Genomic DNA, 72,089 nt, shown 5'->3' on the forward strand with positions numbered 1-72,089 from the left:
AGACTGTGAAACAGTTGCGTCATCTTCAGAGATGAGGCTTATGGAGTTCCCTAATATAGATCGTTCAGTATTTGAAGAACTTCCTCCAGATATTCAAAAGGATGTTTTGGAGCAACAGAAGCAAAAGAAACGAACCCTGGCAAGTATTTCTCCTACTTCTCAAAAGACGATGAGTGGAAAAAGACCAAGAAATTCTAAAACACCATCAGAAAAGGGTGGGACCAATGGGATGAAGAATAAATGTATAAAAGATTTCTTCTGTCCGAAATAAAACGACAATGTTTAAGTATTCTGGTATTGGTTCGGTGTATTATTGAACCCCAAGTTCATGAGCTCAAAGGTGGTGCGTGGCCGTTTTTTTGTGGCACATTAAGAAAACTGGTTTTATCCTGATGCTATTACACGGTGCTGCTAGATTAAAAAGAGGCATAGACATTTCTATTGTTGATAAAACAAACTGCACTGGTTAGCACTTGCTGCCGAATGGTGGCAAAATATTTCATTACATACAGATGTTGTGACCGAATTCAAAATTTCTGCAAACTTTCAATTAACGAAATGCATCTCATAATTGTTTGCGCTTTTTCTAACACTCAATTTAAAAAAAAAATCTTGGGCAACATTCTTGATTGGCAAAAACTTGGGATGTGACATTGCAAGAAAGATTAATGGTTTGTGTGAACACGAGGGTACCTAACATTGTCAAGTGTGATCAAAGAGCAATCAAATATGATGTGATTTGTTAGATGAAGATCTTAAAAGTGTAGGACAATGTATGTATAGAGATGATCGATGTTTTTATGTATAAAATGCACAATGCAGCAATATTGATAAAGAATAGTAACTATTTATAGGTATTTTTATTGTAAAGGAACTCAAGGCCAAAGGCATACATTATTTTATGTGCTTTATACATTGCACAGAACGTATGGCTTTACTTCTAATCCAAATGACGAAGCAATACTGGTCAAGTGTGGGTCAAGACTGGGACCCAATTTCTGAGAGCTACTTTAGCAGAAAGTGTTACACATATTTAACAATTTCCTGCTAAACAAAAGTAAGCAGGATACCAGTCACAAATGGTGCATGTGAAATTGTATTTTAGTTGGTAACCTTAATCTGCTAAGCATAGTTTTAGTGTGCTTAGCTACTTTTATATAGAAGCTCCAAGAAATTGGGCCTCATGTGTACACCAGGGGCCAATTTCATAGAGCTGCTTAAGCAAAAAAATTGCTTAAGCACGAAAATAGCTCGCTTGTTTTACACATGTTACTGGCCAAAATTTCATGCCATATACATTGCTTGTGACTGGTATTTAGCCGTTGTTTACTTAGCATAACAATTGAGTTGAGTCTTGGCCGGGAATCTGATTTTACAAAGCAAGGATTTTTTTGCTTAAGCAAAATTTTGTGCTGAAGCAGCATTTTGTGCTTAAGCAGCTCTATGAAATTGGGCCCTGTACACTGTGCGGCGGCTTATTTTTCCTGTTGTTTCCTGCTTATTTTTTGCCAAGCCAAAAAAATAAAGGTAGTATTTTCTGCTTTGAGACGCTCTACAAAATTGGGCCTGGGCAGGGCTCAAACCTTATCAGAGACACAAGAACTTGAGTATGGTGTACCTCCATGATGCTACACACTGAAACGTTTGGTGCATTATTAATGTTAGTCAAAACAATGGGCCCAATCGGCTGAATTTTTTCAAACAGTTGCTGAGATTAAAAGGAATAGACAATTTTGGGTTAGTTAGTTTTTAGGTAATTAGTTTCAAACAAATTTATTATGCAACTCAAAGACATGGTAGGTATTTTTTAATTGCGTCATACAAATTCCTCATCTTGTAAAATATTCACTTTCAGCTCATTTATACAAAACAAAAATATTTTTAAGAAATAAATATTCCATTAAATTTATTACCGGTAAACATTTATGACAACTTTAAATAAAAAGCAATACAAAAGTTAAGATTGTGGCATGTGTGATCACAAAAAAATGGCATTTTAAATTTTTGATCTTAAATGTTAAAACCTGCATACTTGTTTTACTTTAAAATAATAGTTTCCATGGAAACCATGGACACATTTTCAATGTATTTAATGGTTCTGACCTCCATCTATGTAGATCAGATTTGAAAACACCCAGGCTGCTTGCATTTGGCACTAGAAGGGTTTATTAGCATGACACTTCATTCGTGTAGGCTAAACAGTTTTTCTTTACAAAGGGCACCTCCATGAGAAAGATGCAATTTTCTACTTTGGCATAGGTAGGAACTGGAAGCACCCAGCTCGGGAGGAAATTTCATACAGATGCTTTAATTAGAAGCACAAAATTTGCTTTAAAAAGCACAAAAATAGCTTGATTATTTTACACATGTTACTTGCCAAAATTCCATGCCGTAGACATTGGTTGTGACTGGCATTTAGCTGTTGTTTACTTTTTAGCATAACAATTGAGTGGAGTCTTGGCTGGTAATCTGATTTTACTTAGCCTGGATCTTTTTAGCTTAAAGGCAGTGGACACTATTGGTATATACTCAAAATAATTATTAGCATAAAACATTTCCTGGTGATGAATAATGGGGATAGGTTGATGGTATAAAACATTGTGATAAACGGCTCCCTCTGAAGTGCCATAGTTTTTGAGAAATAAGTAATTTTGATTTCAAGACCTCATATTTAGAACTTGAAGTCTCGAAATCAACCATCTAAACGTACACAACTTCATGTGACATGGGTGTTTTTTTCTTTCACTATTATCTCGCAACTTCGATGACCGATTGAGTTCAAACTTTCACAGGTTAGTTATTTTATGCGTATGTTGAGATACACCAACTGTGAAGGCTGGGCTTTGATAATTACCAATAGTGTCCACTGCCTTTAAGTAAGTTTTGTGCATAAGCAGCTCTATGAAATTGGACCCTGGTAGTTAGACACTCAACTCTGCATTGTATATGCAGCTGAGGAGTCCAACCAGGGCCCAGTTTCATAGAGCTGCTTAAGCACAAAAAAATAATGCTAATCAGAATAAGGTTACAAGCCAAACTACCATGTCACATGTTCAAGTTGTGATAGGTATCTAGTTCATTTCTGCTTAGCTCAATATCGTTAAGAAAAGTTTTCTGCTTAAGCAGCTCTATGAAATTGCGCCTGGGCTAGGGAGCATCAAGATAACGTTCAGGGCAATGGAGGCAGTTTCCTCTATTGCCCCATCTTAAGTATCAAGCCTGGATTAATGTTCATCCACTTCCAAAACATTGATGACGTGAGATACAATACAATCCACAGACTCTCTAATATCCTCTGTTAAGACCATCACCCCTTCATCAGGGGTAGGCTCTTCTAGAGTCTCAAGCTGTGAATCTAATAAGGAGACCGGCATAAAGTGATCACGATTCATCATTCTCTGGGCAATGATTTCCCTGGTCCCCTTTAGATACACTAATGTGATGCAGCTACTGAGTGTTGAGGTTGAGTCAGTGTTAATAGGTGTTAGAGTCAGTCCTGTGAAGAGGAGTTTCCGATAACTCTGCTTCAGGGCTGAACAGGCCAAGATACCATTTCGATTATCATCATACCACCTGATGAAAAAAAAAAAAAAAAAACTCTGAATGTGATGACGTGCAAATTTTAAATACAAGTTAGAACAACAGAAAATGTCCCCTTTGTTTCAACAAACTGAGAGATAGTTCAGTCAGACACAATAACATTGGATTTGTAATGGTGTACCTCCAAAATCTCTGATCAACATTTTCTTGCAAAAATGGTAAATACATCAGGCCAAGTGAACAATAAAACAGTATCTTGTCCTGTCCTGGCTTTTTTGGAAAAAGGAAGGAGGCAGTCTATATTTAAATAAGGGAATAAAAGGGTAGCGACGAGTTCTTACATGGCCGTTTAAAACCGGCAGGGTCGAATCCCTGCAAGGTTTTAAACGGACGTTTAAGAACAAGTCACTTCTCTTTTATTCCCATTCATAAATGCCCTTTTGTTAAAAAGCGTTAAAAAAAAGCGTTACAGACACTTTGACAGTTGAAAATTTGAGGTTTGAAATATTGTTTTCAAAAACTTTGTGAAGAGTCTGTTGCGCGTGGTCACGCGCTTAGAAATAGATTACGTGCGCGCTTAGAAGTACGGTAGATAACGCGCTGTTACTTACAGCTATGAATTGCGATCCGCGTGATAATCTTGCGCGCCTGACACGCGGAAGCCAGCCGGTTATAAACACTGGTCATTATCAACCGTTAAACACTCCCAAGTGACGCGCTCTCCACCAATGGAAGTAGAGAAATAGTCTGGGATATTTATGAATCCAAGATTAAGTTGACTTCCTATGTCTATGCCACTCATTAAAGACTGCATACTGTACATACTATAACATGCATACTTGGAAAACACATACTTGGAAAACGCAACAGGAAACATAACATTAAAGAAATTATATTGAGACAACTGTAAAAAGGAAAGTGGGTGGAGACAATTGCTGGTTTCTGTTATACCATGGTCTTGAAAAGTAGACATAAAGTTTGATTGATTATGGTATTCCTTATTGAGTAAAGTGATCTTTGATCAGGAAATGTTGCCATGCCCCATTTCAGAAATAGTTTCACTTATTAACGGTTATGAGAAATTTCAGACTTTTTTCTGAATTTCAATTTGTTGTCTGCCTGGTGAGAAAACAAGTAGATATTTTGTTCAGGCATAAATGAAATCATACTCATGTATCTAGTGCCAAGGACACAGTTTCTGTAAAGCTTCTCTAGATCTTGAACCCAAGGGGTTACAAAAAAATGGGTGGAAGTGCCTTCTTATCATACCTCCCAAAACTTGCATCCTAGGTATAGACCTTGTCATTAATGACTCTCGCCTGATTAACTGTATCATTATGCCTTTAGTCATGTTAGTTATAATTAAAAAGGGTATATTATAGCCTACATATTTACCTTTGAAGTTTTTGATGTAATGAAACAAGCCATCCATACCTATCCTGAACAAAATTAAAACAATTAAAATAAAATGAGTATAACATATTGTGAATTAAAATTTTTATTTATCTATTGGTACATGTACTATTTTGTTTATTTGTAACAAACAAATGCATGATCCGACTGCTTTAGAAATGATACAACATTTTCTAAACGATCAAAGCTTTAAAAAGCTTTGATAGAGAATTACATTGAGAATGTATTGATAAAGAGAAACTATATTGAAATAAAAAGGACCTGATCAGTCAAGGCAATTTGTTGAGCCATTTTCTGTTTGTTGGACTCTGGATGGAAGTCATCGGCATCTGCAAACTCCCAACCAACCTAGTGAAGAAAAAAGGTATAAAGAAAATGGGAAACATCAACTTAGTTTAACCTGTAATTTTTAATCTCTACAGTGACATAGACTCCTTGTCCAGGGCCCAATTTCATAGAGCTGCTTATCACAAAAAAGCTCCTTAGCATGAAATGTCTTCCTTGATAAAAACAAGATTACCAACCAAATTTCCACGTGATTTTCAGAATAGGCAAAGAACAGCTGAATACCAGTAACAAGCAATGTGCAACTAATAGAAATTTGGTTGTTTATCCTGTTCTTATCAAGGAAGAATTTTCATGCTAAGCATATATTTTGTGCTTGGGCCCTGGTCTTGGCATGGCAGCATGACTGAACAGCGTAGTGCTGGGGCCAGCTGTAACTTCTGATGAGGATGTGTATGCCAGTGCAAGCGCCAGACGACACCTCACCCTGTTTTGGCACAGCTTGGCCTTTTTCATTTGTTTTCAACTGTTGACTGTTGAAGTTGTTATAGTTAAACTTGTTGACTCACTGTGTGATTGGAATTTTTGTGGAAGGTGCATAAATTCTTACTGCAACATTAATGGAGTCTGCAATAGTACCTTACCTTTTCAGAAAGAATTCTGCCAACAATAGATCTGAGTACAGAAAACAAACAAACACACAAACAATTTAATGTTCATGAAGGGACACATCGTTCCATAACCCCCCCCCCCCCCAGTTAGTTTCAATAATCTACATCCACTCAAATAATTTCTAGTTTTGTTTTAGTTTCAGTCTCATGACAATGAGTGTATGACAATTGAAAGAAACCATTTAATAACTGCTCCAGGAAATTGATACCTTTAAAGGCACTGGGCACCTTTGGTAATTGCAAAGACTGGTCTTCTCACTTAGTGTATCTCAACATATGCGCAAAATAACAAACCTGTGAAATTTTGAGCTCAATTGGTCGTAAAAGTTGCGAGATTATAATGAAAGAAAAACACCCTCGTCACACAAAGTTGTGTGCTTTAGTTGCTTGATTTCGAGACCCCAAAATCTAATTCTGAGCTCTCGAAATCAAATTGTATAAAAACGCTTCTTTCCCCAAAAACTACGTCACTTCGGAGGGAGCCGTTTCTCACAATGTTTTATAACCTCTCCCCATTACTTGTTACCGCAAGTAAGGTTTTATGCTAATAATGATTTTGAGTAATTACCAATAGTGTCCACTGCCTTTAAAATAATAAAATTTTACTCAAAAAGTAATGGTACCAGCTAAAATTGTCATATACAATTTTTGTATGTTTTTATGCCTAGCTAAAATTGTTAATGCACTTTTTTCTGATTTAGCACCAGCAGTTCCTTGATCACTCATGAAAGTGGTTTTAATTTTTTCAATAAATTATCTTTAACCAAGTCAAAATGGCAAAATATCTTGGCACTTTAAGGGAAAAACCTGTAGTCTGAAGTCTGGTTTACTGAAATTTGTTAACTTGTTTAAAGGGAAGGTACATGTTTGTTAATTACTCAAAACAAACATTAACTTAAAAACTGACTTGGTAACGAGCATTGGAGAGCTGTTGATAGTACAAAACATTGTGGGAGAAGACTCCCTCTGAAGCAATGTAGTTTTTTTTAGAAAGTCGAAGAGGTAATTTCTCACTAAAATAATAAAAGACTTCTAGCTGGAAGTATAGAAGTCTTTTATTCTTTTCTGAAAGCTCACAAATTCGTCCAACAAGGGTGTTCTTCTTTCATCATTTTCTCGCAACTTCGATGGCCAATTGAGCCCAAATTTTCACAGGCTTGTTAATTTATGTTTATGATGGGATACACCAACTCCTTAGTGAGAACACTGGTCTTTGACAACAACCAAACGTGTACACAGTGCCTTTAATGGGAAGGTACACGTTTGTTAAATACTCAAAACAAATATTAAATAAAAACTGACTTGGTAACGAGCATTGGAGAGCTGTTTGTAGTTACATAACATTGTAAGAAACAGCTCATCGACTTCGAGAAAGAGGTAATTTCTCACTAAAATAATAAAACTTCTAGCCAGAAGTCTTTTGTTCCTATCTGAAAGCACACAAACTAGTCAAACAATGGTGTTTTTTTCTCCCATCGTTTTCTCGCAACTTCGTGGACAAGTTACCTCAAATGTTCACAGGTTTGTTACTTTATGCTTATGTTGGGATACACCAAGAGAGAAGACTGGGCCCAATTTCATGGCTCTGATTACTGTAAGCACAGAATCGGCGCTTACGGAAGCAGGGAATTCTGGGCAAGCATATTTCATGGGTTAGCGGCGAATTTTGGCTTCTGCGCGTGCGTACACCACGTTACTAGGCATTCTACGCTTACAAGGCTAGCGCAGAAATTCGGCGCTTGCACGTAAGCAGGGAATCGCGATCGTTAGCGCAGAATTCGGCGGTAAGCATAGCCATGAAATTGGGCCCTGGTCTTTGACAATTACCAAACGTGTACCTTCCCTTTAAAGGCAGTGGACACTATTGGTAATTACTCAAAATAATTATTAGCATAAAAACTCACTTGGTAACGAGTAAAGGGGAGAGGTTGATAGTATAAAACATTCTGACAAACGGCTCCCTCTGGTATGACGTAGCTTTCGAGAAAGAAGTAATTTTCCACGAATTTGATTTCGAGACCTCAGATTTAGAATTTGAGGTCTCGAAATCAAGCATCTGAAAGCACACAACTTCGCGTGACAAGGGTGTTGTTTCTTTCATAGTTATCACGCAACTCCGACGACCAATCTTGCTCAAATTTTCATAGGTTTGTTATTTTATGCAAATGTTGAGATACACCAAGTGAGAAGACTGGTCTTTGACAATTACCAATAGTGTCCACGGTCTTTAAGCTTTGAATCTGTTTATTTGACATTTTAACGTTTCCCCAGCCTTCATGTAATTTGTGTTTACTGCAAAGCCATCAGTGCCCACTGTCAGACAACCCGCCCCTCCCCCCCCCTTCGAAATTTGGCAACCCTGTCTTGATTGGTTAAAAGTTTAGGTGTGTTATACTTTCCACTTCCACAGACACCCATCAATAGGACGATCTTAACCATCTTCACAAAATTTACTGCAACCATACAAGCACAGGTTTACAGCAACTTATACATAATATTATTCATGTTGATATATGAATGCAATTCAACTAAGAAATAAGATGTATCTGATGAAGTCGAGGCAGGTGTATTAAAGTACAATGTATGTTTACCGATAAAACGTATGCGCTTTGTGAAGATTTTCGCTGACGTTAATGTGTGACGGGTACCATTATGTATAGGTTTTAACACTGAATGTAGCGCAATCAGCGGTTACCAGTGCTACTTTTACCGCCTACATTCTAGAGAGTACAAAGCAGGGTTATTGTAGAGGTCAAATGTCAGCTACAAACCCTTTTTTGTCATGTTTGTCTAGATCTACCTGTGTGGAAAATGCCTGTCCCCAGGAGCTTTCCCGGCTTCAATCAGACCTTACTCTGATTTATTATTCGTCAGCTAAAATGTGACAGATGCCGAAATGGCGCGGATATTTCAGTGCACGGTGAAAGTGTTAGACGATCAAGTGGAAACCTCTCTGGTGATAGATTTCAAGGTGGGTATGCTCACCGTCCGTACCGTCCGGGCGCTGGATTGCCAGGCGGGGTCAGCAGTGCGTTTTGCAACGTGCTGTGTTGATCGAAAGCATGTAAAATGAATATTGCAAATGCAAGCAACGCGATACTGCATTGTTTTGTGGGTGGGTGTGTACTGTCTGTGGAAAACACCATGCACTTGCGAACGGGTTGCAAACCCTGTTTTGTAAATATGGAATTAGAGAATTAGTGTTACTTCTGTTTGTTTGTTTATTTGTTTCATCCTTTCTTTCTTTAGTTAGTTAGAGTAGAAATTAGTTTTAGATTCGAACAGATCTTTCCATCAATCATGTCAATAATATCATCATCATCATGCTCATGTTCAACAAGGGATTTGGCAAACTCCTTCCATGATTCAGTCTAGACCCAAGTAACTGGGGCGCTGTACTCCTTTTTTTCAAAATTTTGACATTCTCGGTTGTGCAAGTTCGACCGAGAATGTCAAAATTTTGAAAAAAGGAGTACAGTGCCCCAGTTAGGCCTACTGGGTCTAGATTCAGACAATGGTTTCTGACACTCAGTCACAATAAAACATAAAATATAGGTTAACTCGGAGCTGCCCCATTTTTGGGGATGGTTGAGGCGCAGAGATACATGTATCCTCCGATACCCCAAATCTGCGCATAACAAATATTCCTGCAGGCACCTTTCCTGCCGCGTAACATTTTATTTTACAAAACGCAATGACATAATTTTTTGATTTCATGAAAGTGTACAGCATAATCTTCAATCTCCTGCAAAGATGGGACAAATCGTAGCCTTTCTGGTTGATATTTTAGATAATCTATAATTTTAGTAGAAAATATTACCTTAAGACTAAACACAAAACATGCCTAGCTATAAAATGGTTGATAAAAACACTTAAAACACCCTGATACAAAGTGTGGGTAGTGTTCGAATCCCACCCGAGTAAAATGCCTGTGATTTTTTTCACAGGACTCGGGAAAGTACTGAGTATACAGTGCTACACACATCGGTGTACATGTATATGGGTAAAAACCAAAAAAATAAATTAATATTCTTTATCCGATGCAAATTTAACATCTAGGCCTATTACATTACATATTACATTTTAAAAATGTATTAACTAAAAAAATACATACAATACACACTTGGTATCTTAAAGCACTTGTTCTTTTTTCTGTTTGTACATATGCACATGATGTAAATTTTTCAAAATAATTCACAGCCATTTCTCCAAATAACTAAAACTATTTTACTATTGAGAAAGATAATAGACCCTTTAAAAATAAGCCCTCGATTAGGGTCCAGTTTTGTTTATTTCTGAGTACCTACTCGTATAAAAAAAAACCACATTATTGTATTGAAAGTGCATGCATTGTTGTAGATCGGGAATCAGCCACTATGACTATCAGCCTCTATTGACAATGTAGAATTGTTGAGCGCTCTAATCCAGTTTCATGTCTCGGTCTAGTGGACATGACGAGTTTACCCAACGGAACAGACTAAGCCTACGCTTGTCTATGTGTTTATCAAAAGTGCTGGTTATTTATGTTGTTGTGATATTATATTGGTATTTGGCTCTGTGGAATACCTGTACAGATGTAGCTTTACACTTTGTTTAAATTATGAGGTTACAAATAATAAAAGTTTGCAATAACAAATACTTTGGGGTTTTAAAAAGCTTTTCTCGTAATTAAAACTACACAAAAATACAACAGACTGGTAGGCATACAGTATTATAACAGGTACATGTAAGTGAATGTGAAAGGTGTCATTTTTTCTTGGTACCTTCCAAAGTCCTGTGAAAACATATAAATCATGTTTTTTACGGTTCCAAAAGCTTTGCCACTCTAGAGCAGTTTCACTTACAAATGTATCATGGCTCTGATAACCGTGAAATTCTCTATTCGTATAGGGCCTACAGTATTTGATTGTACGGCACCCTTTAAACATGTTAAACATGTATGTTAACATGGTTAAAGTGCATGAAAATAGACCTACATGTAGTTTATTTGTAAGCTCAGATTTCTGCAGTAAGCTGAGCCATGAAATTAGGCCCGTACATGTATCTCTTACTACTACTATTGAGCTTGCCTGATACTGTAGCTATCTGTACATACAATGCAGAGACAGTTGGATCAAATACTTTAGCAGAGGGTGTATGCAGATCATGTGTACTACAGTACAGGGATTTTAAACATGTTTTAAAGTGAAGTTTGCACCAAGATAAAGAATGTTATTTTTTTTTACCCTTAAATGTACATCGATGTGTGTTTTTAAACAGCTTCTTGAGCGGAATGATTTTAACAGAAATGGTATTTGAACTTGTTTACTAATGAATTTTTCGTAATTATCAATAAAATAATCAAGCCCCAACCTGAAGGTTTTGAAAAACTAAAAATACTTCTGCCGTTTACAGCGCTCGTCAAATGACAATGCATTGATGTCATTTGTGGGAGTTTGCTTTGTTATATCCACGCTGCAACAAAGCGGCTTTACAAATTGGCAGATTGGAGCTCCCAACTATGACATTTTGAGAGTGATTACATAACAGAGCTTCTTGCAAATCTCTCAGAAAAGCGCTTGATAAGGGTTATATTCAAAATGATTGTTTTTTTTTACACAATTAAAATCTATTAAAAATCATATGACTCGTTTTCCTTAATTATTGAAAACATTTCAAATGAAATTCAGCAAGTTGGTCTTTTAAAACTATTTGAAACTGCTTGTTATGAAATAGGGGCCTACATACATGTATGGTTAGACCTTAAAAGTCAAATATATAATAATCCACACAAGTATCACTCGAAATTGCACGGTTTTCCTTTTACCTCGCGAACTAACACGGTCGGCCATTTTTGGGAGCCAAAATTTTGACTCCCCAAAATAGCCGACTGTATTTCTTTTCGACGTACACATGTATAAGGAAAACTGTGCAATTTCGAGGCATGTTTGTGTGGATCATTATTTAATATATTATACTTTTAAATTATCTTTCTAAACATTTGTAATTCACAACAAACGGTTTCCAACGCTTTTCAAAGACCAACTCGACCGATCCAAGGCAACGTGTTCCTTTAAGTATGATTTACTTTTTGAGACCTTCATTGGACAACAAAAGAGGATTTAATCTCTCTTACTCTATAGCTTATAGCGTTCGGCCGGGGCAATTCTAGATTGGCAATAGGTGATGGGTTCGAATCCTATCTGGAGAAACACATTTTTCTGGATTTGTTTGCTCATGAATTGGGAAGTATGTACTACTTGGGTAAACACGCATTCCTGTTTGTATACTGTACTTTCTGTTCATGCTAAACTGCTTTTTCAATGTCTGGTGATGACGATTTCATTATGTTGGAAAATTGGAATGGTATCAATGTCTGAACATGTGCACAATGACCATGATGACATGAACAGATGAAGATGAATAAATGAAGATGGTGTGTCCATGGAGGAGGGATACTACGTCATGTCTCCCAGTCAAAGCTCAAATTGAATTTGCTTGTAAGTTAGTTTTTAGGGGGATGCCATTCCTGTACATAACAACTGAACATATTAAGTCTAACATGGAATGATTCTTGTTGCAGTCACAGTCATAACAGTTTGGACAACACATGTGTTGAGTTGTAAGAAGGAACGATTCAGTCTACTCCTGGCATAACCTTTAGAAGAATGACTGGAATCCTATTACTTGCCACTAGGGATGCACTGGACAACTGTCTCTCAATGTAGACGCATCAGACATGTCACAATCAAATACCATTCTCTGTATGCAGAATTTCCAAATTGACTGAGTGTAAATAAATTACCGACCGTATAAATAATTTTCACTGTACTTTACTGCATGGCCAAATAATGAACTTACAATGTAAAATGTAGAAGGTTTTATGATTCTCCACTCGACAAATTCACATGTAATGCCTTTTGGATACCTCCATCCACACACTTTCTTCACTGGTGCATATTATTTTAATATATTACATTATGGTGTTTATAAATGCTCTAGTGCGGGCTGATTGTTGGTACATTAAATGGAGACCAAGGACAAAACAATAAAGGGAAAACAAGGACTCCATCTGTCCTAAAGACTGGGGTCCTCCACAAATAATTTTGTGCGCAAAGTCCATGGGAAACTGTTGAGTGCAGTAAATGGTAAAGAAGATGTGCATAGTACTCCACAAGCATGACAAGGATGCATTTTTGAGAATGTGTGTACATGTACACTGGTGTTTTGTATTTAAATGATGTCTCAAAAAAAGGAGGAAGGAAATAATTGTGGTAACATGTTAAAGACTACAAAAGGCCCATGCTATAAAGTTACATAATGTACCTTTATGGCTTCAAGTACATATGCCGCGCATTTTCAAAACCTGTGAAAACCTGTGAAAACCTGTACACATGTAGAGCTAAAAACAGACAAATTACATGTAGATTTCCAACGCAGAAAGACAAAGGACAGGCTTTAAAACTTGACCATAACTCTAAATTGAAACATTTCGCAGGTAAGTTCAAGTATGTGTTATTGAAGTCTTAGAAGATGGAAATACCTCAAAACCATTGATGACATTTTTATACAGACCTTGGAAGGTCTGTTAGTTACTGATTGCATGTAGGAAAAAACCCAAACAACTTACATACATTGTAAAAATGTCACGTTAACTAAGTTTCTTTTTTGTTATCGAACTGGACAGAAAATTATTGAATCAAGTGGAGCAAGGCGAGATGCAAATGTCAAATAATGAAATTTAAATTGATTGAAAAAGTATGACATCACATATGTACAATGCCGCCAATTTATTGACAGACTAGAAATAAATTTTATGGCATGAGGCTTTTTATGCAAGCTTCGTTGTCTTTTATATAGCCTGTGATGCTGCCTAGAATACTAGACCATTCATTGATTCCGTTACATGTTCAAATGCCATTTTATCACTGAATTTTAAGAAGACAAAAATTCTGGACATGAAGAAAAAAAATTATGATATTTTTTGAGTACAGTGGAAAATACAATATAAGGCCTTGGTCATAATGATTCCAGGCAGTTTTTATACAATTTTCACAGTCCACACATGAACAATAAATTCAGAAAGGTCTGACTCGACTTGCTGACTCTGATTTCAAGAGCAGTTAAGAGATTTGTGCGGTTAATTAATTAATTAAATTAAAGCACAGTCGTCCCTTGGATTGTGATGATTAATTGTACTTCATATATAGTCTTCAAGAGCGGGTACATGTACAATGAATACCTTTGCCTTAGGTAATTACCCTACAAATTAATGACCGTTTTATTAATGTGGTTTTAGGGGGAGGGATTCCAATCTGAGAAACGTTTCTGCATCAAACAGTTGATTAATTTTACGAGGGTAGATTAAAGGAACACGTCCAAACAGGTCAAAAGGGTGTCATGTACTTTGCCAAAGTCTTACCGTCTATATTGTTGGTAAGCTTTATGACTTGGATTTTGCTTTGTCCTGTGTCTTTTCTTATGAGTTCAATAAAAAGCAAATAGTTTAGATGAATTTGCCATGACAGGAAATGGGGCAATTTGTAGGGATGAGCAAGCGATGTTAACCTTGACATGCAATGTGTTTGTACTTGGCCCCTAATACATGTATGGGTAAGTGGTTAAAAGTGGTTGAATATACACAAGACTTGCAGGGTCTACAATGTACATTATGTACGTATAGGCCTAATTGATAAATTAAAGTACAATTTACAATGATTAAGTGGTAATGGACTCAAGTCTCAACCCTCAAGGCTAAACTAAAAAGTGAAGATATTGGATTGTTATTTGTAACAAAGCATTACAGAATGTACACAATTTACCGATGGTCATGATGGTATACTGTTTGCATTCAGGCCATTGTCATCAGTCAGTACAATCAACATTGACAAGCAATTCATTTCTGATGTCTAACATGTAAGCCTACAAGTGCAGTGTGTCTCAAACCAGGCATGTGTGACACTGTAAATTGTGCATGTTATCTGAAGTGTTGGTTGGCCACCACTGGCATGCTATTGTTAAAATATTCTTTCCATCTTGAGATACACAAATGTATTCCATGGACAGGGATGGTATTTGAAAGGTATTTCATAGCTTGTGACCATTCATGCCTTTTGGTTGAGTCATGTTCTGTGTAAGTTTTTAAAAATAAATTTCAAACTTGTATCCCTTGAACAAATAACATTTAGAATCATCGTTATTTTTGTAAAAATAAAAACAAATGACTAAACCACATTCTAGAAAGTTTAAGTTACTTTTTGGAACTCCTTGATAGAATTTACAGACTTTGTTTTTTTCCCCCAGCTGATCAGCTGATTTCTTCTTTTTTGGTTTGTCAGCTGTGCCAAAACCTGTTCAAGTGCTTGCTGGGTGCCTGTAACTTTCGTCTTTTTGACAAACTGCAGTTTTCCTGCCTGAATTTAGTAGTGCAACAAAATGATCTTCAACAGCTGTAAAAGCTAACATTTTGCTTGCAAATTTATTGTGCTGAAGTCCACCATATGTTGAATAGCATTAGCGTTGTTTAAGGATCAAAATGAGGCATATGAATCCAAATACATGGATAAAGACAGAAAGTGGAATAAGGAAATCTTGATTTAGCAAAGTTGTGTAACCGGCCAAATGGCAATCAATGTGCTTCTAATTAGAATGGTTTATATAAGCCAATGAGTAAAAACAATCACAGGACTTGGTTGTGACTGGTTCACTTTTCTGAGCAAAGTAAGCAAGACAAAATGGCAGCATTATGAAAATTTTCAAAATGTTTGTTTTACTTAACAGAAAGATGCAAAAGGGCAGTTCTTGCTGGATGAGGCATGCAGTAGACAGAACCTGGCTGAGAAGGATTACTTCGGCTTGCGCTACATCGATGGAGAAAAACAACGGGTAAGTTAAATACCATAATGTTACTTTTATTATATTGTATCTCTCTAAGGAACAGTGGTGGTTCAATAAAAAAATGGTGGTTAAAGAAAGAACTGATGTTGTCACAACTTGGCATTAGTAAGACGGCGTTTCCATCAGTTTACTCTGTCTTAGGGAGAAAAGCTGGACTGAGATGACGCATGCTTCTTAATGAAGTGCGTAAGCATCTTGAGGTCTGAGTATACTCTGTCTTTGGGAGAAAAGCTGGACTGAGATGACGTATGCTTCTTAGTGAGGTGCGTAAGCATCTTGAGGTCTGAGTATACTCTGTCTTAGGGAGAAAAGCTGGACTGAGATGGCGCATGCTTCTTAATGAGGTGCGTAAGCATCTTGAGGTCTGAGTATACTCTGTCTTAGGGAGAAAAGCTGGACTGAGATGGCGCATGCTTCTTAGTGAGGTGCGTAAGCATCTTGAGGTCTGAGTATACTCTGTCTTTGGGAGAAAAGCTGGACTGAGATGACGCATGCTTCTTAGTGAGGTGCGTAAGCATCTTGAGGTCTGAGTATACTCTGTCTTTGGGAGAAAAGCTGGACTGAGATGACGCATGCTTCTTAGTGAAGTGCGTAAGCATCTTGAGGTCTGAGTATACTCTGTCTTTGGGAGAAAAGCTGGACTAAGATGGCGCATGCTTCTTAGTGAAGTGCGTAAGCATCTTGAGGTCTGAGATTTAGAAAAAAGTATGTAAGTAGCTTGAATACTGGGTTGAAAATTGAGAACTGGGTGGTGTTGCACAGCTGGAAGGAGTGTGGAACAACTGCTGTGACAGACAAATACCAGTACTGTATAGCCCTTTTCACTAGATTCTATTTCCCGGGGTTATGGCACTATGAGTGCTTTACCCCCGGTCTACCCTTGCAAATGGGCATACCTCGAGGAATACATTGTAGCCAACCCTGCTCCGGAGTAAGGGTAAGCGGTAAAACCCTGGGCTATTCTTGATACAAGCAGCTTTGGACGGGGACAAAGTATGGAAATGTGCCCTGTAACCGTGGGGTTTGGTGATTTTAGGGATTGGCTGGGATTCATGTGACTGTTTTGTCAAGCCAGTTTTCAGTAACAACGGTTGTACTTTTAAATGACATGAACTTACATTAACAGGCATTAACTTTTTGTTTGTTTTTTATCCTGTAGCATTGGCTGGATTTGAAGAAAAGCATAGTGAAGCAGTTGAGAGGTTTGTGTATAAATATTATAAGTTATCACACTAGCGTGAGTGGAAAACGGAAAAATATAACGCTTCTGCGTCCCATATCCAACAAGGCCGAAGGACGAGTTGGATATGGGACGCAGACATGCTTTATGTTTTCCTATTCCACGAGCGCGAGTTTGATAAGGAATTTATCTTCCAGCCTCATTAAGTCGATGGGGTTAGGTTATGTTTTTGGTTTTGGTTTTGAACGTGCAAAGTTTATAATGTAACTTTTGCAGTAACCGTATGCGGAGCCTGATGCATTGACACTCGCATAATACGCAGAGTGCAATTTTAAAACTGGGAGTAGGTTATCAGCTGATATCACACTCTGTTTCGAGCATCTGATTGGAGGATTAGCGTGTACTGGAAGATAATAATTATAATGCACCATCTACTTGAAACTTAATCTGACATTTCCTTATGGCTCAAATTTCAAGAAAATCTTAAGTTAACCACATGTCAGGTTGGCTCAGTGGTTTATTTTCCTGCCTTTAACCTCTGTGGACCCTGGTTCGAATCCCACTTCTGACCAGAATCTTGTATGTGGATTGGGTTGAAAGTTGGCTGGTTGGGTTTCCCCTATTGGGGTTTTCCTCCCACATCTAAAAATTGCCATTTCTTCGCATTTCCTGTTCATCCTGTTATTGGTGCTATTTATTGTGCTGGGTGTGAAACAAATAATGACCCTGTGCACTTTCACTGGAGCAGAACACTGTTGACAAGACATGTATGTAATATAAATTACCTGTAGAAGATTCAGCGTAATTTTTCATCAAGTTCTTCGAAAAAAAATCAGAAAAAAAATCACAGAGCAATGTTTGCAGGAGAGTCCCGTAAATACGTTGTACATGCTAATATATTTTTCGTCTCCTGAGACAAAAATTATTTTTGTTACTAATTTCTCAAAAACTATGGCACCTCAACAAGTAATATTTTAAGGGAAACTTCCTATCATTATCTTCAAACTGTTTCAGTTTAATTTGGACATTGTGTTTGCTGTTTCCACAAAGCACCTAAAGCCTATATTTTAGGGCATGATAAAGTTTTTTCTTGACAGACTTTTGATAACCATTGATGATTTTGATTCAGGCACAGGACCACCTTACACAGTTGTCTTCAGAATCAAGTTCTACCCAGCGAACCCTGATGACCTGAAAGAAGAGATCACAAGGTACCAGCTATTCATGCAGCTTAAGAAAGATCTGTTTCATGGAAGGCTCGTGTGTAGCAGGGAAGATTCAGCATTGCTTGGCTCTTACATTGTGCAGTGTAAGTTTGATAATCAAGTTATAGTCACTGATTAACCCTTTACTTACCATATAATGTAGGTGACTTAAGTCAACTATAAAGCCCGCCCTCTACCATTTCCACAATACCCCCTCACTCGAGCCAAGCACGAAGACTGTTTATTAAGACTGTAAATTACCATCCTACATCCGTGATCTCATCCAGCCATATGTACCAGCACGTGATCATCTACGTTCAGCTGCTGACAAGTTTCGTCTTGTGGAACATGCTGGAAAAATTCATGGGGATCCCGTTCTTTCCAGGTAGCTGCAGGGAAGGTGTGGAACAGTCTACCACATTCTATCAGAGCCATCCAGACAATAGAAACCTTCAAATCAACCCTGAAGACCCATCTTCTTCAAAGACATTTCAGTAACACTCACTAGACATTGGAACTTGTTCTTGTTTTTTGCACTGCTGGAGAACAACCAAGGGGGAATATTTTTATTGTAGCAAGTGCCATGAGCACTTTTTGTGGATACCAGCGCTATAGAAGACGTCATTAGTATTATTACTATAAAACTGTAGTCATGTCCATTTTCATTGTCCATAGCATAGTTTAGACAAGTTAAGTTGTGGTGGTTGGGGCTCCAAATGTACACAGTAATTTTAGCATTGGGCCTGTAATCTCAAGATCAGCCAAGTCAATGAATACATTTTTATTTAAATTGTTAATTTGATAATTATCTTACAATCTGTTTAAGTATTGAAGTACACTTTGAAGTACACAAAGACTTACAAAATTGAAATAAATCTTTGCTTAGTCAAATGTAGTTTTAAATTTTCAAAAATTACTGCTCTGTTAAACGCAATTCTCAATTATGTTACCTGAAAACTGTGGAAAAGTGGAATGAATAGATGTTGTTTTGTTTGTTTAAATTCTGAGTAGCACCAGGTTATTTCCCTTTGAAAGCCTCTTTCATTCAAAACTATCTGAACTATCAAATAAGTGAAGGGTTATAAAACCATTTGAAGCAATTGATTTTTCTGATGTTAACCTCTTGTGCAGCCAACCTGGGTGACTATGATCCTGCAGAGCATCCACCTGGTTATGTGTCTGGCTATCAGATTATTCCCAAGCAAACAGAGCGGCTTGAAAAGAGACTAGAAGAACTGCATGAGAAACACACCAGGTAATTCCTGTCACAACACATATTTTTTTATTTTTTTATTTTTTTATTTATTTCCAGGCAAACAGTACATACAAAGAATAGGCAATAAAAAAATGACTACACAGAGAACAAACCTGCGGATAACCAAAAAGCAAAAATAATCACTTTCTAAAGGCGATCGAAAATAACAAAGGCACAAAAGGTTGTTTGTAATTACAATTCAAGTTATTTTTAAGTTGTTTATAATTACAATTCAATTCACTGAGCAGAAGTGTGGTTGCCATAGACAGGTTACCATTCACATTCACTCGTATTTTCCATTCCTTTTAATTTGTTCTGGCTGATATTTGTTTTGCAAACTGTTTGAAGTTTAGCGACTTTGTGTGATTGAACCCGAGTAGTTTGGTAATAGAGGGTCCATTGCCTTTGGATTGGGCACTATGGGCTGTAAAAAGCATGATAAAACAAGTATTCCTTGAAATTGTGCAGTTTTTATGTAAGTTCATGGCAGAACATGGTCTGCTTTTTTTTTTTTACAAATTATTTGACTCCACAAAAATTTTGACTGTATTTTTGCTGGTTGTTATTTAAAGAGGCAAATGTATGTTTTTTCACTCACTACTCACTGTGGGTAATTTGTGCATAAACAACCCTTAAAAAGCATAATGAGTAATTCCAATATTGCAACATTGTTAGAGATTTGAAGGCAATGTCCCCCTTTAAAGACAATGGGCACTATTGGTAAATGTCAAAGACCAGTCTTCTCACTTGGTATATCTCAACATATGCACAAAATAACAAACATATGAAAATTTGAGCTTGATTGGTCTCCGGAGTTACGAAATAACTATGAACGAAAATAACTCCCTTGTCACACGAAGTTGTGTGCTTTGAGATGCTTGATTTAGAGACCTCAAATTCTAAACTTGAGGTCTCAAAATCAAATTCGTGGAAAATTACTTCTTACTCTTAAACTGCTCACTTCAGAGGGAGCCGTTTCTCACAGTGTTTTATACTATCAACCTCTCCCCATTACTCATTACCAAGTGAGGTTTTTTGCTGATAATTATTTTGAGTAATTACCAATAGTGTCCACTGCCTTTTAAAGGGTGTATGTACTTTTTGTAGGACAAAAAACACAGTGTCCACAGATTTACACTAAACTTACACAGTTTGAAGTTAATGATAGTAGAAAGCTTCCCTGAAAATATTACTTGCTTAGGTGCTGTAGTTTTTGGGTAATGAGTAAAACAATGTCATGAAAATAATTTTGGTCTCATGAGACTAAAATTATGTTAAGCATTTACAAACGTATTTTCATTACTCATTTCTCAAAAACTACTGCACTATCATTATCTTCAAACCCTGTAAGTTTAATGTAAATCTATGGACATTTTGAAAAAGTACCCAAATCCTTTAACTATTGGATGGTGTAACCCATGACCATCACATGTCTGCAAAATGTTCAGAAAAACTGGACTTCTTGCAGGTACAGCATAAACACTTACGCAAACCATCATCATATTTTGAAAATGGAGAAAAGAGACACAATCTTTAAAACATAATCAGCTGTTCTTTTGACAATTCTTGAATTCAGTAATTACGACTGTCTTGCCTGGCAGGAATCACATGGAATGTAGTAGGTTGCTTTTTTCCCTCAACTAAGATGCCATAATCAGCATATGTGAATTTAAGTTTTTAATTGTGATGTGTTCGTTCGATGACATTGGAAAAACCAGCTTGAAAAGATTCATGACATGACGGTTTCTTGGTGTAAACGGTGGCGGTACAAATGTATGTGTGCTAATAAGTGCTAATAATGTTCATTCTTGTTCGGTAGTGGTTTGACTCCAAGTGATGCAGAGGTAGCCTTTATCAAGAAAGCCTTTACTCTGGAGACATATGGTGTTGACCCACATCCTGTGCGGGTAGGTTTACATAGAAAATTTGTTTCCATTAAAATGAGTATTTACTTTTTGCCTTATCATTAGTATTGAAACATGACCCAGACATTTTGCTTTATGGCCGAGCAGTTTTAACTTAAAAGAAGCACCAGATTCAAGCTCTGGTGTTTGATCAGCAGAGTGTGGGTTCGAATCTCGGTCGTGACACTTGCTACATAAATTGGGGAGGTAGTGCTTTCTACTCTACCGGCCAGGCTTCGGACTTATGTCACCCAAGCCTATATCTGTATGGACTGTAAAAGGGGTATTATTATTATTATTATTATTTATTCGCCAATTCACATAAAAATACAAAAATACAAAAAATTTATACGTAAAGGATAAAGCTCTTAAAAACATTAAATAGGCCTATATAAATATAAACATCTGGATTGGAAAACATTAAAAAGGGAGATACATCAAGATATAAAAAAGGAGGACAGGCAGTAAAAGAGAAGACAAAGTACTACACGACTGAGGACAACAAAAAGACATCAACAATCCAGGTTTGCCAGGACTGACAAAAGTGCCTGCACTGTCACCAAGAGGTGTGTCAGTCCAACCTGGAAGGACAAGGGACAAACAATTACACATAATAACCAGGTTAACAAACAAACAAACAAACAAACAAACAAACAAACAAACAAACAAACAAACAAAACATGGATGCAAGACAACAATAAAAACTTACAAGATAAAAAACATCAGTTTATAAAACTGCCAGAAAAGGAACTATCGGGAATAAACCGCAACTTTTAGTATCCCTTTAAAAATATTGAAATTAGCAGTGAGCAGAGAGTTTTTAACATCATTGGGTAGAGCAGACCACTTAGTTGGAAAAGAGAAAATGCAGCTGTTTTTGGTAGAAGTTTTCTTGAATGATAAATGGTTAAAACAAAGCTTGTCAGTATGCCTGCTGTTGATGGTAATTAAACTTGGAAGAAAACTGTCACTTTGACCATTAATAAGCAATTTAGAAATCAAACAAAGGCTTTGATACTCTCGACGTTTACTAAGAGGAAATAAATTTAAGCGAGCAAGTCTAGACTCATAAGGTTCATCTTGGCGTCTCTGTTTAAGGATCATTCTAGTGGCTGTCCGTTGAATTTTTTCGACAGCCGCAATATTTTTTTGTAAGTATGGATTCCAAATTGGAGTGCAATAGTCTAAAACAGGCAAAACCAGAGACTTATACAATTGCAAGAGAGCTTCAAGTGATGAATGACCAGCTACACTGCGGATAAAACCAAGTAATCTATTGCACTTAGAAACTGTGTTTTGAACATGCATATCCCAAGACATATTATAAGACAATGTAACTCCAAGCAATTTTAGATTGTCAACTGTTTCTAGAGACTGGCCCTGCACATAGTAGGTAGGTTTAGTTCGAGATCTGCTACGGTTCAAAGATAAAACCTTACATTTGGAAATATTCAAGGTCAGAGCATTCTTTTGAGACCAACTTACAAGGTTATCAAGATCATTTTGTAATTTAACTGTTTCATGATCCTGCGAATTCACAGAGTGGTATATGAAGGTGTCATCTGCAAACTGACCAATGGAGGAATTTACATGAAGATGTAGGTCATTAACGCAGACGCTGAAAAGAAGTGGGCCCTAAACTGAACCTTGAGGAATTCCAGACTCCACTGGTATCCAGTCTGCAGAATGTCCCCCAAATACCACTCTTTGAAATCGATCACATAGAAAGGATTTGGTCCATGCTAAGAGATGTCCGGAAATACCATAAGTGAGATCAAGTTTTTTTAACAAAGTCTGATGACAGAGACTATCAAAGGCTCTGCTATAGTCCAAAGAAATAATATCAACTCTAGAGTTTGTCTTGTCCAAGGTTTGGAGCCATTCTGTTGTGCAGTTTAGAAGGAGGGTGTCACATGAAAAACCAGGTCGAAAACCGTGTTGCGAGTTGGTCCATAAACCGTAACTATTCATGTGATCCCGGAGACTTTTGCAGACGATGCTCTCAAGAAGTTTGGAGATAATCGACGTCAGTGCAATTGGACGATAGTTGTTTAGTTCCATTTTATTACCCTTTTTGAAGATAGGTACAATGTTTGCTTGCTTCCATCCAAGTGGTAATCTTCCAGTGCTCAAAGAAAGATTGAATATACTAGCCAGAACTGGTGCGATTTCCTCTGGGCAGAGTTTCAACATATCCACAGATACCAGGTCTGGACCAACAGCTTTACCACGGGTCATTTTGTTGATCCTGCTGAGAACCTGATGACTGTTGACACTTACAGAATTCAAACCAGGAATTTGTAAGACAGGAGAAGTGATGGTGGAGTTTTCATGGTCTAAAGATCGTGTGAAAAAACTTTGAAAATGGACGTTGAAGGCATCAGCAATGCGAGAAGTATCCCTGTTTCAGCCCTAGGAGTAGGTGGCAACAATAATTGTAGCCCACACCTTGAAGTGGCCTTCAGGCCTTGTGTGTCTGGCGACTTGCATTTTAAAAAGAACTATATAAAATAAATAATAATAAACCTATAAATTTATACCGCACTTAATACTACGTTTCTAAGCGCATGGTGCTGGTGTCCTAATAGGATCAAGTCTGGTGCGGAAAAAGCTACAAGGCCTTTTGGCTTGTGTTGATATTTTCCCAAAATTCAAGCCCTGTTAATCAAAAGTGGTTCTGACCTCAAGTTTGGACTCTTTCAATTCAATTTAATTCCATGTTTACTGTCAAATAGTAATTTGAATTGTTGAATATGCTCATAACTGTAACAATTTAGTTTAAAAATTACAGAATTACAAATGATGCTGAACTTGCTGAAGAATAACAATATCTTTAGTTTTGATTATAGACCGTAGTGAATATCCCTTTTTTGCTGTGGAAGTCGCCATCTTGAAGGGCAAAGCTAGGCGCGTCCAAACGGGTACATCAACGCAGCACGCAGCATTCCCGGTTTGTTTTCTACAGCACATGTGCGCACAAATGCCATGTTGTAGGTCAGATATTTGACAGTGACGTCATAATCAATACGGTCTATTGAGGACTCTACCAATGTCAATGTTATCATAGGTTATCTGAATGTTTCATTTCTTTAGGATATTTATGGCACTGCTTTGCACATTGGAATGACCCATGTTGGCCTGTTGGTATTCAGAGCCAATGCTGTCGTAGAGACATTCAAATGGCCAGAGGTCAGGAAGTTTAGCTACGAGGGGAGAACATTTTTTATTCACGCTATCATAGATGAGGTAAGTCGATTCTTTCGACCAATTCATTCACAGTAGTTTCAGTTTGTCCTGTACCAGTTATGTCCTTCATACATGTTACTGGGATGCATGATACTAACATGACCAGTGCCCAATTTCATAAAGCCTGTTTAAACATACAATTTTGCTAAGCACAGAAAAATATTGCTGAACATAAACTGGTTACCAGCCAAAAATATTCCATAAAGTTTGCATTGTTATGTGGCTTACAAAGTAGCATGAATGCAAAATAAAAGCGTTACTGGATCTGATATCTGATGTCTATTGAATCCTTAGTAAAATGCACCCAAGATGTTTTTTTCCAACCAAACAACTTGGCTACACAATTGGTACAATGTATGTTGCACAACTGTGCACAGTAAGTTTGTACATGTGTGTACTGTGTAGATGCTTTCAGTTTCACCACATAACAATATAATAACAAGGTATTTATATAGCCCCTTATGCTAGGCTTTAAAGCGCTTAACAAGAAAAAGTTAGGTACACAGTTAGGTAAAAAAGCAACACATAATACAGAAAATACAATTATAAAACCACTTCGAAAAAAAGTGATGATTAAAACAAAATGAGCAAAAATGTTAAAAGATAATAAAATTGCAAAACCAAGTATCATAACACATTATGTCATTTTTGTTCTCTGCCTTGTGAAAGAGCCTTGTTTATTGGTTACTTCTTTATAAATTATTGTTATAATGGCTTTGTACTGTTTTCATGAAGTATGGAAATAAGTGTGAGTTTGAATTGAATTGATAATTGCAGTGTGACATACCATCTGCAAAACCTACTTGGATGAAGTTACATGTTCATGGTCAGATAGTTCAATGGTTTTAATAAGGTGGCCGTAGAATATTCTTTGAGTTGTAAACATAACGACTTTGTCATATTAGCTACATAAATAGTAATTATCATTTTGATTACAGAGAAACGTGAACCATGGGTTTCGGTTACCAACATCTGCCGCTACAAAACATCTTTGGAAAAGTGCATTAGATCATCAAGCATTCTATAAGTAAGTACATGTACATGTATGAGAAAAGATCAGTACAGCATTGGTATTTATCAAACATAGTGTTTGTGAGTATCAACCTCAAAACTCATTGATTTTAACATTAGACAAATTCCAATCCTCCAAATAAATGTTTCCTGCTGAAATGTAAAAAGGGAGAGGAAAAAAAGAATAATTTGAAGACCCCAGAACTACATTGCTTACTATGATTGCCATAATTGGCGTATTTATAAACATTAACAAAAACCCTATCATAACAAAAACAATTTTTTTATTTTTTTATTTTTTACATTTGTTGTGTATTTCTTTTTTCTCTTTGATGTAGAAATGTGGCAGGTCGATTGTTGGTATGTTTATTTTGTTGTAAGCTTGAAAGTGGAAATAAATGTGGTCATCCAAACCAATTATTTGATATACCCTTAGACATAATTAAAGAAAAAAAAACATGCATGGCATCAGATTTCTAAAGACAATTTGATTCCCCAAAATAAAACAAATCAGTGAAACATAAAAACTTATAGTGTGAAACAAAAAGAACAAAAGAGATTAAACATAAATGAATACAATAGCATACATACATTGTTTTAAAGGCACTGGACACTATTGGTAATTGTCAAAGACTAGCCTTTTCAGTTGGTGTATCTCAACATATGCATAAAACAACAAACCTGTGAAAATTTGAGCTCAATCGGTCATCGAACTTACGAGATAATAATGAAAGAAAAAAACACTCTTGTCACATGTAGTTGTGTGCGTATAGATGGTAGATTTTGAGACCTCAAGTTCTAAATCTGAGGTCTCGAAATCAAATTCGTGGAAAATTACTTCTTTCTCGAAAACTACTCCACTTCAGGGAGCCATTTCTCACAATGTTTTATACCATCAACCTCTCCCCATTACTCGTCACCAAGAAAGGTTTTATGCTAATAATTATTTCGAGTAATTACCAATAATGTCCACTGCCTTTAAAGTAAGTCAAGGGGTTCAATTGCTAGTCAATACAAAAAATTGTCAAATTTAGGAGATATTGAGTTAGTATCTAATCTATAATCTAAATTAATAAAATTTCTATAAAAAATCGGCAACAATTTGAAAAGCTTTAATTTCCCTTTTATAACAGTGGCAAAGTGTACTGTACTTTTTTAAAGATAAAGCGAGGGGTTCAATTGCTAGTCAATAAAATCAATTGGCAAATTTAGGAGATATTGAGTTAGTATCTATAATCTAAATTAATAACATTTCTATAAAAAATGGGCAACAATTTGAAAAGCTTTAATTTCCCTTTTATAACAGTGGCAAAGCGTACTGTACTTTTTTAAGATAAAGCATGACACTTCTGATGTGTTAGATGAGTACCTTTTCTAGTTTTGGGTAAGATCTTTTTAATATTAGCAAGCCTGAGCCTCAGAAAAATCCCTGACAATCTCAAAGAACGTTGACCAGAAGAGCATTTTTTAAGTGACTGGAACACTTTACAGTATTTATGAGAAGCTTTACAAAAAAGCAATGTTGTGAGGGAACTAATTGCCGTCGCCTTTGATGAAGTTTAATTATTTATCTTTATTGATAGGATAGAGTATATTAGGAGCAATTGCAGGATCAGACATTGTGTCAAGCGGTAATGTGTCTTTCATTGCGATTCGGCAATACAGGTTGCCAATAACCACTTGAAATGCCAAACAGTTAGCGTTTCAATTCGAGCCAATTCATCTTCATGGTTGATCACGTCATAAAAAGAGACAGTTGCTTGTATTTGGAGCCTCTCTCGAGAAAGTTCACTCAATACTTAACATCTTAAGATGAATAGAGGCGATGCAAATAGAAAGAAAGCAATTTGAAACGCAAAGTCCTGTATCCTCTTTCTGAATATATGTAAAGGTATCCATAGCAACCAGATGTCCTCGTTTCATTCACCTGTGGGGGATAAACATATGGGCAATTGATAAAAAATGAAGACGTACCCTACAACACAATGACAGTAATGCCATGGGATTTACATGTGCAGTATTACTGTCATATTACAGGTGAGCTTAGTGAGTGGAATATGAATACAAATTACACAGTGTGTTTACCTCTGTTTTCAATTCCACTGAGCTCTCTCAAGCTTAGTTCTGATCCTAAGTCTTTTACTTGTTTCACTTTTGGTCTTATTTCAATACTTTACTCTCTTGTTTAGTATTGACCGCTTTATTTTATAAATTTTGTTTTTAACATCACTTAGTGGGCTTAGTGGACTTCAGTTTTATCTTTTGGTCAGTACAATTTCCAATAAACAGAACACTTGATCTTCAACTGAAACCTTTAAACTGGAAGAAACTTTAAAACAGCTCATTAACCTAATCTAACATGTTTAAATGTCACAAGGGTATACAGGCCTTTGAAAGTGTTTTGCAAATTGAGTTTTTCAAAACTTATTATCAACGTCTTCTGTGTTTTAAATTTCTTGAAATGACACACTTGCAATTTAGTTCTGAAACATGTGAAATGTCAGAAAAGAACTTCTGCCAAGTCTTTTCCCACAGTGCCTTTTTAATGTTGATTCTTTTATTTTATTTATTTATAAATTTGTTGCTGATGTACACGCATACATGTAGTAGCAGCATTGCAATGTGTTAATAATATAAATGGCTGCCAGTGTCAGTGTGAATTTTGATTGAAGGCTAGAAATCCATTGCTCTGTCAGCATTGTCATTGTGTGTGTTCTAATCCCATCACAATCACTCCGTGGCGTTTAGTTATTTGAATGGACAAATGGAAGACTATGTAAGTAGCTGATGCCATCTTACATAGACACACAATGCACATTACTTTGAGTGTAGTGGACACCAAGTATGATGGGGTGAAGTAAAATAATTAGTCGCTTTTTGTGGCCCTGGTAATTTTTAATTTTTGTATACATTTAAAAAGAGCGTAATCTGATATCCTTATTGGCTTGTTTCTTCATTGTGATATTTCAGACAAACGACTCATTTAGCTTGGTTGCATCACAAAAATGGATTTGCAGCCTCATCAGTGTCATTGCTAAGTGTAGTGTATTAATCTTTAGCCATGTTTGCATTGGACTTTTGGGTCTGGTAACACCGGCCGGGTAAATTAACTTACCAGCCTGGTAAATTAACTTACCGGCTCAGTAAGTTAACTTACCGGCCGGGTAAGTTAACTTACCAGCCCGGTAAGTTAACAGCTGTTCGCACTTGGAATAATTTGTGTCCGGTTACTTAACATGGGTCAGTCTCAAACCCTGGCTTGGGCTCCGGCTCAGGCTCAGGCTCCGCGCGCTGCATACGCAGTGGAAACACAGCTATGCTTTTAACCTGCATTTTGGAGCAGCGCATACTGCACACGGTGGTTCAAACATCAGCAGACCTTTTAGATGGAAGTCAAGTGACAGTATTGTTAAGTGACCAGAGTGGTGCGTTCGCATTGTACTTCTTGTCCCTGTTAAGTTAACATTGTTAAGTTACCAGGTCTCAAATCGGCCTGTTAAGTTAACAGCGCTGTGGCAGTAACTTACCACCCCGGTAAAGTACTGGCTGTTCACACTTGGACTTAGTAAGTTTACAATTCGCGGCCGTAAGTTACCCATTTTAAGTAGAGTGCAAACACGGCTTATTATACTTGTGATAAAACATTGCATTGAATCCATATACTTTGTTCTATCTGTATGTAGTCCAGGTAGTCGACGTCGTCGTAGATCATCGCTTTTATTAGGGTAAAAAACACTCCTGCATGGCAAAGATATGATCATCATGCTTGCCTGACACCCACTCCGCACTATCATGTTCCCACTCCCATTCAAAATAAACCTGCTGTTCCAGTTTCTTGCTATAGGAACACTCAACCATTTTCTGCCTTTTGTAACATTGGTGAGGGAATTTAAGGAAACAACAGTTGGCTTGTTTTATAACAATAATGCTTTTTTTGTTTTCAATATCTTATTCAAATGCTATCATGATGCATCCTGCATGTCTTCTATCATCTTTCCCATATGCATGGAAGTATATTAAGGCCTGAAGCATCCTCTTGTGTACAAAAATGCCATCCTGTGGTGTAATAAGGAATATTGTGTATTGTGTATAATTGTCATGATTGTTTCTGAATGGGTAAGGATCACTTGGTTTGGTCAACAATCAATCTTGAAACCCCAGGGTGAATATCTTTTTGTGTGTACTCCTGATGATAGCATGAAGTAAACAAAACTGTAATTGAAGCTTAGAGTTATATATAAGAACTAGAGGGCGCACTGGCTTATACACGCGCGTGCGCGCAGGCGGCCATTTTCGAAGTCTGTAAGTTGACAAAACAGGCATTGCTTAGCGTTTGTTTGGGCGGCCATTTTGTAAGTTAAAAAACAACATCCCGTAGCATTCAATAAACACAATCCAACGTGTGTTTCATATTCAACGCGCTTACAGAATGGCGCGCGCGTGTCTCCTTGTGGTCCCGTCGCGTTTGTGCAAGCAGCATCACCAGTGCGCCATCTAGTTGTTGAATTAACTCTATGAATTGAACGTAATAGTATTTTGGGGCCTTACCTTATGGTTTTGAGCCCAGCAGGTTTCTGTGGGAAATAGAATGTACATAGTGTGTACCTGCCAGGTATGTAACAGGTAAATAACTATCGTCTTTCATTTGACCCCAGACCCTTCAGGATAAGATAGTCGCAAGAGTTACCTTTTTATGTTGTTAATATTCCAAAACTGTTGGGTCATATTTCAAAATGATTGGCTTAAAAACTCAACTTTTATACATATGATGAAAATGTGAGCTTTAACAGATGGAGAGAGAAATGATTTGCTTGTGAGCAGCCTGAAATAATAATGGAGTTCAACCATTACAAGCAGGAAGTGTCTGTCTGAGATTTGTAGCAAAGTTGTTTTCAGGGATAGTTCTACATGTACCTTGTTATGGAAGTGCTGTTTAGATATTATCGATTTTGAGTTCCTTCTTCAATCGAAACATATCGACTAAATCCTACCGCTTGTGACAAGATTTTGAATTCCTATAAGTTAAAGGCTGGAAAGCCTAATTCTGTTATGAAATGTGCTTTTATGAACATATTGGGATGTTGGTTAAAAAACGAGGAAGTGGTGATATGCTTGTTTGAAACTTTGCTTTTCTTTTTTAATGTAACCAGGTAACACAGTTGAATCTTTGCTAAATTTAAGAAATTTAAGTAAATGTTGCACAAAATCAATCACATTGTGATACCATTGGGGTCCATTGTTTTGTTTACACACTCGGGGGTAAATGGCGCCCTCAGCTTTTCCTTGGGTGCCATTTACCCTCTTTCGGGTGTGCAAACAACACGGACCCTTTCAGTATCACAGTGAGTTTATATCATGTTGCAGTGAGAAAATGTAACACCCTGAAAGTATCTGTGTCTGAAAAGTTTTTATGATATAAGCCCTTATAGACCTTTTCGCAAATATCCTTTGCGCAAGCGCTAACTGTTGAATGAGGTGCATAACGGTCTAGCTAGCGATAAAACTTGATAAAGCTATACCAGAATGTATCTCATTCAATGCCTAATGCGTGCACAGATTATTGGCGATAAGGTCTATGCACATGATGTCACTGCAGTCTGGCACCTTCAGGTAGTGGTTGCTTTGTGGTCACCCCTGTGTGTCGCGCAAACTTTGATGTCACTGCAGTCTGGCACCTTCAGGTAGTGGTTGCTTTGTGGTCCAACCTGTGTGTCGCGCAAACTTTGCTTTGCAGTCTGGCACCTTCAGGTAGTGGTTGCTTTGTGGTCCAACCTGTGTGTCGCGCAAACTTTGATGTCACTGCAGTCTGGCACCTTCAGGTAGTGGTTGCTTTGTGGTCCAACCTGTGTGTCGCACAAACTTTGCTTTGCAGTCTGGCACCTTCAGGTAGTGGTTGCTTTGTGGTCCAACCTGTGTGTCGTGCAAACTTTGATGTCACTGCAGTCTGGCACCTTCAGGTAGTGGTTGCTTTGTGGTCCAACCTGTGTGTCGCGCAAACTTTGATGTCACTGCAGTCTGGCACCTTCAGGTAGTGGTTGCTTTGTGGTCCAACCTGTGTGTCGCGCAAACTTTGCTTTGATGTCACTGCAGTCTGGCACCTTCAGGTAGTGGTTGCTTTGTGGTCCAACCTGTGTGTCGCGCAAACTTTGCTTTGCATTTTTTCCCTCGAAGATGGTGGTGGGATGACATTAGATAATTGGATGAAATCAATGCATAAGGTTTATTTAAGTGAACATTAACAATGATGAACACGTTTCAAATTACTTATGAAAAGCAATGACTATAGTTTGGTGAACATATTGGCTTTTCAAAAGGGCACTAAGACGCTGACTAGCGTATGTTGATTTTGTTCAGCACTTGATTTTACCAAGCATGGACACTGCACTGGTACAGATTAGTGTCTGTGCATGAATTCTGAGTTTATGTCTACCTCATTTATTTGACTCCATTGTATTCGGCCCTCTATAGGTTTAGACGATCCAGCGATGTATCCAGCCACACATCAGGTGGTTTCTTCAGAGGAAGCCGCTTCAGATTCAGGTCAGAGGTCAAAACATTATGTGTCATTCAATATGCAAATTATGAAACACATCTACCCACAATTGTTTTTTTGATATGTACTTTTTGACAAATACACATGTAGGCCACAAGATGATACGCAAGTCATTATCTGTTTTTAGAAATAAAAGTGGAAAAAAACACCAGTAATTTGTTTTAATTTTTTTAAGCAAAACATATAGCCTAATGACAGAAAGGTACAACCTATTCAATCAGAAACGATGCAATGGGAACCAATGTACTTGGAACCATGTAGGGTTTTTGTTGTTTTTACCTGACATTTAAAAAAAATGTATCCCCTGGCTACTGCATCCCAGATTGTATCGTAAACTTGGGTTTGATCCTTGGCTATACGCCAGTTAAAATGATTGTATGGTTGATGACTGGCACCGGCAAATGTTAAGGGAGAAGACCAATTTAGAGCTAGATAGCTCAGTAGGTATAGCGTAATTAATTTAATCCAGAGGTCTTAAGGCCTCGTTTTTTTTATTAAGGTTATGGTTTTCTGTGGTATTGTGGTCTAACTTTGGCAATTTCACATTTTACTATTATATATTTTGCTGTACAAAAGGATTTGAAATGTCATGTTATTTTATATACTTGACAAGAAACCATTCAATTAAATTCAGGGTAATTTTTTTCAGGCAACTTCGAGGCAACTAACTGTACTGCATGCACAATGAACACATTGGCAGCTCAAGAGATACAGTGTATCGTTATAGTTGTAACTCACTAACCCTAGGAAATATAATGATAAAACTGAAATGAGAATGTCTTGTTGGAGATTGCCTGGAACTGGTTGTCTGTAAAATCGCCTTGAGTTTCATGGCCTTCAGCGTTCCACTCTAAGTCCAAATCTAGTCAATTTGTCTTTGTTCAACTCAAAATAATTGTTTCATACTTTCTATAACAACCTTGAATAATCCTTGGTTTTTGTTAACAGTGGTCGTACACAAAAGGAGGTACTTGAGAAGAGTCGGAGTCTGAGTAGAGAAGAGCCAACGTTTGCAAGGTGAGAACGCATCAATACTCTACACATCATACATCTCAATCAAAAGTGCTACCTTCAAAGACATCTACATTTTAAAAACACTGAACACTATTGGTAATTGTCAAAGACCATCTTCTCACTTGGTGTATATCAACATATGCATAAAATAACCAAACTGTAAAAATTTGTGATCAATTGGTCGCTGTAGTTGCGAGATAGTAATGAAAGAAAAAACGCCCTTATCACACGAAGTTGTGTGCTTTCAGATGCTTGACTTTTAGACCTCAAAACCTAATTTACTTCTTTCTCGTAAACTACGTTACTTCAGAGGGAGCCATTTCTCACAATGTTTGAAACTGTCATCAGCTCCCCATAACTCGTTACCAAGTAAGGTTTTATGCTAATAATTATTTTGAGTAATTACCAATAGTGTCCACTGCCTTAATACCGCAATAATGTATTACGTGAGACATGGCATTTCTGTTTATTGACTAATTTAAGTATTTTGGAATAGCCAGGTTCTTACTGTGTTTAACTTTTGTTCATTCCTTTTATTTCATTGTTCCTTTATTTTAATTAATTCTTTAACTTATTTGTTTTGAGTTATCCACATCCATGAAGTGTATAGACCTTTATCATTCTGCCTCCATCTTGGTCATGTTACTCGTATCGAGTAACAATAATGAATGCTAATAATCATTTTGCAATTAGGAACCAGACTTTTTCTGTTCTTCCAGCCTCTGTTTGGTAACATTGATATCAATGGGAGAAATTCAAGATGGCTGCACTGTGATAAAGGACTATTACTGTTTGGTCAATGGTTCAAGTTATATTCCTCCTTCTTAGTTTTTAGTAGTTTTATGTTCATGAAGTTTCTGTTTCTGTTTACAGTCATATATTTATCAGCATGTTTACTTGCTTCTTGGTTTTATAATGTTTATCTGTTTATCTTGAGGTAATTGTGTAACTTGTTTTGGGGAAATGTGTGAAAAGGTAGAGGAAAATGGGCGGCTCTAAGGGAAAGATTGGTGACTTTATGGGGGATAATGTCACGTGTGACTTGAAAGGGTGACAGCAGAGGCAGACATATTTTAATCCTTTGAAATGATTTCCTGCAGGAGTCCACCTATGATAAGGCCAAGGAGGGTTCAATCCTTTAGAGAAACCAGTGCACTTCATCCCCCCTGTGAAATCACATTCGATGGTAAGACCATGATCTCAATGTTTTCTGGTTTTCAATTTGTCTGTTCTTTGTTCGATTGCTTGGTTGATAACAACAACAGGTCCCTAAGACATGTTGTGTGTCATCCTTCACTTTATTTCGTTTTATTTTGTTAAAATCATTTCGAGGCCGATAGGCTAAATTTGATTTGATAATAACAATCAATAATTGGCATAAATAGTAAAAATGATGTAAACACTACAATAACTTGAATTCAAAACTGTAAACAAAAAACACCCCTGAGAATAGGAATTGGTGTGATGTACAATCCTGAATAAAATGACCAAATAAAATTCTTGGGGATTTTTACACTCTTTTACACTGTTTTACACTGAATAAAATCCGTAAAAATAAATCTTCAATTATTTTTTTCAAACATCAAAAATAGATCATCAGGTGTTAAGCAAATAATAAAATAAAGAATTGAGGGTTATTTGTTATAATCCATAATAGCCACTTCGCAGTATGGGGTTGTGCTCACTACTGCAAAATGAGATAATGTGTTTATTTGTCAATAAGGTCAAGAAATGATCGATGCAAAACAATTGTAGTATAAGCTGAAATTTAAAAGTTATAATATGAACTGAAAATGACTAACAAAGTACATTTTCATCCCTGCTTGTAGGTTTCTCTCAACTGTCGGGCTCAGATCAATCCACCCCAATCAAGATGAATGACCCCTTCATGACCTATGCCCCAGCTCCCCTAGACAGCACTGATGATTCTGACATGCATGCAGACAGTGAAGACATGATCGATGCTGCCACGCCCACCATCCAAGAAGAACCCTATGAGCAGCAAGCTGAGGAGGAGACAAAACAAGAGGCTCCTTGGGTCTATCAGGAACCACAGACTAACCATATCAAGGACAAACCGATTGTAGACAAACCTCACTCATCGTCGGGTCGCTGTAGTAAAGTATTGACATTTACTAAGGTAACATTCTGCTGTGTAGTCTTGGCATTAATCCTCCTCACCGTTTCGCTGGTAGTGCTGTATGAGACGGATCACATCCCGACCCTTGACCCCCTACGTCAGAATGAATCCATTAGGGAATTCAAAGAGGCTTATTATGTTCCTGTACGTGGTTGGATTGAGGAGGGTTGGGAGCAGGTTAGCGAGGGGTACCAGCAACTGCCGTCAATGGAGGAGTGGATGAAGCAGATTGGTATCATTAACGACGGAGAGGCAAAGCAAGAGAAGGAGAGCCAATAAATCAAAAGAGGCGGAATCAAACCTCTATATGTGGTGAAAGGGTAGGATGGTCCTACATTGCCTTGGTTCACGAAAGTTTGTAATGCGTCTGTGCATGTTGTACAGTGCCTTGAGAATGAACACCATAGGGTACTAACAAGCTTTTGAATACATTTATCATGTTGCAAGTACATCTTTGTTTGTGCATGCATCTGTGCATGTGATGTTATTGACTTATTTACAAGATAGAAGAAATCGTATGTGATGTTCAAACAAAGTTTGATTAACCTTACAATCTCCACACTTGCCACAAAATGTAAAAAAGGGAAATTGGTCTATCTCAGCTGTGTTTATTTGATTTGCCATTTACTACAGTTGGCCATACTGGTAGTTTTAAACACTGATCGGTTGACACGCATTACTTGCAAGGATTTAGCAATAGGCTCATCTACAGGGAAGTCTTTTCCCAAATGTAAACCAAAACATACACATTGTTTAAGTAGCCTGTATTTCATTTTGTACACAACATGTAAACCTTTCCCCATGAAACAAACACTATGAAATATTGTACAACATGTATCATTTTTCCAGAGTTGAACCCTCAGTTGCGTACTTCATTTTCATAGTGAGAATCAGGGACGTCCTACATGTACCCAGAGGTCTGGGGAGGTCTGGTTCCAGACCGACCTAATTGTTGTAACAGACAATGTGTTCAGGACTGGATGGTCTAAGAAAAGTTAATTTCCTGGCCTGTATTTTCATCACTGAAGGGGCACTTGAGGCCATTTTCATTTTGTTAAAGGAACTTCCAATTGTTTATTTTGCTAATTTTGATTAAACATCCAACAGCACAAATAAAACCAATAACTGGATGAATAAAAAATGTTCAGTTTTAGATGTGGGAGGAAAACCCACACGGGGGACAACCCTCACAATCAAGTAGGGCATGAAAACCCAATCCACATGTGACATACATGGGTCTGGTCTGAGGTGGGATTCTAACCAGGGAACACAGAGGTGAAAGGACGGAAAAGGAATCACTGAGCCAACCTGATCCTTTTGGAAATCCTTTGAGTCTATACCTGAATGTTTGGGAGAGGCATCTAGGCCAAATCCAGGGGCAGTTGGACCGTGCGGATTCTGTGTAATCCCAGATCTACTTCCAGGCCTGTATGCTTCGTCTTAAAAAGGGCAAGGGCACCAAGGCATTTTCTCTTCGTTAAAGAGCACCTACGAGAAAACTATAAATTTCTACTGGGCCAGAGCATTTCAAAGGCACCAAGGCGCCTTCTTGCCTTTGTGAAGTAGCCGGCCTGTACTTGATCTTGTTTATATAATGTAGCTACTGCGTGTAGGATGACTTGATTGATGTGACAGATTTGTTTTGATGTGACAGATTTGTTTTAAAGAATAGAACACGTTTGGAAAGTGATTTTACAGAGACATTATATATATACTGTATAAAGTATTTATGGTAAGTTAATAACTTATATAAATATGTCATGCATAATTTGTGAAAGTTTAGCCTACTGGTAATTTGTGGTATTCACATAAGGTGCTAAACAATCTGGAAATCGGTGAACAAGCTCTGTCTTGCGTTAAAGGAACACGTTGCCTTGGATCGGACGAGTTGGTCTATAAAAAGCGTTTGTAACCGTTTTTTATAAAATGCATATGGTTAGAAAGATGTTTTAAAAGTAGAATACAATGATCCACACAAGTTTGCCTCGAAATTGCGTGGTTTTCCTTTTACTGTGCGAACTAACATGGTCGGCCATTTATGGGAGTCAAAAACTTGACTCCCATAAATGGCCGACCGTGTTAGTCGACGAGGTAAAAGGAAAACCGTGCAATTTCGAGGCATGTTTGTGTGGATCATTGTATTCTACTTTTACAACATCTTTCTACCCATATGCATTTTATAAAAAACGGTTACGCACGCTTTTCATAGACCAACTCGTCCGATCCAAGGGAACCTGTTCCTTTAATATAGTAAATTTTGGTTAGAGGGTCACTTTTGGAGGATTTTTTTCGTCATAATCACCATCTCACTTATTTGAACTTATTCTTATTTGTAAAGGAAGTTCCTCCAAATCTGCCAAATGTTTTGCCTAAGGTTCTTCAGTAATGTTTTCAATTGGAATTGTAAATTTTAGGGATAATTTTAAGTATGGGTTGAGTTGAGTGTAAATAGTAGGCGGGACTAAATAGTTTTAATAACAGAAAAGCATCTAAGAAAGTTGTGACCACAATCAGGAAACTGAAGATGGTGGTAGAAACATTTTGAAGTTTTTATGACGGAGGAAATTTACAGAAAAGAACAGGGCGTCTTATTTTGAATCATGTTATCAACGATTGTGTGACAAATATTTGAAAGAATATTTTTTGGAACGAATTGTGATTTAGAGATTTACAGTGACTTTGAACTGGTTTATCAATTTTGATGCACCAATTAAAATTGCAGTTATTTGCAGTGGATTGGAAGAGGTAGAATTTTAATTCTCACTGTCAAAGAATATTAAAATCAAAAATAGCTTTTTAAAAGTGTTTTATAACTAGTGAAAGTATCACAAACAAAACATAGTTTACAAATCTTCAAAAATACAATATGGCGTGTATAGCTTTTACAAGTTTCCAAAGTCAACATATTCTTTGTACTTTCACAAAATATTAGCCAAGATTATGTAAAGACAATTAGTCCCTTTGGAGCTAAAGTGTATTGACATCATTGCAATAAAATAGTTTAAACTTTTTTTGTAAGATAAGGACAAGGGTCAATATTCCTCAGGTTGGTTGGAGCTTGTACCAATGCTACATCAAGAGAGCTTTCATAGACATTTTGATAAACTTAAACCCAAGTTTTAATAGTAGTAGTAATAACATACAACATTTTTTAGGCCTTTTTTAGGCACTTAAAGACAGTGGACACTATTGGTAATTGTCAAAGACCAGTCTTTTTACTTGCTGTATCTCAACATATGCATAAAATAACAAACCTGTGAAAATTTGAGCTCAATCGGTCATCGAAGTTGCGAGACAATAATGAAAGAAAAACACCCTTGTCACACGAAGTTGTGTGCGTTCAGATGCTTGATTTCGAGACCTCAGGTTCTAAATCTGAGGTCTCAAAATCAAATTTGTGGAAAATTACTTCTCACTCGAAAACTATTCCACTTCGGAGTAGCCGTTTCTCACAGTGTTTTATACCACCAACCTCTCCCCATTACTTGTTACCAGGTTAGGTTTTATGCTAATAAATATTTTGAGTAATTACCAATAGTGTCCACTGCCTTTAATACGGCTGTTTCTAAGCGCACAATCAGTATTTTCCTGCAAGGTATGTGGGGCTACATTTGGATTACCTAATCCTTTTACATAGCACCATGTAATGGTTTGCAAGGTACTGTGCGAACATGCTGCTAATCACACCAGGAACGCCGAGGCGAGCCCCTTCTCTTTTTTCAATAAGTGCACTGGGGTCTTTTATGTGCGTTACACAACACACGTGACCAACGCCTCTTTGCCCATTTGAAGGACGAAGTATCATGGTTAAGTATCTGGCTTAAGGACATGGGTGTCACGACTGAGATTTGAACCCACACTCCGCTGATCAGAAACACCATAGTTTCAGTCCGATGCTCTTCACAGCTAGGCCAGGAAGAGACTCAAAAGAGAGAGTGCAATAATGCCATACTGTCTGCATACTGCTGCAGTATTGGCTACATGTTTAGAATGTCATAAGATGTTAGCATCCTATACTTCTCATTTCTCATTCAAATAATATTGCTCCTTCATATTTTAACTTATTGACGTTTTAATATCAGAGTCATTTTTCAAAATAGCAATCAGCCATGTTTAGATAATCAACGATGTTTACACAAAAAGAAGTACGTTCTCTGAAGGGTTAACCATGTTGTGTAACCTCTCTCTTCACTGCTTATTTATTGTACCAGCTCCATGACATAACAGACTGTGGTATTCAAAGCTTTGTTTGTAGTAAATTAAGTATATATATATATATGTACATTTGTACACTGAGTCGGCTGAAGATGCTTTGTGGTTCCCTCGTTTGTGGTTTCAAAGATGAACTCTGGAGATTGAAGCTATATTTCAGTTTACTTGTGCAGATTCAATTTTTGGATAATTATTTATTATGTCTTTATTGGTGGAGTCGGGGTCAATGGGATGGGTTTGTTTGGTATTATTGGTGATTAGTAGTATTGGGTAACGAGCTGTTAATAGTGTAGTAATTAAGTGCTGTTTGGTCTACGTCTTATTTTGTATGTTCATATGTTGGGAAGAGACAACGTTGCCGTGAGTGGTTTTGACCTGCCCGGCCTTCATTACAAGTAACTGGTAATTGTTGTTGTCTATGATTTACATTGTACGCCTTAATCTTGATTTGACTAAAATCTTGATGATACATAAACATTACTATTTTTGTCATGAAACTACTCACTTCTTTACCCACATTTGTACAAACCGTCAATGAGTAGCCTGGGTTATCCTGAAACCAAGGCAGGACAATGTCAGCTGCCTTGGGGGAATGGATCACATTAATAACCCAGGTTACTGCATTGAAAGGGGACGATGCTTCTAACTAGAATGGCAGTGTCATCACAATTTTCATAATATTGTTTTATCTCTATCTTCCTGAACTTGGATGAACAGTATTGTATTCAAGGTGATATATGATAGTTTAGAAACTGAATACTTCTACTGGGTGAGCAATGCTGTTTTTTCAATTAAGCAATCCAACATCTTTTTTGACACTCTGGAACTACATTCCGAAAAACCATCCGGAAAAGTACTGTGGACTATAGCCCTACTACAGATCAACTCTTACAAGCAATCAAGAACAACACCACAAAAGAACAATATTCTGCACCAACACTCTGGAATCACACTCCGGAACAATACTCCGGAACAACACTCCGGAACAACACTCCGGAACAATACTCTGGAACAATACTCCGGAACAACACTCCGGAACAACACTCCGAAACAACAATCTGAAACAACACTCTGAAACAACACTCCGGAACAACACTCTGGAACAACACTCTGGATCAACACTCCGGAACAACACTCTGGAACAACACTCCGGAACAACACTCCGGAACAACACTCCAGAACAACACTCCGGAAAAACACTCCGGAACAACACTCCGGAACAACACTCCATAACAACACTCTGGAAAAACACTCCAGATCAATTCTTTGTAACACTAACTCCGGAACAACAGTCCAGAGCAACACTGCAGAGGAACACTCCAGATCAACTCTTTGTAACAATAACTTTCGAACAACACTCCGGAACAACACTCCGGAAAAACACTCTGGAACAACACTCCAGATCAACTCTTCGTAACAATAACTCCGGAACAACATTCTGGATCAACACTCAAGAACATCACACAAGAACAACATTCTGCACCAACACTGGAATCACACTCGGGAACAATACTCCGGAACAACACTCCGGAACAACTCTCCAGAACAACACTTCAGAACAATCTGGGAGAAAACTTGAAAAGATGCATAGGTTTTTCTAATCACTGAGCCAAGATTTATTTTATTTAATTTGAGTTTTTCATAGTATAAAGTAGACGAATGTAAATGTTTTCTAAAATGTCAAGTGCCAATGTGTAAAATTCCCTGTGATGTAACATATCATTGCCATGGTAAATGGTTTTATTTGCATTGTTTGTGGTAGGTGTAGCTGTTTATCATTATGTGCAATGTTGTCATGTGTTTGCTGCCATTGGTTAATTATTATATTGTAAACACAGCAGATTGGATATTAACAAAACAGAGTTCTCTAAGAGTCACTTATTTATTGGTTTCTAGATGTATTTGGACAGTGTCATCTGTACAATATAAACCGTTGATTTGAAGCGTTGCTTGCTGATGATCAATGATTGGGTATAATTTTAGCTCTTTCATAGGGTAGGCCTACTTGCTGGTTCTTGATACCTTATAATGGAACAATGCTACCCAAATGGTTTCATTTGTTCAAGTTGTACCACATAAAAGAAGTATTCCAAAAAGGGGAACAGTGGAGCAACAATGGTTGCCCAGAGCGGCATATGTAAGCATAGAGGCATGAACCTTTATGGTGTGAGGGTATGTGCTCACATTTTTATTTTGCCGAAATCCTCAGTAGACATAATTATTTTCCTCATGCATTTTTTCTTCTTGTCAGCACAAGGTTTGGAAAGTGTCGAAAATAATTGAAGAAGTATTTCCTTTGAAATGTGTTATTGCAAAACATTGTTACAGTTACAGGAAATCAGAACTTCTGAAAGACATAACATTAAACGATTTGTACAACAACGTGTCTTCTTGTTCAGTTTGGTGCATAAATTATACCTGATTAAAATATTTACAATTGACAAGAGGGGTTGTTTACATCATAAACAACATAAAAACGCATGAGTAATTTGAAAACAGACTCTGTCCCATAAGCATGTACACATTCATGATGCTTTTGATAGCTAATAATTTTGATAAAAAATGTTGTGCAAAGTTTGACTTTTTACAATAGGCCCTTTTCAAAATTGTAGCTTGGGCTCAGGCTCAAGCTCCGCCCGACTCTTTCTGAAACTCTCAACCGAAAGTGCACCTTTTCAAAAATGACTGACATTACTTTAGCCGAACCCAAGATTAATTGACTCCCCTTTGCCCTTGTTTTTGTTTTTTAAACAGCGCCGTCTTTCGGCTGTATGACGACGATCATCATCACAAAAATGGGCACTTGAGTGTTCGAAAGTGAACATAACTCAACACAAACTAAACATTCCCAAGTAAATTCAATATCAATTTGGTGTTTTACCCATTTACACCGATGTGTGTCAGCATTGCCTCATAAGGAAACTCCCAACCATCATTAAACTTTGATACTGCCAAAAAATACCTAACGGGCTTACCACAGAGAACGGTCCTTTCTATGGTCTTATGCAAGCGAGCATATTGAGCAGCCTGGCCCTGGCGTTAGGTCGATGACCTTACTAAGATCAGATCTGATTCTGTTATCTATATCCAATCTCGGGATTGTCTTTATGCAGGCCTTCTAATTACCCTCGTTAAAGTGCAACCTTCAGGGCAAAGCCTTTGACTCGGTCTAATCAAGCCTACCATCTCGCTGATCTGGGCTAGTCTCTCACCCTCCCGGCTACCATCAGGGACTGTGAGTGAACCGCCTGAAATGTCAGAACCAAATTAAAGGAGGTTAAAGGCAGTGGACACTATTGGTAATTGTCAAAGACTATTCTTCACAGTTGGTGTATCTCAACATATGCATAAAATAACAAACCTGTGAAAATTTCAGCTCAATCGGTCGTCAAAGTTGCGAGATAATCATGAAAGAAAAAAACACTCTTGTCACACGAAGTTGTGTGCTTTCAGATGCTTGATTTCGAGACCTCAAAATTCTAAACTTGAGGTCTTGAAATCAAATTCGTGGAAAATTACTTCTTTCTCGAAAACTACGTCACTTCAAAGGGAGCCGTTTCTCACAATGTTTTATACTATCAGCAGCTCCCCATTACTCGTTACCAAGTGAGGTTTAATGATGATAATTATTTTGAGTAATTACCAATAGTGTACACTGCCTTTAAAACATGGTAAGAATATGAGGTGAATCACGGTTACAAAGATAAAAGTGGCGCTTTAAAAGGGTCAACAAAATAAAATCCTTTTGCAAACCGTCGGGGTGAACACTCCTTCGTTTCTCACCTTGAAAATTAATACTGACTTTATATTAAATCAAATGTCAACATAAGCAAACTCCCAACCAACAACCCTACTATTATTTACACTCTCGATCGAATAATGTGATAAAAAGTAAATCGGTTTGAAAAATGACCAAGAAAGGTAATTAAAACAGACATTAAATTGAAACGGACATAAAACCGATGGGGAGCATAGTATTAGTCGATCTTCCATGAATACACAGCATCCGTGCCATCTCTTACAGCAAATAATGAAGTCAATGAAGTCTGTCAAAAAGGAAATTGGGAGAGTGGTAGATCAGACGGTCTGTGGATAAAAAAAAGTATACAGACAGGATAAGTCAGTCCATTTGTTTAATTATTTAGGTCCAGGTATTGGCTGACGGAAGCTGTTCGTCACTCGTTTTGTAGCCAACAGTGTTTCCATTGGAAGCCTTACATCCTTACACATCAAGTAGTCATCTCCTTTAAAACCCCATCTAGTTCAAACTTAAACATGCGATGCATTAGTTGTGACTGGAACAGGAATTGAGATTGTGACTGGGACGGGAATCTAGCAATAAAGCCAGCTTCTAAAAGCCATTCAAGAGTGCTCCCAGCAAGAAAGGGACTTAAAAGCAGAGGATTAGACCGATTTGGGATGAGCATTTCACTTAAGATCAATCCAACAACGTGGGAAGATAAAAGTTGCTGATTAGACATTTTTACATCGCCAAAGTCTGCCAATCGTAAAAATTGCAGTTAACAAATTTCAGTTCTTATGTTCAAAGTGTTATGAGGGCATTGCCAGACTGCAATTTTTGAGATTTTTATCTGAAATTGTGAGGAAAACCCCCCGAAAAGAAGCTTAGTTTCAACATAGCTCTATGGTTTCAACCACAGCAGTGTATAGAGCTCCTGCCACTTTAATAGAGTTTGAAGTCGTGCAAAGAGACCCACCTAAACACTTCCCACGGTTGAAACTCCGAGTTTTTGTCCTCAGGTAAACTTAAAGTCACTCCACAGGAATTTGTCCAGGGTTGTCACATTAAGAGCTAACTTCAAAAGTGAAATACTCCACTTAGTATTTTGTGTCAATAATAGATCTATCTGTGCCCCCTTTGCGTCGATCTTAATGTCACGTTGATGAATCTCACCACCCCATCAATGTAACATTATCGTTTTCAAAAGGTGTCATGGGGAGATATTCCTCTAACATCCTCTCCTTTTACGACTACCTATTACTTTAGAAATTTCTGAACTAATGTTTCCCAATGTCACCATAATACTCTAACGTAATACACAAATTAGAGGATAATAATATTCTATGTCTTTCCCCATGACTCTGGATAAGACTGAGTGTGCAGGGCTTAACACGTATCGGTGTTTAGTATAATAGTCCGTATCCCCGATGCAGTTACATCTATTAAAGGGAAGGTATACGTTTGTTAACTCTTAAAGACACTGGACACTATTGGTAATTGTCAAGGACTATAGTCTTCACTGTTGGAGCCTGTGAAAGTTTGAGCTCAATCGGTCGTTGAAGTTGCGAGATAATAATGAAAGAAAAAACACCCTTGTCACACGAAGTTGTGTGCTTTCAGATGCTTGATTTCTAGACCTCAAATTCTAAATCTGAGGTATCGAAATCAAATGCGTGGAAACAAAAATTCTTTATCGAAAACTACGTTACTTCAGAAGGAGCCGTTTCTCACAATGTCTAATACCATCAACCTCTCCCCATTACTCGTTACCAAGTAAGGTTTTATGCTAAGAATTATTTTGAATAATTACCAATAGTGTCCACTGCCTTCAAAATGAATGGCAATAATAACTTACCTTTGTTACAAATGCAAAGGTTTCGATAGTGAAAAGTATATTTGAGAATCATTTCACTTTGAAGCAACGCGGTTACAACAAAACATGTTTTTGTCCCTGAGAGGATTAATGCTTCTGTCGGCTATAAGCTATACGTTTCTCAGACTGTGTATTCCAGTTCCTGATTATTATTCCTGCATGGACATAAACCACCACGGATTTTCGGCATATCTCAAGAACGCTAACCACCTTTTGAAATGAAATGAAATGTTTACAACAAACGAATGCATTTGATTGGTTGACGAACCAACAGGTATCCTTCCCTTTTGCTATCTTCTATGCCTTAATTTTTTAACTCTATATTTTTCATTGTAGCCCTCGCAGTGTATCTCTGACCACAAGAACAGGAAAGAGAATGTAGGAGAAATAAAGAGACGCTCATAATCACCTTGATGGTTTCATGTTACGTTTACGATCTGCGCCTCTTCTCCATTATAGTGGAAGGAGAATTAAACACGTTCGAATGTGGAAAAAACAAACATTGACTGCTTTAACTCGTGCTATGGATCAAACTAGGACTCCCTCGGTGATCCTCGGACCGTTCCATTTTCCCTCGGCTGTGCCCCGGGAAAATAGAACGCTCCGGGGATCATTTCGGGAGTAGTAGTTTTTAACCGTATAGCACTCGAAGCAGTCAATATTTGTATGCTATTATTAGCATGCGCTTTGGACACCTCTGGTAAATTGCCAAAGACTTACTTTTCACTTGGTTTATCTCAACATTTATGCACAGAGTAGCAAGCCTGTAAAAATTTGAACTCATTGGTCGTCGAAGTTGACAGATAATAATGGAAAAAAAACACCCTTGTCACACGAAGTTGTGTGCTTTCACGCTTCAGTTACAGAACAACTGAGAAATTACTTCTTTTTCAAAAACTACGTTACTTCAGAGGAAGCCGTTTCTCACAATGTTTTTTTTTTTTTTTTTTTTTTTTTTTTACCAAGTAAGTTTTAGTGATAACAATTACTTTGAGTAATTACAAATTGTGTCCAGTGTCTTAACAATAACCCGGGTTTCTGAATTGATCATCAGTTTCTCAAAAAGGACAATCGAATTACCACTATTGGTTACGGAAAGGTAACATCGTTGAAAGTCACACTCAAAAAGAGTTGGTGACTGTTATTGGATTTGGGTGACTAGGAGGAGTCTAGCTCGGGGAGAACGATCTATGTTATCTTGTTTGCTCATCAATTCAAGATGGAACGACTCTGTGTTACTCAGGATGATCACCTCCATGAGATGATGTAACATTTTACCTGTGGTCAAAAGATTCCTGGTTGGATCTTAGAGCAAGGGTTAGAATTAATCCCCTTTTTAGAAATCCCAAAAGAATAAGCTTTCGTCAGTAAGTAGATACCCTGGTTGGTAAAGGTACGCTCACCGGAGGCGCTTTATCGATGCCATTTTTGTACCGATGGATGGGTTCGTCTTCAAACCGACTCTCTTTATACACGGCCAAAATGTCGACGAATCTTAAAGTGTTTTTCAAAAGCATTTCTTGAGAGAGAACTTATCCTAAGATCTGTTAATCTTTGGTCTCTATGGACAGGTGATTTTCATACATGACACGTTAGAGGCGTTTTATGTAAAACTGAAATGACCTCACAGAAAACTACCGAGGAGTACCGGAGAGGCATGTTAGGAATAATTGACACCTGCTTTAACACTGATGCGCCAGGCACGTTTTGATTATGGTATCGTGCTGTACCTGATGAGCTTTATTATAAGGCACAGACCATCGCATAATGGTATCACACGATTGAATATCTCTCAGAGCTGAGATTCTGTTGCTCTCGTATTATTTCATGGGGATGTAACATCAATATTTTGTTCACATGGAACTTTGAAGGAACACGTTGCCTTCGATCGGTCGAGTTGGTATTCGAAAAGCATTTGTAACCGTTTGTTATTAAATGCAAATGGTTAGAACGATATTTTAAAAGTAGAATATAATGATCCACACAAACATGCCTCGGAATTGCACGGTTTCCCTTGTCGCGAGGAAACACGGTCGGCCATTTATGGGAGTCAACCATAAAATGGCCAACTGTGTTAGTCGACGATGTAAAAGGAAAACCACGCAATTTCGAGGGCTATTGTGTAGATCATTGTATTCTACTTTTACAACATCTTTCCAATCATATGCATTTATAACAAACAGTTGCAAACGCTTTTTATCGACCAATTCGTCCGATCCAAGGCAACGTGTTCCTTTAAGTATTTCACAACCATGCGGCTATCATTTGTCTGATTCTTTTTGTTTAACACTTAAAACATGTTTGCAAGCGAGCTGCCAAGCAGGTGGACGAAAATTGTTTTTTTAAGAAAGGTGGCAGAGGTCCGACCACAGACTGCACTGGGTCGACAATGTGACGAAGACTCGACAGAAGTGTGGAAGAGCTGACTTTGAAATACTGAACTAGTTTCAGCATTTTGAACAGCGGCGAAACTTAGTTACAATTTTAAGAGGGGGGGGGGGGGCGGCAAAGGGTGTAAATTGTTTTTGTGGACACTTCTTGCTTTGCTGTAAGTAATTCTGATGTAATACAATCTACAGAGAAGGTTAAGTATTGCCTACAAATAATTTGACCAACTCGTCGAATTTGTTAGAGAAAACTAGAGGGGGCTTGTATATATCTGGCTAACAACTTTGTTCTGCATTCATTCGGAACGGTGATCATTCGATATTTGCCTCTCATTCTCTTTTCAAACTGATTTCTTGTTTGACGTGTGAAAAAAAAGAACTTCGGAGAAAAAAAGTACCCATTCACTGAAAGAGGACGTTGGCACAATGTGATTTAATGTGACAAGATGATTTCAAAATAATTTTGTCACCCTTGAATAACTTTGAGGAGTGAGTGACTTTGGAATTCGGATGTAAATTTCAGTTGTATATTAAGGGGAAAGTATTCCCTGTATGAGCAACATTTAAGTTGATACATTACAGCTTTATACTGGGCCGCAAGCACCGAGAGAGGGAGCCCTATATAATCGGTGATTAAAAAAGGCTGTATAGTATTGGATATACAATGGTCACTATTGTGTTGGTTTTTCGAATTCTTTCCAAAGGCGAGGGGATGGCGTTGGTCACTTCGAGGCCATTGAATAACCCCGTTTCGAAGTTTAGCTCAGAGAGTAGTACAGACAACTAGTATGCCTGTAAGAGAGCTGAAAAGCTGATTTGTCTTACAGCTGCGGTGACCGATAGTCAAAACCCGAAGGTAAAACCTGTAGGTAGCTTAACCAGTTAATTTACTTTAAACATTCAAAATATCAAGTAATGAACCAAAAGGGTCCACATCAAAAAGTGGAAGTCATGGTGAAACCTCACTGCAGATATTAAACCATAGACTTTACTGCGTAGTTCAATACTTTGAGCATCTTGTATCAAATTATGAAACTGTCCGGAGTTAAGGGTTGACCATGAGCTGTATAGCTCTATGGGGTTGGCAAATATAAATATAAATAATTTGAGTTTGTTTGGAAAACAAACGGCCTATAAGCACCCTATGCAATGGTACTAACTTATATTCCAAGGGCGAATTACATTTCACTGATGGGCAGTTACTTATTAAGTGAATCAAAGCGTCACAGTGTAGCGTAACATTGTCGTTTTTAAATTTATTAAGGTTTTGGAACTTTGGTTTTAGCCACGAGAGAGTACGGGAGGTCGGACCGCTAGGCACGACAAGTTGAGCCCGCATAAAAAGGCCAGAGACACGGAGGACCCAGACGAAGGTACCGCAATCCCTTGAGGTTTTACGTCTCAGGAAAATCTTTGATTTGAGCTGGAAACTATTCTTCAGTTTTGTTCACTTAAATATTAAAAAAGTGATTTTGGTCTTGAATACCTTTTTGAGGAATGGCGGACGTGATAGGAGTGTACTGTTTGGTTTGGGTGTGTATACACACAAATTTGTAGCATTGTGTCAGCCATTTCTCAAAAAGGCTTGCATACTCGGTTGATTCTCGTGTGAACCATGCATATTTTTCTCACGTCTTGTTTGTCCGGGTTGTTTAAATGTTTGTGTAAAGGTGTTAACCCTGAAAGACACTGGACACCATTGGTAATTGTCAAAGACCAGTCTTCTAACCTGGTGTATCTTAACATGTAAATAAAATAACAAACCTGTGAACATTTGAGTTTAATTGGTGGTCGAAGTTGCGAGATAATTATGATAGAACAAAACACCATTGTCACACGAAGTTGTGTGCTTTCATGCCAGATGCTTGATTTCGAGACCTCAAATTCTAAATCTGAGGTCATGAAATCAATGTCGTGAAAAATTACTTATTTCTCGAAAACTACGTTACTTCAGAAGGAACTGTTTCTCACAATGTTTTATACCATCAACCTCTCCCCATGACTCCTTACCAAGTAAGGTTTTATGGTAATAATTATTTTGAGTATCACCAATAGTGTCCACTGCCTTTAGTGGTGTGGTCACACCTAGACGTTTTAGCCAAAACGGCGCACAAGCTCGGTCTTTATTTGTTTTAAGGGACGTGTTGCAGCAAAAAAACAAAAACATTAACGTGCTGCACGAAATCCAGGCCGCAAACCCGGCCACCCGCCAACCTGGCTGCTTTCCAACATGACAGCTGCAGCTCCGCCCAACTTCAAAGCGCTGCTTACAAAGCGCTGGTATACAGTATTTATTCGTGCTAACTGTAGCGGAACATTTTGCATTCTATTAAGCATAATTATTTCACGGGTAAGCAAAATTAGGCGGCCATCTTGTTCGTTCACCATGGGTTGTTATTTTGACGTCATTCATTTTCATAAAGTAAGCACCGGAAGGTAAGCATGTATTTCGTGTGCTTACACGCTTACCAGAGCTTTTAAATTGAAATTGACAGTAAGCACAAAATCGGTGGGTAAGCAGCTTTTCGTAATTGGGCCCTGGGGTCGATTTCACAAAGAGTTAGGACTAGTCATAGCTTAGGTTTCCATACACATAGCCAGTACAATATTAAATTTAATGACCATTCACATTGATGGTATTTTTATTTTATTTTATTTATCTGAAAAAAACCCAAGTATAATGTCCTGAATAGTCTTCATTGTGCACTTAAAAAAAAAAAAAATTCATGCATCAGTGATTCTAACCACCACTTTATTGCCACTGCACGGCTAAATGAAATCGATAAACAAAAAATTGGCAATGGCTATCTACTATTCAGAATCTACAACCGCACACCTGCTAAATGAAAAAGCACGCGTAATTTACATGATTGATTTGGTTGTCTAGAATTTGTAACGCCCAATCGCCTCTCGGTTCTGGCAGCCTCGCGAGAGCCAGTAAAAACAAAAACAAAACGTAAACAAACCCATGTTTGTACTTTATTAGTATAACACTTGTCCTATCCGTCTATAAGGACTTGGTCAAGAAAACAAAAGAGACTTTTAAAGTCAATATATACCGGCCATGTGCTTACAGAACGGGCAAATTTATTAACAACTTGTTTCGAATGGATATCTCAAAGTGCACCTTGTCAATGAGAAAAAGTATTGCATAAGTGTCAAGAACTATTTTTTAAAAATCAGTACCGGTCTTATAGCAATTTTAACGTGCATAATTGAAAATTGAACTAATTTTTACCCCTCTGTGTCAACTTGCTATAGAGCTTTTAGAATATTTTCCTTGCTGTTGTTAATTATGGCGTGTTAAACGTTGCAATATTCGATAATGTACAATGTATGTGCGATGTTTCTCATATGACATAATTGTCACATATGTGCGATATTCAGTTGATGTGTGCAATAAATGTAATATATATGCAATAAATTGTAATATATGTGCGATAAATTGTAATATATCCCCGTATCCGTAATGTTTTAGATCGGGCCAGACTATACTGTGGACGGTATAGTATGGTTCCTATGGTTCAATGAGGAGATGGGCGTAGGGTTTAACTGATGGTCAGAGTACGAGACTCGAGCAGCGTATGTGGGTTAGGGGAAAAACAGGGGAATATTTGCCTCACTTCAACATGCAAGAACTCAAAAGACCATAACATTTATTTTACACAAATATTGGCCTTGCACATTCCAGTGCCTTTCTGGCAGGCAAGATATAACACTGGCAAACGAGACATTTTACATTTCGTATCATAATTTCAATGAAAATTCATATTTCTTTTTTTTTTAATAATAGCTGTGTACAAGTTTTGAAATGGACTGGCGCAGCCTTTCTTCATGCTTAATCGTACAGTTTAATATCCAACATTTCAAGCCGTGCCTGCTGGAAGACGAGGCTCTAGTTACTCCTTTTTTAAACAGGTGAATTCACAGGTTACATTATTGGTATATAATAATGCACCTAATATACCAGAGCAGCCATGCGCACCCACAACCCTGCTTGGTTTTACTCCAACTGCAAACACACGAGGACGTGTTGAGCAATACGTTAGCAGAAGCAGATGCAGTGGGTGCAAATAATGACCATTGCAATAAGCGTTTATTTACCATGATTAGAAAGTAGCTAGATTGGACAAATATTCAATGTGTAGCTGTAGGCAAGTCTCATGATTGTGCTTCATTTATGAATGTTGGTTCGTTTGTTAATTTTTTTTCTACAAGCTATGAACACATAATTGTTTTCTAACTTTTGCATCTGTATTGCCCATTTATGTTGATTTTTTGTTTACTGTCTTGCAATTCAATTGATTTTGTAGAAGTCGGTAAAAGTCTGAAAACAAATGTAGGCCTAAATTAGAATTTAGTTGTGAATGAGTGAGAAATGGAATGAAAATCTAATATAAACTGGCCCCCTGAACCTCCTGTGGGTGAAAAGGTCTCGCTGAGAATCAATCGTTACGTAGTACTTAAAAGGTCTCGCTGAGAATCAATCGTTACGTAGTACTTACTCGAGAATTTCTCCAGATATGAAAAGACAACTTATGTCACTGTCATACGGCAGGGGAGGGGGGGGGGTGGAAAGGGGGTGGCAAACATAGGGTAATACAAAGCAACTTTGCAAGTTCCCAAAACATGCTCCCTGTATAGAGCACAAGGGTTCTTGACACTATATACTTGTCTTAAGAGCACGGTTGACGGTAATTGGCAATCGAACAAAATAACGGCTGCGATAAATGTGCGGTTTTGGTTTGGTAACATTAAAGGCAGTGGACACTATTGATAAATGACAAACACCAGTCTTCTCACTTGGTGTATCTCATCATGTGCATAAATAACACACCTGTGAAAATTTGAACTCAATTGGTCGTCGAAGTTGCGAGATAATAATGAAAGAAAAAACACCCTTGTCACACGAAGTCGTGTGCATTTAGATGGTTGATTTCAAGACCTCAAATTCTAAACTTGAGGTCTCAAAATCAAATTCGTGGAAATTTACTTCTTTCTCGAAAACTACGTCACTTCGGAGGGAGCCGTTTCTCACAATGTTTTATACCATCAACCGCTCTTCATTACTGGTGAACAAGTGAAGTTTTATGCTAATAATTACTCTGAGTAACTACCAATAGTGTCCACTGCCTTTAATTTATGTTTACGCTAAAAATCAATTTTCATTAAGACATCCCCCCCCCCCCCACCAAAGGCACACAAAATTCCCCAGTCAACGGGATACGTCAGTCCATGTGTTTACCTGCACACAAGTTCTCGCATACAAAGAAAAAGAGAAAGAAAAAAAAAATAACGATTGCATTTATGTCGCAAAAGTATATGTAAAGCATTTTTTCAAAATTATCCGTACATCTTTTTTCCCTCTTCTGTAGCCTTGCTGCCGCTAGAAAAATGTACTTGTAAATTGAAATGTGAATATTGTTCTTCTTCTTGGAGACTGCCATAACGGGGTTGCCTGGAATCTAAACTGCTTCGTGTGACATGGCCCAAGCTTAAGACGAGCATTGTCGGAAATCATCACGTTTAACGTATTCAAGTTGACGTATAATATCACCAATAGTCATGTGATTTAGAACAATGTGATTTTAATATTCTAATAGTCATGTGATTAAGAAGAATGTGATTAAAGGGTCTATGTACTTTTTTTTGGGGGGGACAAATGTCCACAGATTTAGATTCAAGTTTGTTTTACTCATTTCTCAAAAACCACAGCACCTCATTTTTGAGAAATGAGTAAAACAAGTCACAAAATAATTTTGGTCTCATGAGTCCAAAATGATTTTAGCATGTAAAATCCCCTTAACCAGTTATGATATTTTACAAAAAACATAGGATAACATGTTAATACGTTTTTACATGCTAAAACTGAGACGAAAATTATTACTTTTACTAATTTCTCAAAAACTACAGCACCTCAGCATCTAACATTTTTAGGGAAGCTTTGTATACTATCATTATCTTCAAACGGTGTAAGTTTAATGTAAATCTGTGGAAATTGTGTTTTTTGTTACAAAAAGTATCCAAATCCTTTAAGAAGAATAGGGACATTTGATTCAAATCGTTTTGAGTCTTTGAAGAAAGTGTTATATGTATTGATAGTGTATTGTATAGTTAATTGAATGAAACAAATCGGAGATGGCAGTAAGAGTGTCCAATGGAAGTATTGTTAAAAGAAACATGTTGATAATATTTATAGTATGTTGTATGATAAATTAAAAGAAACAATTCGGAGATGGCAGTAAGAGTTTCAAATAACACTAGATATAGTGTTTGTAGAAACAAACACTAGGTGTTCGGCTATTGTTGGGTCAGTATTTGAAATAATGAAAAAAGTGTCGTTGATAGCTCGTCAAGTTGGAAAGAAATCAAAACCAAACAGTTTTCTCGATGTGAAATAGTTTTATGGTAAAGCATCAAAAAGTGTACATTTCAACCTAAAAGCCTTTAAATAATGCCTTTTCAAAGCATTTTACAGGCACTTCCGGTTTAAAAAGGTCACAAGGTTAAGAGAAGGTCACCAACATACCAATTATAAAACCATAGTTTGTATTTGTGAATTACTCATGTTTGGAGCAATGTTAAGGTTCCAACAGTCGGTGTGGACGTTTTTGTATTGTCATTATTTTATGAGCTAGCAACTATTAGCTCCCCATTTAACTGTTTACATCTGTTTTCATAAATATACAAGTCATTAAAAAAAAATTAAGTTGTTAAGTTGTTATTGTTGACTTTTATATTTATGAAAACAGATGTAAACAGTTAAATGGGGAGTTAATATTATTTGTAGTGTCAAAAGTTGCACTAATAGTTGCTAGCTCATAAATGACAATAAAAAACGTCCACACCGGCTGTTGGAACCCTTGAAAATGCTTCAAACATGAATAATTCACAAATACAAACTAAGGTGAAAATTTTAGCATGTGAACTTTTAGTGCACCCCAGTCAAAATCTAGGGGCGAAGGCTTGAATCGTGTGGTTTGATTGTTCAGACCCTACGTGATTGTTTGGGGTTTCCCTCTATAATGGTTGCCTACCACATCTAAAAACTGACATGTCTTAACCACTACACGAGTATCTTCAGGTATATGGCTCTTTCGAACAAGATTTATAAAGAAAAACTTTACATGTAGTGGTTGTATATTTACAAACACTTGTTCGGGATACATATCAAATTTTTTAAATCAAAACTTAACCCCTTTAATCCTAACACAATGTGTTTTATAAAATTGAAAACGCCTTGAACGCGACGATACACAAGCATTAATGTGTACATTTCAGCTTAAAAGCCATTAGTTAACGCCTTTTTCAAAGCATTCAAAGCATTCTAAAGGCACTACACATACGTACGTAAAGCCCTTTCATATGATGTAGATTGTCAAAATAGGTTTTGTGGAGAACTGGAGAAGAGACTAACTACCTGGAAGGGAAATGTTTGTTGAAAACGCCTTGAATCGATGAGAAGAAGAATAAGAAAAAAGAAAACAAACTAGATACAGTGTTTGTAGAAACAAACACTAGGTGTTCGGCTATTGTGTGGTCAGTGTTTGAATCAATGAAAATAGTGTTGTTGATAGCTCGTCAAATTGCAAAGAAATCAAAACCAAACAGTTTTCTCGATGTGAAATAATTTTATGGTAAAGCATCAAAAATGTTTATTTCAACCTAAAAGCCTTTAAATAATGCCTTTTCAAAGCATTTTACAGGCACTTCCGGAATAATGGCGACTGGAGAAGAGACTAACTAACCGGAAGGGAAATGTTTGTTGAAAACGCCTTGAAAACAGACTACGTCCATAAAGCCCTTTCATATGATGTAGATTGTCAAAATAGTTTTTGTGGTTGAGGTCATAGGAACTTATGCATAATGACGACTGGAGAAAAGACTAACTAACCGGAAGGGAAATGTTTGTTGAAAACGCCTTGAAAACAAACTACGTACTTAATGCCCTTTCATATGATGTATAGATTGTCTAAATAGCTTTTGTGGTTGGAGCCTGATGCATAATGACGACTGAAGAAGAGACTAACTAACCGGAAAAGAAATGTTGGTTGGAAACGCCTTGAAAATAGACTAAAAACGAAGCTATTTATAGGAGAAGAAAAAATTAAACAAAAAAATTAAAAATACAAAATTTGTTCGCCTATTGGTCTCCCATCCAAGTATTGACCACGCCCGATTTTGCTTAACTTCAGTGATCGGACGGGAACCGGTGTTATCAACGCAGTACGGTCGTAGATAATATACAGTAAATTCGATTTGAAGCAGAAGACAAGGTCAAAAAGTTAAACGCCTTGAACGAAGACTATTCTACATGAAGCTTTTTCGCGCTCTATGGATGATCACGTTCTGTGTATGCTTCTCGACAGCGAGAAGAATAATAAAAAAAAAAAAAAAAAAAAAAAAAACGAACAAAATCAAAGAGTTGTTCGGGCTTTTGCCCGAACACCTACAAAAACAAACAAAAAAAAACGAACAAAATCAAAGAGTTGTTCGGGCTGTTGCCCGAACACCTAAAAAAAAAAAAAAAACGAACAAAATCAAAGAGTTGTTCGGGCTGTTGCTCGAACACCTAAAAACGAACAAAATCAAAGAGTTGTTCGGGCTGTTGCCCAAACACCTAAATATTTGTAAAAGTTAAGTAGTAAAACCTTATTTTATACAGTCCCACATTTTGTTTTGAGGAAACCACGAGTGTGCATGATAATATAGTTACTCGATCTGTACAACATAATTTTATTAAAATGTCACTTTGTGTAGGGGGACTACACGATCAAATAATGTGTCCTACACCGATTTGTCACAAGTTAATTAAAGCAATAAGAACATCGGCTTGGGGTAGATTTAATTAAAACATTTTTCATACATCTTTGTTGGCGATTAAAAGGGGACTATTCAAAGGGGACTATTTGCACTTTTTGCCCATTCGGCACATCTTACTCGGATTTGTTTTGTAGGTAAATTTATTTTAAGAGATAACAATTGCTTTGAATTCATGTTTATTTTGGAGTGTGTATATTTTGTGTCGTGGAATTTAGCATTGATCAATGCATCCTAGCTTTATCCAGTGTTTGTTACTAGAAATAACAGGATCTGAACATTACTTACGGTTGACATTCCACTAGGTTTCTATTCATAAGTCTAGCATCTTATTTGTTGATACTTATATACCGAGCAAAAAGTTGTTGGCAGCTTGCACCAGTCTGTGGTTCAATACTTGTCACTGTCATAATACATATGTTTATTAGTGTACAAGGGACGAGAGGGAGTACGTGTTGACGCTATGTTGTAACGAAACAAGAGGCCTTTGCTTTGGAGCTTGGAGTGGCGATGACACTACATGTCATCCAATCATGCATTCTGTGCAAGGGAAGAGCAAGCACGTCCCATTGGGTTACTCGTGTTTTCAAACCACACAGAGACCGTGTGGTGACAATAGCTATCCCACTTCTCACTGATTACCGGTTAGGCGATTGATATGCAATCTTTTATATTGCGAGTTTCTGCCGAAATACCCTGAAACCTTTTCTAATCTTGGGATTTTTTTGGTGCATTTTACAAGACTGTGACCTGGAGCTATACTCTTCCTGATGCATTGGAAGACAATAGGAAAATACAGCAATGACAGCTGCAGACTCCACCGGGGAGTGACTTGAAATCAAGACTACCGTGGCTATTTATGAAGGGAAGTAAAATACATCCCTGCGGTTCCCACCGTCAATTTCATTAGACCGAAGTAGTACGTTACTCATTAGGGTCACACTTTCATAATATCAAAGCATATAGACACAATTAACCAAAAAGATCCATGACAACGCTAGCATGTATTTAATTGATTCAAGAAAGATTCTGTGACAATGAAGAAATGACAATATACTTTCTTCTAAATTAGGTTGCTGGTTGTAATTATTATTATTTTTTTTTACAAAATTAAATTTCAAAATTGAGCGGCCGTTCATAGTGAATCTTCGGGCTTGAATTATTACCACCTGCACAGTATGTTTTGCTTTCACTTCCAACAACAAATATATAAAATTCTTACCAACGTGAAATCGTCCTAAAGGGAAGTTACTATTAATCACCTCATCTTGACAGCAGATCAGAAGTAGAGAGTCTACTAGGACAACACACAGACACAGTCAAGGCCAATACTTGAAGTCTTCACTTCTCGTCTGCACCTGCCTGGCCAGACACTCACGTGGAGTTCCGCTTGGAAAACACTACGGGAAACAGGAATGACTAAAAGGGTATACTATAAAGACACATCATCTGGTTTGTAGTAGGTTGTTTAAAAACTACCTATTCCTAGGAATGCAGACCCTGAATATTCATTAATATTACTGATTGCCACTGAATGATACCATTCAGACAAGATCTATAGAAATTGACAATCAAATTAAATTCATATGACAGAGAAAATGCAATGCATAATGCAATAAAACCCAGCAGCATTGTCATAGACATTTTTTTTTTCATTGAAAGGTCGCGTTTGAAAAAAATAAATTCCCTCAAAACGGGAGAATTTACCTGAGTGCAAGATCAAGTTTGAAAAAATACCTTTCCCCAACCATTGCTATTAGTTGCACATTTTAATCTCTTTTTGACATATGTATACTGATACATACTAAATGCCCGAGGTTTTGTATTGTTTGAACATTACTGTTAAACCTTTTCAAATAATTAAATCTTTTAGTTTCAACTCACCATAGAATCAAAATTTATTCGGCGGCAATTTATTGAAACGATTAGATACAGATCGAACCACTTTACCTTTATTCCCGAAATCATTATTTCAATGAAGGGTGTATATTTATTTACTTTGTGTAGGCCTACATTAATGTTTACTTATAAAGATGAGATGGTAAAATAATCCGATGCAGATGTGAAAATTAGAGCAAAGATGTTGACGGAAACAATCCACACAATGTCGGACATCATTAATAGGCCAAAACAACAAGCAAGAGCGAGACAGCCCAAGAAGTAATACCGTTCCTCTTAGTCATATATGCTTGGTAACCAATTTTCCACGATCCACTCAGAGTTGCAGTTGAAACATTTTTTGTTTAATTGCGTATTGGGGAAATGACGCACGAGTCCAAAGCCTGTTAACATAATCTCAAAATAAAGGTATCTCTCACTAAAATAACAAAAGAATTCTGTCCAGAAGCCTTTTAATCCTATCTGAAAACACACTATTTTGTACAACAAGGGCGTTTTTTCTTTCACCATTTCTTGCAACTTCAATGACCAATTGAGTCAAAGTTTTCACAGGCTTGTTATAGTGGTCTTTGACAATTACCAAACGTGTTCAGTGCCTTTAATAAGTATCTGAACAAGTATTAGTTTTCGTGGAAGTTTAGGGAATAAGTGAATATTTGATAACCGAGTCCCGGAAGTAAAAACTTGCATATCACAAAGAGTTGCTAATAATATTATACGAAAGCTCAATCATTCAGCTTTTTTTTTATATGTAATGTTGGTCTTTTTCAGTGTTTATGTAAATCATAGTTTTATTAACATTTCTCCGCATTTTAGTGTTCTGTTTTGGAGCTTTTTATCAAAGCTTTGACATGTTAATCCATTTAATGAACAAATACATGATTGGATAATGTGCTACCACTGCCGTGCTTGAAGTACGAGCTGCATTGCAATTTGTAAGGGATACAAATAATGTGCAATCTTGGACATCGAAAGGGTGGAAATCGTTCTGCCGGGTGTTTTTTCTATTTTGTTTTGTTCAGTTAGGATTCTTTAGATTTAAATTAAAAATACGGATCGCTTCTGCGGTTCGGGGGGGGGGGGAGGAGGGTTGCTTGTCCGATGTTTAACCGAACATTGTGCTCGTTATTTTCCTTTAACCTTGACGGGGCGCCAGTTCAAATCCCCTACAATAATTCACAGCCCCTTTTAGACTAATACTCCTATTTTCAAATAATCGTTTCCGCGCAGGAATTACTCAAGTTGTTAGCATAATACCGGGACGCTCTCTGCGAGATTGACACATTAAGTTCTGTATTCGAAGACCCGCCATTATTGCATTTTCTCTGAGAGAAAACGTCAGTCCATGCTCTCTATGCAAGACTAATTAAACTATTTTGGTATTACATAAAAACGTAGCACAAAAATATTCGGCCAAACAGTCAGAATAACATTTTTGATAACACTGTAGGCGGGAGCTTTGTGTTCACTTCCAGTGATCGACTACATTTATTGGGAGTGTGTCTAGAACACGTAAATACCTTGTGTGTAACATTCTTTAAACACAATGCCACTTTAACAAACTCACATGTGTTAAAATAGTAATCTCTTTAGTGTCTTGAATAATTTGTGGACTTATGTACATCTGTTATGAACAGTTAGCCTGGACAGTTTGTATTAACCCTGTAGGCTCACAATTATATACACAATATTACGTCACAGGTGACAAATATATTATCCATACTTGACTTACAGTTTAATATTACTTGTTTGGTATATCTTACAAGGAGTCGATGGTAGTTTACCAATAACATTTAAGGAATAATACAGAATTGGTAAGATAAAAAAAAATCGTCTAAGATCACAGTCGGACTTACGTGAAACGTACACGGTCTAATGATGATGATAGTAGTAAATATCCCTTGAAATATTCATGTCTGAAATGTCAGAATTTTATGAATAATAAATAAAACTAATCTTCCGTTTGGAGCTTATCGCTCTGTGAGCGTTTTCTTGATTAACTATAGGATTTGAAACTTTGCATGGTGGACATACGATATAGTAAGGTTTGCGGTAAAATACCATTATCCGATCGGATCATACTGATCGAAACGTCGAGTTGAAACCTCAAGTCATTACGTGCCACCGCAAACATTAAATAAATCAATAAATATGGTAAATTTTTTAATCCGATCATATTCTGACTGCATCAGTCAAAAAATGTAGTAAATGGACATTCACAAAAGTCCTGACATACAAAGCTCTTGTTTTTATCAGTGAAAAACAATCACCAATTTTCATGCTATGTATATTTTTCAAAGCTTGATTGGTACTGAAAACTGCATAATCGAAGTAAAACTGTCTCCCAAACCATCGATGTAATTTCCTTTTACCTTTCCACAAAACCTACTCCTGTCTTGTTCGGCATCATGTTTTGGAATAAAAAGATCTATTTGAATGTAATGTTTGTTGACAAGGTGCAAAACATTCCGCTCTCAATGAAGATGTCACTTTCAATACATGGTTGCATGCTCAGAGATCTGCCCGAAGGTTAAATAAATACAAAATTTCTTCGTACTGTAAAACAGCATGAGAACATCTATTTTATGCTGCAGAACATTTGGAGATCGGCCAATTCGACTGCAGGCAGTTGCATGTGGTCTTTCTCAAGATACCCGATGATTGGATTTATACAAGAAGTAATCTGAGCAATTATAGCAATAACTTTCTTGTGATCTTCTGTTTACATTTGTCATGAAATCAGGCCCAGGAAAGAGTGCATATCCAGGGCCTGATGATTGAACCGACAGGTCACAGGCAAATGTGCACTAGAAGCACAGGTCTATGTGCACTAGGATCACAGACATAATTATGTGCGCTGTGATCACGGGCCTATGTGCACTAGGATCACAGACATAATTATGTGCGCTGTGATCACGGGCCTATGTGCACTAGGATCACAGACATAATTATGTGTGCTGTGATCACGGGTCTATGTGCACTAGGATCACAGACATAATTATGTGTGCTGTGATCACGGGCCTATGTGCACTAGGATCACAGACATAATTATGTGTGCTGTGATCACGGGCCTATGTGCACTAGGATCACAGGCTTATGTGCACTAGGATCACAGGCTTATGTGCACTAGGAGCACAGGCCTATGTGGGAGCACAGGCCTATGTGGGAGCACAGGCCTATGTGGGAGCACAGGCCTATGTGCACTGGGTGCACACCTCTATGTGCACTAGGAGCACAGGCCTATGTGCACTAGGAGCACAGCTCTATGTTCACAGGAGCACAGGCCTATGTGCACTAGGAGCACAGCTCTATGTTCACAGGAGCACAGGCCTATGTGCACTAGGAGCACAGCTCTATGTGCACTAGGAGCACACGCCTATGTGCACTAGGAGCACAGGCCTATGTACACTGGGAGCACAGGCCTATGTGTACTAGGAGCACATGCCTATGTGCACTGGGAGCACGTGTCAATGTGCACTAGGAGCACACGGCTATGTGCACTAGGAGCACAGGCCTATGTGCACTGGGAGCACAGGCCTATGTGTACTAGGAGCACAGGCCTATGTTCACAGGAGCACAGGCCTATGTGCACTAGGAGCACAGGCCTATGTTCACAGGAGCACAGGCCTATGTGCACTAGGAGCACAGCTCTATGTGCACTAGGAGCACAGCTCTATGTGCACTAGGAGCACAGCTCTATGTGCACTAGGAGCACAGGCCTATGTGTACTAGGAGCACAGGCCTGCGTGCACTGGGAGCACAGGCCTATGTGCACTAGGAGCACAGGCCTATGTGCACTGGGAGCACAGGTCTATGTGCACTAGGAGCACACGCTTATGTGCACTAGGAGCACAGGTCTATGTGCACTAGGAGCACACGCCTATGTGCACTAGGAGCACAGGTCTATGTGCACTAGGACCACAGGCCTGTGTGTACTAGGAGGCACAGGCCTACGTGCACTAGGAGCACAGGCCTATGTGCACTAGGAGCACACGCCTATGTGCACTGGGAGCACAGGTCAATGTGTACTAGAGGCACATGCCTATGTTCACTAGGAATACAGGCCTATGTTCACTATAGGAGCACAGACCTTTGTGCACTAGGAGCACAGGCATATATGTACTCGGAGCACAGGCCTATGTGCACTAGGAGCACAGGCCTATGTGCACTATGAGCACAGGTCAACGTGCACTGGGAGAACAGGCTTAGTACCCTAGGAGAACATTCATAATGTGCTCTACGAGCACAGGCCCGTGTGCACTAGGAGAAAAGACTTATGTGCACTATGATCACATGCCTTTGTGCACTAGGACCACAGGCCTGTGTTCACAGGAGCACAGGCCTATGTGCACTAGGAGCACAGGCCTATGTTCACAGGAGCACAGCTCTATGTGCACTAGGAGCACAGCTCTATGTGCACTAGGAGCACAGGCCTATGTGTACTAGGAGCACAGGCCTGCGTGCACTGGGAGCACAGGCCTATGTGCACTAGGAGCACAGGCCTATGTGCACTGGGAGCACAGGTCTATGTGCACTAGGAGCACACGCTTATGTGCACTAGGAGCACAGGTCTATGTGCACTAGGAGCACACGCCTATGTGCACTAGGAGCACAGGTCTATGTGCACTAGGACCACAGGCCTGTGTGTACTAGGAGGCACAGGCCTACGTGCACTAGGAGCACAGGCCTATGTGCACTAGGAGCACACGCCTATGTGCACTGGGAGCACAGGTCAATGTGTACTAGAGGCACATGCCTATGTTCACTAGGAATACAGGCCTATGTTCACTATAGGAGCACAGACCTTTGTGCACTAGGAGCACAGGCATATATGTACTCGGAGCACAGGCCTATGTGCACTAGGAGCACAGGCCTATGTGCACTATGAGCACAGGTCAACGTGCACTGGGAGAACAGGCTTAGTACCCTAGGAGAACATTCATAATGTGCTCTACGAGCACAGGCCCGTGTGCACTAGGAGAAAAGACTTATGTGCACTATGATCACATGCCTTTGTGCACTAGGACCACAGGCCTGTGTTCACAGGAGCACAGGCCTATGTGCACTAGGAGCACAGGCCTATGTTCACAGGAGCACAGGCCTATGTGCACTAGGAGCACATGCCTATGTGCACTAGGAGCACAGGCCTATGTGCACCAGGAGCACAGGCCTATGTGCACTGGGAGCACATGTCAATGTGCACTAGGAGCACATGCCTATATGCACTAGGAGCACAGCTCTATGTGCACTAGGAGCACAGACATATATGCCCTAGGAGCAAGGCCTATGTGCACTAGGAGCACATGCCTTTGTGTACTAGGAGCACATGATGCTTTTGTAGTGTTTAGGTGAATTCTCGTCCTTTTTAATCCAGGATCGGCCTCATTCTCGTGCCACATCATTTGTATGAAATGAAACAACACTTTGGAGGTACTAACGAAAGCTGTGCTTTACAAACATAATGTGTTTGTTATGGGTGTAACATTAGTACATTTTGATAGTTAGTTTAAGATAGAAACATCACATTGAAATTTACGTAAGTTCTCACCTTTTCAATAAAACAACATACAATGATGAGACCTTTTGCCAATTGAAATATTCCCCCCCCCCACAAATGTACTAGCAAGTAGTATTAAAACCTATGAGACAATGTATGCGGATAACTGTACAAACTTCTCATCGGGTATTAGCTGTTTCGATTAGGTTTAGGTTAGGGCATGGTTACAAATTCGCATTTTAATTTGAGCATAACTATCTTGCGGAAAGTAATAAACTGTTATAAACGTTTCTAGTGACACCGAAGTCTATTCTGTACGCTATACTACTTTGTTTTCTCTTAGGTGCCTGAATGAATTGCCTTCTGTGATAAGGCCATGGTCTGCAAAGATACCATGTTTTCTTATGATAACGAGCTTTGTGCACAATAAGGAATGTTGGAAATTCCTTACACTGCATGTTTCATCAACTGTGCATTTAAATAATAATATTATTTACTACAGTTTACTACAGAGTTTACAGCCAATAAAGGATGATCTCATATATATAGATACTACAGTTTTCTAACAGCTGCAGTCCATAGGAAACATTAAAAAAATATAACGAGTCTCTTACCTCACGTTAAAACATGCTAAAAATGGGTTTTTCTCCAGAACGCTCCAAGCCAAATTTCTGAAAGACGCGGGGTCAAACAAACACGCGCGACAAAGGAATCGTGACGTCATTGGCGGCTTTTTGATGAGGAAAATAGCGCTCGGTTTGCCACAGCTGGAGAACTGTGTTCAAACCCAATTAGGGGAAATCGTCACTGGTGTCAAGGGGTCACTATAATAGATAAGCCGTTTTTGACTCTCGGCTGAAAAAGCCGCGCGGCCGGGTGCATTTTTGACTCGAGTTATTTTATTCCTAAATAAATTTTTGAGAGTAAAATTTGTATTAACCCGTATGTCTATTTTGCCATGAAGAGGTAGTAGTATAAATATTGAGACAAAACCGGCACTTTTCAGAGCCAACACTCCCTCAAAAGAGATTGTATACATGCTTTACCCGCAAGTCTACTATTCACGTATATTTATTTTTATAGTTACTCTTAATAACTCTATGCTGTGAAAGACATTAGAAGTGAAATTGTTTTTCAATCAATTAGTGCTTAGTAGCCTGTAACATCAGGGCCCATTTTGTGCTTATCGGGCGCACCTAGCAAATTTTCCATTTCATAGCCTTGATTAAGCAATGCTCATTGCTTATAGCGGCAAGCAAGCATCCTTAATTGGAGATCATCCTCAATTGGCTGTTTAAGAAGTACAATGAATAAAAAAAAGGTTTATGCATTAACTTCATTCCCCAAAAAGAGAATACTTGCTGATCATTATATATATTATTTACATAAAATGCTTATTGAAATAGTTAATACAAAAATACGAGGAAATCCTGTACAACAGTATGGTATCCTCTGTGATAGACTCAATAACAACCGTGAGTGTAAACAAGGGTTATCATGTCATAATTCAACTGCACAAACAAAGGGTTACTTAAACTCATTGTCTTTAAAAACTAAGGAACACCTGTTAAGCGTCATTACAATATCATTTCCAAGCAATGGCAAAATAATAACTCTAATATATAAATGGTTTTTGAGGCTTTGCATGGTTCGAAGAATAAGAGTAAATATAAATATAAATATGAATAGTAAACTTCAGGGTAAAACAATGTGTAAAATCTCTTTTGAGGGAGTAATGGCTCTGAAAAAGGCGGTTTTGTCTCGACGTTTCAAACAGTATACACAGAGTATACTCTTCGAAAACCGGCTCTTTTTAGAGTCAACACTCCTTCAAAGGAGATGTTACACATGGTTTTACCCGCAAGTCTACAATGGACATTATATTTATGTTTATAGTCACTCTTAATCACGCTATGCTCTGAAAGACTTTAAAAGTTAAATTGTCTTCAAATCAATTAGTGCTTAATAGCCTGTAACATCTGATGTTAAGTGGTGATTAACTTAATTTTCACTTTTGTTATTCAAAATTTATGTTCAGCAAAAATTGAAAATGGAATGTTGATGACCACTCTACGACAGGTGTACTGTCATCATTGTCTAGCCCGTACGTTCATTGCAGCCAGTAATACTGTTTGCATTTATGGCAGCAATGTACACTATGGAGAATTAATAAATCAACACCTACAGCTACTTTCATACATCTAATTGTGTTTCTAAGAAAATTTTTTACGAGGGCTCCATATCTGATATTGTAAATTATTAAAATAAGTTTTAATCTATAAGAATGTGCGACATACGAAAAACTACTTTATACAACTCATTGTTTCATCACTGCAAATACCTAACATTTCTGCGACTCGCGCTCACACGTCTTAATGTTGTGCCTTTATACGTACATGTATATATTTTAGATATTTTTCATTCGGCTGACATTTGTTTTAATGTTTATAACCAAATCTCAACAATTTTAACAAAGTCAAAACAAGAAACACAACAATCAATCATTATCGCGTGCGGGATTTATCAACGAGCGTGTATGAAAAAGGTCATTGTGACTAGTGCTTCCATAATTAGACATCGACGCCCCTTCTTGATCTTTCGCTTCGAATTGGAAACAGACCGTTCAGGATACTTCTTATACGCATCTAGTAATCTTTCAGTCTATAGTTGACCTTTCAAGGTTAAGAAATCTTATCTTGTTAAGACAACACCTGAATGACACTGCGACGTTTAAATCACAACACTCTGGCCATTCTGAAATGTCTTATCTCATTTTTCTTCTTCAAAGCATAAACTCGAGATAAGAATCAGAATATTAAAGTACTACTTTGAAAGGCCCCGAAGGGCAGATGTGATGAATCTGCACTACTTCAACTCACTGAAAGATGAGTGCCAACTTATGATACATAATATAACAATATTTGGGGTTGAGGTTAGGCTAGTTCACAGCCGTGTGTCACAGTGATGGATGCTGTATACATAATTAGAGCGGCAGAGACAAAGCATGGCAGACTCAGAAGCTCAGCAAAATGACATCGAGACAACGGTTAGATAAGGGGTGAACATCAGGTACAAAAATTATACTTAAGTTATTTTGAGAGTATTATAACAAAATACCAGTCACAATTTCGCCCGTTAGTGCCAAGGAGAAATTGTGAATATGTTCGTTTTATACAATCGTGTTTATCAATATTTGATTCTACCACATCTCTTCAGTGCGTAAAAGAACACGTTGCCTTGGATCGGTCGAGTTGGTCTTTGAAAAGCGTTGTGTTACCGTTTGTTATAAAATGCATATGGTAGGAAAGATGTTTTAAAAGCAGAATACAATGATCCACACAAATATGCCTCGAAATTGTGTGGTTTTCCTTTTACCTCGTTGACTATCACGGTCGGCCATTTATGGGAGTCAAAATTAATGTTTGACACCCACAAACGGCCGACCGGGTTAGTTCGCGACGTAAAAGGAAAAAAGTGCAATTTTTAGTGATACTTGTGTGGATCATTATATTCTACTTTTAAAACATCTTTCTAACCATATGCATTTTCATAACAAACGGTTTCAAACGCTTTTTATAGACCAACTCGTCCGATCCAAGGACGTGTTCCCTTTTTTTTTTTTTTTCTTTTTTTTTGCTGAAGCACCTAGAGACCCGTCATTCAATGCCTTTGTTTTAAACTATGGAAACCGCTCTATTTACAATGCGGATTAAATGATCTGTTGTAACAACTGAACATGAACAACCATCAACAATACTGGACGTCATTTAGTGATTTAATACTTCAGGTTGTTGTTGTGATCATCTGTTGCCTCTCAGGTGGTACAGCAGCTGTGCCTTTAGTCCAGCTATTGTCCTTATTATTATTCTTGTGTGTGTTGTTACCTCCTTTAGATGACTGCCAACGCACGGAGTACATAGTCGTCTTGTTGGAGCGGTCTGAGTGGCTCGTGTCCATGCCTGGCTTGGAACGGATCCCAAAACAGGCGCAGATCTTGTGACAATACCGCACGTTACAAGCTCCATAGATGAGTGGGTTGAAGCAGGAGTTAGACAGACCAAACATGAAAGCCACCTCAAACACGTACATGTTATAAGTTTGGCCTGGGAACCAGACATACCAAAGACCAAAGATGGCGTAGGGTAACCAGTTGATGGCAAACACGATAAAAATGGCGACTGCCATGCGCACTGTACGTCTCTGGGCTCGAAGGAACAGCTTGGAGCGAGCTTGACGCATCTCTGACAGATTCTCGCTGGTTTCTTTTTAAAGACAGAAACAAGAAGAGGATAGTAGTGTTAACATTCAATGAGTTGAGGTAACATTTGTTGAGGAATTTATTAGGCACGAATCAAGAATTTTAACTTTTTGAGTGACACCACTGACTTCGGTTGGAATTTGATAACATGACAAACAAATATAAAGGGTTTTACACTGAAAAGGATGCAATCTCTCTCAAGTGTGATGTCGGGAAAAATACTCAATCATACCAACTTGATTATTTATGATATGCCAGATGCTACTGGAAGACAGCTCTGTGAGGTACTGTCGAATCATGTAGGAGTATCAATATATTGTGTTGACACAAAATTACGTGTCTCACTTCTAAATCAGAAATGTGTGCTATCTACTTAAACGAGATACCATTACTAAAAGGTGTGAACAAAGTGACAACAAGTTCAAACATTATCCCCCATTATCTGGCGTTGGGTTTTTAAAGGGAATGTACACTATTGGTAAAGTGTCAAAGACCAGTGTTCTCACTGTGTGTATCTCAACATATGCATAAAATAACAAACCTGTGAAAATTTGAGCTCAATATTGGTCGTCGGAGTTGGGAGAAAATGATGAAAGAAAAAACACCCTTGTTGGACGAATCTGTGTGCTTTCAGATAGGAATAAAATACGTCTAGCTAGAAGTCTTTTATTATTTTAGTGAGAAATTACCTCTTTCTCAAAAACTACGTTACTTCAGAGGGAGTCGTTTCCCACAATGTTGTATACTATCAACAGCTCTCCAATGCTAGTTACCAAGTCAGTTTTTAAAGTTAATATTTGTTTTGAGTAATTACCAAACGTGTACCTTCCCTTTAACGGGTGTTACATTACGTCAAATGAAAATGGAATAGATCATTGGGATCAGAGAGGTTGGACCAATTTAACACAAGGGTTTTAGGTCTCGGGTTAAGAAAAAAAATGTTATGATGGGTTGCTTTAGAGCATAGTGTAAAATGGTTAGAGTTGAGGTTTGAACACAATTTTGCATCGGGGGTCATGCATCCATTTATTTATTACAAAGGATGAAGTTTATTAATAACTTTGGATTTTGTCAACATTGAGTATATTTTGTCAAAATTAATGATGATAATTGTGCATCGGGTGGGATTGTATGTATATAAGTTGTAAGGTTTAAGGCAGTGGAAACTATTGGTAATTAGTCAAAATAATTATTAATATAAACCACAAGGGAAACTGACTGGGTATTCTTGTAAATGATTTTTGGGGTTGAACAAAGAATTGACTAGAGTGGGACTCAAACCAACGACCTCCGGATTAACGTGCCGGCGCTCTACCAACTGAGCTATCTAGGTGTCGGGGTGCCTGTCAGAAGCCATTCAACCACACACTGCCGTGTAGCCAGGTAACGATACAACCTGGGAAGCGGCAGACAGGGGATCACCTTAAGCGGATGTGACTTTTTTGTGATCCCTGGCTACAAGGCAGTTAACGGTTGTATGGCTTCTGACTGGTACCCGAACAAAGATATTGACAAAATAGGGACACCGCCAATATAGGGCTAGATAGCTCAGTTGGTAGAGCGCCGGCACGTTAATCCGGAGGTCGTTGGTTCGAATCCCACTCTGGTCAATTCTTTGCTCAACCCCAAAAATCAAAATAATTATTAGCATAAAACCTTACTTGGTAACGGGGAGCTGTTGATTGTATAAAACATTGTGAGAAACGGCTCCCTCTGAAGTGACGTAGTTTTCGAGAAAGAGGTAGATTTCCACGAATTTGATTTCGAGACCTCAGAACTAGAATTTGAGGTCTCTAAATCAAGCATCTGAAAGCACCCAACTTCGTGTGACAAGAGTGTTTCTTCTTATTATCTCGCAACTCCGAAGACCAATTGAGCTCATATTTTCACAGGTTATTTTATGCATATGGTGAGATACACCAAGTCAGAAAACTGGTCTTTGACAATTACCAATATTGTGCCAAAGGTTGACTCCCATAAATGGAAACTGTGCAATTTTGAGTAATACTTGTGTGGATCATTATGTTCTACTTTTAAAAAATCTTTCTAACCATATGCATTTCATAACAAATGCTTTTCAAAGACCAACTCGTCCGATCCAAGGCAACGTGTTCCTTTAAGAATAGGCTAAGGGTTCATGTCCAAAGAAATTTTTAAGATTTGATATAATATGGCGAAGAAACGAATGTAAGCCAATGACGTAAACCATGCTGTAACATGTCCGTTTTGATCTTATTAAAGGTTGAAACTGAAGTGACTTAATTGGACAGATCCAATGGGATTCAAATCCCCGTCTACCGTAGCAAGGTTTCATGGCGTGAGTCCGATGAGACAGAGGTCTATAAAAAACTAATGGACGTGTGGCTAATCTGTCATATATTAACTGTCAATACAACCATGCGTCCCAAACGACTTGAGCAAAGTCTATAAACAGAGGAGTTCAAACGCCTCTACCCAAGGTGCGAATTAAAGTCAGTCTCATTAAATAAAAACCCATCGGCTATGGACTGTCAATACACGTCAAAACAAGTGATAGTCAAGTCCAGTGAGATTCAAATTCCCTTACTCACGGTTCGAATAGTGTCAGAGAAAAAACACAAGGCCAGGTTTCAGAAGGTGTAAGTTAACGGCCCGTTAGATATTGACTGGGAATAAGACCATTATTCAAATGCGGCCGAGTGGTACTAATGACTGTCTTTAAACGGTCATTTATTTTCAGACAAAGTGGCATGGCATATAATGGTGTAAGGTGCTACTTTTTGTTATAAAAGATTCGTGTGAAGAGTTATACTAATTAAATATTTAGGGCATTATTTTAACGGCCCATCATTATCTCAAGAATCAAACGAATACTTGGTCTCGTAATTGTGTGATTAAGCTTCGTTTGTGTATATGATTGTAGCTAATCGTGTGCCCGGCAAAAAGGCGTAAGGCCTTACGCCCTTTTGCCGGGAAAACAAAGTAGTTTGTCCCAGTAACAAAATGACGTAAGCAACATCATGGCTCCTGACTTTATAAAATTATCATTTTTTGTTAGTTTTTTTGCTAGAATTGCCCTGAAGACATGTTTCCCCATTCCCCATGCAGAATTTAACCTTTCTAGAATGACTTTTGCATAGCAACATGTTTACCAAACTTTCCCACTCATAATTCTTGAAACACAAATTTTAACATAAATTGCTTACGTCCTTTTGCCGGGAACTTGCCCTTACGTCCTTTTGTAAGGCACACGACGTAGTGTTCTCAACACTCACAACTTATGTATGTTTTTGTTGTTGTAAGTTATTGCATTGCATTATTGTAGACACATCGGGCACTCCAGCGGTGGATATGTGCGCGTTATAAGTTTGCTATTATTACTATTATACATAAAAAATATAAAAAACTTGCAGATGTTTTAGTGACTATATAGAAACAATCTGGTGCTGAAAATAAGTCCGTAGTTTAGTTTTGCTATTTTTCCCTATTAATTATAATTAACACTATTTAGAGACCTATTATCTTAGTTATTATTCGGTTGTTGTGGCTTTCCGTTGCACACAGCTGCTGTTAAACTCCGAAAATAACTAGTTCAATAAAAAAAAAAATAAAAAAAAAAATAACACTACTAATATTCGAAACTAATTGAAGTTGACACTTGTGGTTTTATTTATGCTATTCTTTAATGAGAGATTGTCTGACATCACCAGGCTTTGAAGTGGTGGCTAGATGTAATTTATCTGATTTGGGTTGATGTTACCAAGGACGGGTTACAACCTACTCCTGAGGCTGAAACAGGGTTACCCCCTTCACAGTCCGCAAGGTTATCATCCACAAAAAACCATTGCTGGTTGAGCAGAATGCACTTTATACCTTCCGAAGTTTTTACAAAGCAATGGTTAAGTGCCTTGCTCAACTGTCATGATCAGGATTCGGACCCACACTCTTCTGCTGACAACACAAGAGTTTGGGTCCGGTGAACTACACCATTTGGCCACGACACGCCAAAAAATGTCAAATTCCCATCAAGAGTAAAGCAGTGGTAGGGGACATTTACGCACGATCAGATCAATAAACGAAGATTCACAAGCATTGAATGCAGGTGATGATATGATGTGGTGCAATGAAT

At 37.8% G+C, this 72,089-nt stretch overlaps 4 protein-coding genes across 5 annotated transcripts in view; 2 read left to right on the top strand and 2 right to left on the bottom strand.

Annotated features, from left to right (window-relative positions):
- The window catches only part of LOC117295851 (DNA polymerase iota-like), a 15,056-nt gene extending 13,801 nt beyond the window's left edge, over positions 1-1,255 (top strand). Inside the window, exon 10 of the mRNA XM_033778626.1 lies at positions 1-1,255. This exon is cut by the window's left edge and continues 1,141 nt beyond it. Coding sequence (XP_033634517.1) covers positions 1-271 — 271 coding nt within the window. The 3' untranslated portion in view covers positions 272-1,255.
- Positions 1,256-3,068: 1,813 nt separating this feature from the next.
- On the bottom strand, positions 3,069-8,482 carry LOC117295475 (probable gluconokinase). Its single transcript, XM_033778144.1, has 5 exons — positions 8,305-8,482; positions 5,883-5,913; positions 5,215-5,301; positions 4,936-4,979; positions 3,069-3,573 (listed from the first exon to the last, which is right to left on the bottom strand). Exons 1-5 carry the CDS (start codon positions 8,370-8,372, stop codon positions 3,225-3,227), a joined length of 579 nt encoding a protein of 192 aa, XP_033634035.1. The 5' UTR covers positions 8,373-8,482; the 3' UTR covers positions 3,069-3,224.
- A 227-nt stretch (positions 8,483-8,709) lies between these two features.
- On the top strand, positions 8,710-37,195 carry LOC117295474 (FERM domain-containing protein 5-like). 2 transcript variants are annotated; one of them, XM_033778142.1, is made up of 13 exons: positions 8,710-8,880; positions 15,669-15,773; positions 16,945-16,987; positions 18,095-18,274; positions 19,302-19,425; positions 21,245-21,332; positions 24,423-24,575; positions 25,514-25,602; positions 29,270-29,311; positions 32,055-32,126; positions 33,088-33,156; positions 34,254-34,339; positions 34,983-37,195. In XM_033778142.1, the coding sequence occupies exons 1-13, from the start codon at positions 8,806-8,808 to the stop codon at positions 35,570-35,572; spliced, it is 1,716 nt and encodes a 571-aa protein (XP_033634033.1). In that variant the 5' UTR covers positions 8,710-8,805; the 3' UTR covers positions 35,573-37,195. The 2 variants fall into 2 exon arrangements, with proteins under 2 accessions (XP_033634033.1, XP_033634034.1); XM_033778143.1 differs by lacking the exon at positions 29,270-29,311.
- Positions 37,196-67,349: 30,154 nt separating this feature from the next.
- The window catches only part of LOC117295487 (mesotocin receptor-like), a 6,812-nt gene continuing 2,072 nt past the window's right edge, over positions 67,350-72,089 (bottom strand). The window contains exon 2 of the mRNA XM_033778166.1: positions 67,350-67,985. Coding sequence (XP_033634057.1) covers positions 67,507-67,985 — 479 coding nt within the window. The 3' untranslated portion in view covers positions 67,350-67,506. The remainder of the gene's footprint in view (positions 67,986-72,089) is intronic.

This window comes from Asterias rubens, chromosome 10 (genome assembly GCF_902459465.1).
Source record: "Asterias rubens chromosome 10, eAstRub1.3, whole genome shotgun sequence".
Classification (NCBI taxonomy): Eukaryota; Metazoa; Echinodermata; class Asteroidea; order Forcipulatida; family Asteriidae; genus Asterias; species Asterias rubens.

Excerpts from the sequence above, each read along its gene's own strand:
- LOC117295475 (XM_033778144.1), bottom strand. The coding sequence starts at position 8,372 with ATGGTTGCAGTAAATTTTGTGAAGATGGTTAAGATCGTCCTATTGATG. Across the intron at positions 5,914-8,304 it reads GGTGTCTGTGGAAGTGGAAA|ATCTATTGTTGGCAGAATTC; the intron begins GTATAACACACC and ends TTCTGTACTCAG. Across the intron at positions 5,302-5,882 it reads GCAGAATTCTTTCTGAAAAG|GTTGGTTGGGAGTTTGCAGA; the intron begins GTAAGGTACTAT and ends TTTCTTCACTAG.
- LOC117295474 (XM_033778142.1), top strand. The coding sequence starts at position 8,806 with ATGGCGCGGATATTTCAGTGCACGGTGAAAGTGTTAGACGATCAAGTG. Across the intron at positions 15,774-16,944 it reads TCGATGGAGAAAAACAACGG|CATTGGCTGGATTTGAAGAA; the intron begins GTAAGTTAAATA and ends TTTATCCTGTAG. Across the intron at positions 32,127-33,087 it reads GGAAGCCGCTTCAGATTCAG|TGGTCGTACACAAAAGGAGG; the intron begins GTCAGAGGTCAA and ends TTTTGTTAACAG.